General features: G+C 41.1%; 1 protein-coding gene across 5 annotated transcripts; it reads left to right on the top strand.

The window, feature by feature from the left end:
• The first annotated feature begins 1,410 nt into the window (after positions 1 to 1,410).
• SMAD2 (SMAD family member 2) lies at positions 1,411 to 52,374 on the top strand. Of its 5 annotated transcripts, XM_030512201.1 has the most exons (13): positions 1,428 to 1,629; positions 2,109 to 2,165; positions 3,308 to 3,393; positions 11,263 to 11,548; positions 36,607 to 36,696; positions 37,841 to 38,034; positions 38,544 to 38,678; positions 41,836 to 41,910; positions 43,179 to 43,232; positions 44,349 to 44,561; positions 46,655 to 46,792; positions 46,947 to 47,091; positions 50,144 to 52,374. In XM_030512201.1, the coding sequence occupies exons 4-13, from the start codon at positions 11,313 to 11,315 to the stop codon at positions 50,265 to 50,267; spliced, it is 1,404 nt and encodes a 467-aa protein (XP_030368061.1). In that variant the 5' UTR covers positions 1,428 to 1,629; positions 2,109 to 2,165; positions 3,308 to 3,393; positions 11,263 to 11,312; the 3' UTR covers positions 50,268 to 52,374. The 5 variants fall into 5 exon arrangements, with proteins under 5 accessions (XP_030368060.1, XP_030368064.1, XP_030368061.1 ...); XM_030512203.1 differs by lacking the exon at positions 3,308 to 3,393; XM_030512199.1 differs by having other exon boundaries at positions 2,109 to 3,393.
• Positions 52,375 to 60,948: the final 8,574 nt, after the last annotated feature.

The following is a 60,948-nucleotide window of genomic DNA, read 5'->3' as shown; positions in this document are numbered from 1 at the left end:
CGATGGTAATCTGTTAGCAGCTCCACATTGTCTGCAGCAGCTATCTTTAGAACGATAGAATCACAAAATAGTTTGGGTTGGAAGAGACCTTAAAGCTTATCCAGTCCTAACCCCCTGCTGCGGGCAGGGACACCTCAGACTAGACTGTGTCTCCCAAGACCCATTCAAACTGGCCTTGAAAACTGCCATTTGCATTCGAGCAAAATCTCCTCCATTTTACTTTTATATTTATTTTATGACCAATTTGAAACTCAAACTGATGGATCTGGGGGGGGAAAAATACAATTAAAATTTGGAATAAGCTGCATGTGTGCTTCAAGCTGTGAAAATCCAAGCATACACGAAGCAAGAGGGAGACTTACATGAGTTGACATCTATCATTCTGTCAGAAGGGATAGATGACGGGAGAGGTGCCTCAGCTGGCCCCTGAGAGCACCAAACCTGCTGAGATGGGACACGTGCCCAAGACACTGAATCACAACACCTACATAGAATCATCGAATAGTTAAGGTTGGAAAGGACCTTAAGATCATCCAGTTCCAACCCAGTGCACAAAGTGTTTCAGGCTGCAAGAGGAGCACAGCTGTGAAAGCAAGTTCTTGTGTTGTGAGGTGGAACCTTAGAGGTTTAGATGAGCTCTTGGGCAGTTGTTCTTCCCTGTGAGGGTGCTGAGGCGCTGGCACAGGGTGCCCAGAGAAGCTGTGGCTGCCCCATCCCTGGCAGTGTTCAAGGCCAGGTTGGACACAGGGGCTTGGAGCAACCTGCTCTAGTGGAAGGTTGGAACTGGATGAGCTTTAAGGTTCCTTCAACCCAAACCGGCCTGGGGTGGTTGCGAGGAGATGAAGCCTCGGTCAGTTTAAATCCATTATGGGACGAGATGAGGGAAGCAAGGTAGGGTGGTGAATGGGTCCATGCCACCCTCCCCGTGTCTGAGGGAACAGATTTTGCCCTCCCCTGTGCAAGGTGCATTTAAACTTCGATGTAATTACGGCTTTACTGGCTGCCCGAGGGCGGGGGGGGGCACAATTCCCGATGGGATAGAGCGCACTACTTTTTCTCAGCTCCCACCCGCGCCCTATCGCGGCAGGTTACGAGACGCATTTCAGGTGGGCACGATATCCCTCCGCCAGCGCGGCTGCGCGCCTGCGGGTCACCCAAACCTCCGCTCCGCCGCTCCTCTCGCGGTCAACCGCCCCTGGCGGGCGCTTGGGGCGAGGAGTGATAGCGAGCTCAGCCAATCAGCTCCGCCGCCCCGCCCCCGGTGCGCGGGGCACGCAAGCCCCACCTCCCCGGCTCCATCTCCCTCCGCCCCTCAGCGGGCATTCGATTGGCTCCGCGTGCCAGGCCTCGGAGCCCTCTGGCCAATCGCAGCCCGCCGTTCTTAAGGGACGGGCGGAGGAACCAGTGCCCGCCCAGCGCCGGGGCGGGGCGCCGTGCGAGGTAAAGGGAAGCGGTGAGGCGGCGAGCAGGGCAGTCGGCGCCGAGGCACCGAGCGGACGCAAACTTCCCCGAGCAAGAGGTCGGTGCCCGGGGTCTTCGGCAGCCCGACCCGACCTCGCCGCGGGACGGGGAGAGCCGGTCGGCCGCGGCTCGGGAAGCGGGGTCCACGCCGGCTGCCTGCGGATTTGGGTGAGAGCCGGGCCGGGCCTGGTGGCGGCGGGGGCCGGGGGCGCTTCTCCACGCCCTCCTCCCCCTTTGTTGTGGTGGGACGCGGCGGGAGGACGCGGAGGGCCCCGGCGGTGGCGGGACGGGGCTGGGGGAGCTGCCGGTGCCGCGGGGGGCTGCTCGCTGGGGGTATGTGAGGGGGAGCGGGGCGCGGGGGTCGCTGTCACCGCAGCACCGTCCGCACGCCGGGGTGTCCCCCCCGGTGAGGGGTGGGAAGGGCCGGTCTGAGCCCCTTTTGCTGTGTGTGTGTATGGGGGGCGAGGGGAAGGGGGGATATCGGTCAAAGCTGTGCTTCTCCTCCCTCTCTGTCCAGTGTTTTTTCTCTTGCAGAGATTAGGTGTGCAGCACTCCGCGCCGGGGTGGTGGAGACAGTTAAGAGCAAGTTGCAGAGAACTGTTTAGGCTCCGCTTCAGCCAATGCCCTTTTGTCTGTTCCCTTCGTAGGTCCAGAGCCACGGATGTGAAATACACGCTGCCTACACGAGACGTGTACACGAGCGAGTTAAGATTAGTGGTTTTCTTCATGGTGCTAGTTTTAATGCTGTAGCTATCTGTGTGTTGCGAGATGTAAACAAATGTCGTCTGTTGAGAGCTTCGTCTAGCTAGATAAGCGCACGGGAGAAGCTGTGTGTGACAAATGCAAGTAGTTGGGGGTACTGCAGAGTTGTAGAGTTCCTATGTGTAATTTTCTTGTGGGGAGTGGAGGGGAAGAGAAAAAGCATGACTTTATCTCTTAGTCTTCACTCTGGGGAAGTAAAAGAAGGGGGGAAAAAAAACCCCAACAAGTGGGTGAGTGAACAGCCAGTGTGATAGTCTTGGAGAGCTGTTAATTGAACAGCTGGGATTCAGACTGCAGCCTAGTCTCATGCTTTGGTTGTCTGCCACAGTTTTTGACCAAACAGCCCCCGAATTCCAACACACGTGTGCCGTAGTCTTTACAAACACATAGCAGTAAGAAAAAGTGAATTTACCAAAGGAGTATTGCTGAAAATGCTGTTGGTAAATGCTGCAACCTGTGAATGTTGTGTGCAAAGCTCATGTTATCACAGTTATAAAAGAGCCAGATTCCATCTGTAGCAAGGAGTTTGTAATGACAGCTTATTAGGAGACTGCACATAACAGCAGGTTTGTCTGTTCTCAAGTGTTCCTCTCTTAGCCTGGAGAACTGTACTTTCAAGACTGATTCATGACATTATTTCTGTGGGGGTTGGACTCTGTAGTGAGAGACTGATCAGTCTTTGCTCTGTTCTTCAGGCTGAAAAAAAAAGGCTTTTCGCCTCTTGTTAAGGCAAAAAGCTTCTTTGAGCAGAACAGGGTTGCTGTTTAGACTTTTGCACTGTTGGAGCAGGTTATTTGGGTGCTGTTCTAAGGTGTAGCTTTAAAACGTTAACATTTACAATCTCTAGTGAATTAGAGGGGAATGAGAATGTAGGTAAAGAGGAGGTTTTTGAAGTCCCTTCCCCCGTTTGCTTAGCACTATGATGATGAAAGATAACATTAGTTACAAATGCCTTCAGAAAGAGGAAGGGGAGGATCTCTTTTAAGGTGGTTTAAACTTATCTCAAAGCTGAGTCTAAGTGCATATTTAACAGTATATTGGGATGTTTAACAGAGTAACCTGCTAGTTTGTTGTTATTCTGCAGTTGTGTGGGTCAGACTCGGACTACACTGGCATTCACCAAAAAGAACAAGTGTTTGAAGATCCAGTTTTCTTTCTGGAAGAAGCTGGGTGTGAGTAATAAAATCTTGAAGAATTTGTCAACTTCCCTGGGGTTCTGTTTGATGATAAAAAGAACAACACAAATGGAAAAAAATGACGTTAAAATTTATCTTGTAACTGATCTCCTCTTCGACCTAGAGGCTAGATTCACAAACAAAATCAAATAGGCTGCAATTACTCAGTAAATCTCCAAACGAAAGGCCCTCCTGGGTCCTCCTCCATCTTCCTGTTCCACTTGATCTTTCAGAAGTGTTGAGCACCAGTTGATATAATTGAGTTTATTGGAGCTCAGCAAAATCTCTGCTACTAAAAGCAACTTTAAAAAACGAAACTTGTTTCCATCTCTCTAATCCCTTTCCCACAAAAGCACTGGGAGAACAGGCTTTGTAGTAGGTTCTGGATAACAATGAATCTGAGCTCTGTTTGAGACTGAAGAGAATTCCTAAGTTTTGTTTATATAAAGAATAGTATGCATAGTTTTAATTATTATAAAAAGTATTCTAGAGTTTCCAAATGTACTCAGCACTGCCTTAATGATTGTGCACGTAAATGCCCTGTAATTGAAAGCATCCATTTATGGGCCTGACTTGCTAAGTGAGCTGTAAATTCCGCTTTTCAGATTGGATTTAATGACTTTTATCATAAAGCCATAAACTGGTTGTGAACTGTGCTGAGAGGCAAACAATACCTAAGCTTACTTTGCCAAAATATTTGTAATTGTTGATTTGTTAAACTGAATTGCTGCAGGTCATGCGATGGGATTAGTTTTTTGTAATAGAATAGTACAGGCAGCCCTGTGTTCAATACTCTCTGGGCTAGAAGAAATTGGCTACTGCAGAAAACCTTCCTAAAATGTTGCTCTCTGCTCCCAGCGGAGAATCTGTATTACAAACACTAAGGCTTCATTCCAGATGACATTTTATGATGATTGTGTGTGTTTGACAGCCATAGTGTGAAGTAAGGCCAAGAGGAGACTATGAGAGAGCAGTTCCTGGGTCTCCTGTCAGTTTAGTCTGGGGCTCAAGCTAGATTTAACTACACTGGAGATATAGAGCTTAATCTAAGACACTCTTTGCTGCAGAGAGAACTCTTCCATACCAAGGGCCTGGGGGGCTGGCCTCTTGAGGAACATTTAGGTTAGGCCTATCTTGAAAGTGAATTTGCATTAACTAATTGTTAAATGCAATTGTTTTTGGTTTAGTGGACAAGCTGCTAAACTATGCAGATCAGAACTAGGTACCTGATAATCAGTTCTGTGACTATTCCTGTCAAATTTAGCCCAGGAGTATTTATTTTCTAAGATAATGAAACTGATACTTGCCTGTTAGACATGGAAAATTTTAGTCAAAGCAAAGGAGGTGAGAAGGGCTTAAACTGCTGTGGTTTGGAGCGCTTATTCTATGCTTTTGTAAGTCGAAAAAGGCCTTTCAGTTGTAAGGATCAATGCTGCAAATTTGTTCATGATACTAAGTGGAAGAAGCCTGCTGCTTTGCAGAGGCAGGTGGATTGGCAGACTGCAGTTGTGGCTATTTTCCTCTTTTGCAGTTCTAGAAAAGCAGCTAAAATAATCCTATTAGTAGCTTAATCAAAGGTCAGAAAAATGGACATTTATTCTTTCTCTTCCGTTGCATGCAATCTTAGTATACCATGAATGTGTTACATAGAGTATGCTAATTTTCTAATAGCAATACAGCTACTCATTATGTTTGTCTCTAATTTGTAGTAATTGGAGAAACCCCCAGCTTCTGAAGCTTTCATAACCTTATAATCCTTCTTATTTTAGTTCTGTGTAAGAGAAATCAGTTTTCTCGTTTGATTCGTAGTCAAACTTCATGAAGTGAGCAAGAGCAAAAAAAAGTCTACTTTCAAAGTGGGTAATTCTGTTTTCAGCAAGCTGTATAAAGATGGTACAGTTATGCAGAGTTTGAAAATGCATGGCAATACTCAAGTGTAATAAAAATTAATGTGTACGTTGGGTCCCTGTATAGGCATGTTTCAAATTCTTATTCTGAAGCTGTCCCAGAGGAGGAATTTTCTTTGCTCTTGTTCCCCCAGATCACAAGCAGCCTGCCTTGAACTTCATTGGCTGGTGTCAAAGCTGAATCAGGACCTTGGTGTCATATCTTGGAGCTTTGGCCTGTGAGCTGGCCAGATGGAGCCCCTTGGGAGGGAGCTCTTCAGAGCCTCTCCCCACTACTGGCCTAATTGGCTAAAAAGCTGAACTGAGGTGGATCTGAGGGCATTGCTCAGTAGGGCAGGATCCCCCTTCCCCCAGCTCTACACCGCACCTTCCCCAGACAAAAAACCTAACACCCCAAAACCACTAAGGGAATACCTAAAGCTGACCTACCCTGACCTGCATTTGAGGGGAGAAAGATGGACACCATCTCACTATCTCATGGTGGTGGTCTTCAGAAAAGTCTATGTGGCAGTAGGTTTGAGCTTCTGCAGTGTGGCAGAATCACGTGTCTCTAAGATGCATTTGTAGGGAAAGAGCGAGCTAGCCCTTCTGGAATCTCAAAAGGCAGTTTTTGGAGCGGTTGTGGGCACAGTAGAAGTGAAATGTCTTCTCTTGTCTGTTTCACCAAATGCTTTAGAGGATATTCTGCCTGAAAGGGGAAAGACTGGCTAAATGCAGTATGAAATACTTGTTTTATGGTTTCTCTAAGTATTAATGATTTTGGCTTTATATAGGAGACGTGCAGTACTGCGCAAGCTATGCCTTTTAAAACTTCAAATCTCACTACTGTCTAGCCTAATGTAAGGTCTTCTAAAATAATTCATTTATTATGCTGCCTTAAATAGACTAGGCTTCAATTAATGTTACCTTATTGTGAAGCCAATAATGTCACAGGAGTGCATGTGAAAGGAATGGGTGGATATTCCCCCATCTTCTAAAAGATCTTGAAACATTGTGCACTTGGTGAAATTGATAAAGAATCTTGTCAGAATCCCAGGATTAATGAAAAAAACATTGCCTTAAAAAAAAAAAAAATCGTGAAAATGGAACTAAAATAGGGAGGAAATGAGCTCGTAGACTCTCTCAAATACCACAAATTATTTTCCTCGATCTTCTTTCCTCAGAAGCTTAACTTCTGTCCTCTTTATTCCAGAAGAGCTCTCGCAAATCAAATTCCTCTAAGCCAGAATACTTCTAGTAAAACCAGGAGAGATCAGATTTCTTTATTTCAAGTTTAAGATGAATAGTCAGACTGATATGAAATATGCTGCATAAGGCTTTAGAATAAATTAGCCAGAAATCACTTCATATTTTTGGTAGCACCCGTGTGTTTATAGTATGTTCCAGACACTTGGGAAAGGAAAACTTCCCTTGAAGGTTTTACTGTGCTAGCATGCTGCCCTTAAGGTTTTCTTCATCTTTTGTGCTTAGTTATTGCTGGGATCATGGGCTTAATATTTAATACTTGTTCCAGAGAACCAGAGTAGAATGGAATAATAGCAGACATGACTCAAACTGTGACTTTAGAAGTTGCCAACTATGACAGTGTTTGACCAACTATAGAAACATGTGTGCATCAGGAAGCAGAGAGATACTACAGGGGCAGAGATGAAGCAAATACCACCAAAGTTAGGCAATTTGTAAATCTTCCAGTATTAATCTGTTGGGAGTAACAACACGTGCTCCCTGTGTTCCAGCTATTGAAAGAAGCACTCATACCTTTCCGAGTAGCAGAGTGAGTTCTCCTTGAGCATTCAGAGCTGCAATTTTAAGGCATAATCCAGAGAATGTAGAAAGGGATAAAAAATAGTGGAAGTTTTCTGCTATGTATTGCACTGCTGCCTTGATACTAATAGTTCAACTATAGTTGAGCTCAGGAGGGGGGGTCTTAAAAATTTCCCTGCAATTACTCAGAGTCCCAGTGTGTTGGTGTGTTATAGTGGAAATTGGGATTTGCTGGTCAAAAATGAGCTGCAACAGTGACTCCTAAACCCACTAGTGTAAAACATGGTATCTGAGTCTGTCTAGGTGGATACAGTCAGGATCCAATGCAGACGTAGGGCTCCTCATTTTTATTGGAGCTCCTGCCAGATGTTCAGACATGTGGTGTCTGCCTTCTATCTCCAAATACCTCATGAGGTGTAGAGTTCTGTCTTTATTTTAATTACAATGTTGAGAATGTTAGGGTAATATGACCAAAAAGCTAAATGGAAAGATAACTGTAGGCTGATAGAGTTTTCCTGTGGTCTTTAGATCAGTCCTTACGCAATATCTTAGAGTACTTGTAATTTAATTGAAGTAGTAGAGCTTTCAGGCTTGGCATCTGCCCAGAAGAGCTTCGCAAACTGTATGAGCTGTGTTCAGATACTACTTTGTGACAAAAGGCTGATAGCCCTCTGTTTGAGGGAGAGACATGATTCAAATGTACAGAATCATGAAGCTTGCAGACAAGATGAATACAAACAGTTCTTCAGCAAAGCTTGCAGTGGAAGAACAAGAGGCACTTTCTGAAACTAGGAAGAGAATAAATTAAAATAGCTAAAAGTACTTCTTTACAACAGTGGGCAGTTAAATTGTGGTGCTGTCTGCCACAAGAGGTTGTGGAGGCAGGTTCAGAAAGTGTTTAGATGAATTTGTGGACAACAGGTCCATAAATGGCTGCTGAAGGGAATAGGGAGGAATGTGGCCTTTAGTTTCATGCCGTAACAGTTCAAGATGCTGAATAATTATGGGGAGAATGGGCCACATAAATCAGCCAAGTTTGTGATGTCCTTGAGTAGCGTGTCCTTTTGCCACCTAAGGAGATGGAGCACCAGGCTATGTGCAACACTCTTCTGACCTAGCAGGGTATTTCAAGGCTTTTTCCATGCGTAATTTGCATGTATTCAAATTGCTCATAATTCAACCTAACCATGCCTTGCTCTTTGCAGATGCCTCCTCTAGGCTTGGAGCAGAGTGCTGTTTCTCCATAAATCAAGCTGGCTGAAATATTCTCCTAGGAGTACTCACCACAATTGGCTGAAGTATTAAGCTGAATGAATTCCTGTCCTACTTGTGTCACAATCTCTCTGCTCATTCTTTAAAAGATAGAGGGCCAGTACTGAAATAACTTGGTGAAATTCTTGTTGATACTTCTGGCAAACCCCTGATGTGGCAAAACAATAGCTAGAAGGAAGAGGGTAGCCTCCCAGACTTTTAATCTGCAGGTGTGGCGTGTGTAGTGTTTTTCCTTTAAATAGCTGCTAAACTGTAACAATCATTGTCATAAAGGGCTCCTTAAATGTGTCCCTTTATGTTTTGGTTTTGTGTTTTAGAGAAAACTAATCTTCACAAGGATAAGGGGTCAACCTGTGATTTGACAGGTACAGAAGCTGGATGAGCACACATCTGTAAAGGAACTGGTCAAAACTAAGTATAATACCTGGAAATTTCTGATTAGTTAGGTCTGAGCTTACAATGTATTGGAAACGGGAAAAGAGGTTTTTTTGTTTGGATTTTTTTGCCTCTGTCAAAATAGTATGAGAGTTCAAATGTAAAGAAAACTGAAATGTGTGGGGTTTCTTTCCTGCTGCCAGACTTAAATCACTCAACGTGCATGTGAAACAGAAAGGCAAATCAAAGTTAAAAATAAGGAAAAAAGCACTGGAGTACAGAAAATTATATATAAATCACTTACGTCTGAAGGGAGAGAATACTGCAAAACTGGACACCTCATCAGAAGGAGTATTGTAAAGCTGAAGAATTAGATAAAAGCATTGAGGGCCTGCAAGAATAAGCAATTTACCTTGGTGGTAAATGAGACCCTGCAGAAGTGTGTGTTTTATAAGGCCGACAATCAAAGGAGAATTCGGGGGCATTGAAAGATATGAAATTTGAAGCTGAAGAACAGGAAATAGGTATATTATGTGTTGGTGAGCTCCATAAATGGGAGAAGAATTGGTGTGGCTAAGCAATGATGGTGGTACTTGGTTGCCTACATCTGTTAGCATTGAATTTAATGTTTAGATATTACATCATCAACCGCTAGCATTTAAAACATGATCTTTGAATCAAAAGAGGCTGTCCTTTTTGGTTTGGTCTTTTTTAATTTCTTGTGTATGCCTCTGAAGCGTCTAATGTCCTTGCTCAAAAGCTGAAGTCTTTCTTTTTTGAAGCTCAGAGCGACTGTTGCTGTTCCTCATCTCGAACACCTTAAAACAGTAGAGGCAGTGCAAGTCTTCTGTTTTATCCCTTGAGCTACTCAGTGTGTTGTAGTGAGGGTCTAATGTGTTTCACTCCCAGGCCTGCACAGTTCAGAACATGTTCAGAACAGTTCAGTCCCTGTTTATTGGAACCTCTGTCTCCTTGACCTCCAAAACCTACCATTCTTGCTTCAGCCCTGTTTTTAGGTGCTTTCAGAAGCTGGTTTATGGAGGTATAATTTAGTTGAAACTGAAATGTCATTCCTACTGAATATTCTGTTTTGTGGAAGTTGAAAATTTATGATTTAAAGTTACCTGTAGAATATAATCTAGTGTTTGTTGACTTCTTGGACCTCTCTGAGACTTCAGAGACATGACAAGGCATAAATTAGCCATGATTACTGTAGCCTGAAGTATCCCAAATCAACCATGCTGTTTTGCAGATGGGAAATTTCAGTAAGATGAAGTTGGTATATTTTGGGTAGAAGCAAGGGATGTGCCTCTACAGCGTGGAGAGGCAGGCAGGCTGCCTTGAAAGCTAAACTGGAGTAGCCTCAAGGTAGTCTTAGCTAAACAAGGTATTTTCAGCTGACTGAACTAACTTAAGCAGCTTGGAAATAAGGTAACTTCCTGCAGTTCAAATACCCATTTGCTGCCTGGAAATATGGTGCTGAAGTGGGGGGGGAAAAAAAACAACCCAAAGACAACCCACAACCATATTTCTATCCATAGGAGTATTATGTTGTCAAGCTATTTTTAACAGCTGTCTACCTGAAATGATACGGTTGATTTGGGGCTTATGTTCTAATACCTAAAACTAGCCTAATAGAAGCTGCAAAACCAAAACATTTTTTTTCTAAATAGCTATCACTTCTCTTTAAACTGATTTGAAGTGCAAATTGAAGTGAATGCTAAACATAGCCCAAATTTCAGCATCCCTTCTAATCTTTCATTTTGTATAAACATCCTCATCAGGTAATTGATACTGAATGAAAGGCTATTAAAATTGAAAACAGACAGTTCTACTACTTAGGTAATGGCAAACTAAGGTTTTAAATATCCTTTAATGAATTTTGAAAGACTTAATGATTTTAAGTACTGCGAGTTGACAAGATTCATTATGTGTAGGCCGTTGAACTCGAGATTGAAAGTTGGGAATAAGCATATTACCAGACCTTAGTGAATTTCAAATCACTATCCCCTGTGGAACAAAACTTGGTAGTTATTGAAAACATGACAAACAAAATGAGAAAAGGCTTGTGGAATGGCTGGCTGCTGGAAGACTTCTGTCAAACTGTAATGACATTCGAAACACAATTTTGCCTGCTAAATTAATTTGGAGATGGGCAGAATATGCATATATATGTGTATGCGACTTGTCAGTCACTTGTGGAAAATTTTAGTGATTAAAACCAGCCAGCCCAGGTGCAAAGCTAGACTCTAGTTAACTTCTGTATTTTCCGGAGTTTACTTTAGCCGGGGAAGTCTTGAGGAGAAATTCAGCGTTTAATCCAACAGTAACCTTAGCCTGTCCTAACTGTTGAAGAGTCTGCAGCAAAGTTGTTTGAACTTTCTTGATGAAGTACCTAACCATGATTCAGACTACTTCTGAACTGTTATCTGGCTTGTGCTCTAGGGTGCAGTGTCCTATGGCATTTGGTAATTAAAGGTCCAAAGAAAGGTATTTATTTCTTATGAAACCTCAGTGCTAATGTCTGTTTTGGTTTATGTTTTTAGGGATCAGACGGGAATCTCTTGCTCGCTGAGTGTCCTGTCTGGTGGAAGCCATGTCATCCATATTGCCATTCACTCCACCAGTTGTGAAGAGACTTCTGGGATGGAAAAAATCTGCTGGTAGCTCTGGAGGGGCTGGTGGTGGTGAGCAGAATGGTCAGGAGGAAAAGTGGTGTGAAAAAGCAGTGAAAAGCTTGGTCAAGAAGCTCAAGAAAACAGGACAGCTAGATGAGCTGGAGAAGGCCATTACCACCCAGAATTGCAATACAAAATGTGTGACAATACCAAGGTAAGTGCTGTTGTGTTTGAAATTGTTGCAACCACTTCAGAGATGATTAAATGGATGTTTAGGCTTTCCTGTGAACAAATGGCTAAAAAAATCAATTCCATGCTTTTGATTCTTTAAGAATTCTTTAAAACCTGTTTTGGTTTTATATAGTGCTTGCTTACAACTGAATTGGTGCTTTGTGAAGTCACAATTTCTAATAATGTCTTTATATTTCAATTTTCATTACTAAGTAGATTCCAATTTGTACGTGCTCTGGTGGTGCCTAGCACAGCTCTGTTTGTAGCACTGCCTTATGCTTTTATTTAAAAACCCTGTCTATAATCGAAGGGGCATACTGGAACCTACACTTCCACTTAAAACAAACAAACAAACTTGTTTTTCCTTGGTCAACACTTCAGTAATCTCATTATTTTCAGTTTTATCTGGTAGTTTCATTTAAATTGTACAAGCTGCATCCATTCTCCCTTTTGAAGGGGAATTTTATCTTTAGAGGCAGGTTGTCTGAAGACCAGTTTATTTACTGTAATATGTTATTGGTTAATGAAAGTGCTTTTTATTTAATAACTTGGAATATTTCTAGAACTGCTCTTCTACTCCTGATACATATATACATATAGGTGAATGACTTGCATTCTACCCCTTTGACTTTCTCAACTTAATTCATAGCAACTGCTGTGCGAGAGGCAAGGGTTACGTTTGTAAGTATAATGGAGTCTGCTCTCAATTCATATACAGAAATCCCACAAAGGTGCCTGTATAAGCTCATTACATGACACACAAGTATCAAATCACTTCACAGGTGTGCTTTTCTTTGCAAAAGTAGAAGATCTGGTGGCACAGGAGTATTCTGGGCATTTTGCCCCTGGACACTTAATCCCTAGGGGAGTGAACCTGCATCTGGTTTATGACCTTAATTTCTGTATTAGCACATTGATCCAGCTACTTCTAGACTTTGTATTAATCATAGCGTAAGCTAGATTGGACTGGTGTGGGTAATGATTTCCATGTATTAAATGTGTTATGGCTGTTATCTGATAATGGTTTTAGCATTCTCTTTTAGATTTGACACTGCTTTCTGGGAAAATCATGAGTATGCTGTGGATGAATGACTACCTTAATTCTGTTCTTTCTCTTTTCTGTTCACCTTTTGTTTCTAATGCTGCCCTCTGCTTGTATTTTCTTCCCCAATTTTTCAGTCCCCAAATTCTGAGTTTTCTTTCTGCTTTCTTCCTTTGCCAGCTGGAAAACAACCAGAAATAAAACATTAGAGCATTTTTGTCTTAGTGTGTATCAGTAGGCTGAAGATTGAAACCTGTAGGGATAATATTTGACTTAATATGAGATGACTCTATGTATTTAGAAAGGCTTTACCATGACAAAGACCAAATGCTTAACTGGAAGGTACTTCATATAGCAGAAGCTGAATATGCCATATAGAGATTCACTTTGTGTGTCTAGCTTTTAGAGCTCAAACTCTTAAAAGAATTCCAAGAGCTCTCTTTCAGGGCTGCTGGGGCAGTAAATACTGCTAGTTCAGAAAAAATAGTTGTCTAAATTTAATTTTGAAGATTATGTTAGAAGATACAAACAGTATTCTAATATATCCTTGTTTCCCTGGTCTATTTCGTCCTCCTGCTTGCATGACCTAGTGTCAAAGTAGAAAATGTAAATAATTCTTTAAAATAGAATACAAAGTTAAATATACAAATACTTTGTTACGCTCTTTGTAGCCTTTGTTACACTCTGTGTAGAACTGTTCTGACCAGCAGTTCTTGATGTACTGTTCTCATCTGTTTGTGTTCAGTTCTTGGCTTGTCATTACAGGAGAGGTATTTTCTTACTGGAGGGTTCCAGAAAAGGGCAGCGGAGCTGATGCAGGGCCTGGAGCACAAGTGTGATGAGGAACGGCTGAGGGACCTGGGGGGTTTAGTCTGGAGAAGAGAAGGCTCAGGGGGGACCTTATCGCTCTCTACAACTGCCTGACAGGAGGATGGAGCCAGGAGGGGGCTGGTCTCTGCTCCCAAGAAACAAGGGCTGGGACAAGAGGAAACGGCCTCAAGCTGCACCAGGGGAGGTTTAGGTGGAGCTGAGGAACAATTCCTTCCCCAAAGGGTGCTCAGGCATTGGAACAGGCTGCCCAGGGCGGTGCTGGAGTCATTGTCCCTGCAAGTGTTCACAAACCTGTAGATGAGGCCCTCAGTGCCATGGGCTGGTGGTGGCCTTGGCAGTGGTGGGGAACAGTTGGACTTGGTGATGTTCAGGGGTTTTGCCAACCGAGTTGATTCTATGATTCTATCCTCCTGTCAGCTATAAAAAGGACTGGACCTTGGTTTTACATTTCTTGACTACCTTAGGAGTAAGGGGGTAGCTCTTTGAGTAATGTTGGCTATTATACAAGGTTTAATTTTAAAAAAAGAAATGGCTTGGGTATTAAGGGATGAGATGATATCAGGGTTGCCAGCAGCACTATACAAAATTCTTGAGTTTCATAGTTGGCTCTTGGACTGTTGATATTATTTCACTTTGACAGCAGTAGTCTGAGTTCCCAAGAAAGAACAAATGTCAGCTTAGTACTGTAATGACTTCTGGAGATTCTTGTTCTTGGATTTAGTAAGTTAATGAAACTGCTGCTTGAGACCCACTTGAATGAATGTCTTCAAGATCTGCAGATCAGCAGGGATAAATAATAAAATGCTGAATTTGAAACTCCTAGTCAGCAGGAAGTTTGAGGTGCTAAGCTGCCGACCGAAATGCTGTTCTGATGTGACAGCTGGGCTTTTTGTTTAGTTTTGTGTTTCCTTTTTTTCAAACTAGTGTTAGATTTACTTACTAATACTGTTTATCTCGGTGTAGATACTGACAAGTGTTGTTGGATGCTTCTGTTTGCCACTGTTGCCTCAACAGAAGTTTCAGTTGTGGTTTCACAAGTTTCTAGTCCCCTTGGAGATTTCCAGAGCGCGCGATAAAGTACTTAGCTCTAATGTACTCTTTCATCATTGAACTACAAAGCAGCTAAATACCTACAAGCTTTTCTCAAAACTGAGAGCAGCTTGGACAAAAGTTACAGTGCCCCTTCAGAAATCTACATATACTTACTGTATGTCCTTGATAATCCTGCTGAGATTAGCGTTGTATTGTTTCTGTGCTGTTTGTCAAGGTGACTACATATGAAGTGAGGCTCATGCTCTGTGTACCATGCAAAAGCTGCTCATGTGGTAATTAACACAACTTCTTACACAGACTAATAGAGGTTCTGAGAAAGCAGAAGCAAACAGATGGAGTGGGTGTTGGCATTGCACAGCAGGGGTGCTTAGCTCTTCATAAGTGGGTCAGTAATCTAGAGCAGGGGCTAAGTAACTACAGAGGTCCTTTTGACACTAGCCCTCTGAGTAATTTGTAGTTATCTTGCTGAATCCTCCCAGCCAGCCAGTAGGATTCTAATCACATAATCCCTGTGTATTCTGAAATGAAAATGTTGGCTTGTGAGTTAACTTTTCTAAAATACATAATGAACTCGGAGTTTAAGATCCTGTCTTTATGCGCTCCCTTGCAGTTTTGACACAAAAAGGGGGCAAGAAGTACTCAGCAAAGAAAGAAAGCCTGAGCATCCATTTATACAAGTTGTCTTCCAGTGGCGCAGTTTCTTCCTTATGAGTATGGATTGCTCTTTTGAAACAAATACTTTACAACTAGTGATAGCTAAAATCCAAGCCTTTAACAAATCAAATCATGCCACATAGCGAGTAGTCAAATGGCAGGTTCACAGTCTTTGTCATTTAAAAAGTCATTTCAGTGGTGGCAGTGCAGTGTTGGAATCTGAAGCAGGGAGACACAAATCACTAGTTTCAGTGTCCCATTTTTGGTGTGATCAGCTGGGTGTTGTTTCTGTCTTAAAAAGAGTATAGGTATACTGTGTGCTTTCTTCATGCTTCTTAAGTAAGACTTAGCAAAATGAAGTTGCTTTTATAGAATGCCTGATAATGTACAACTGATAACAGAGTTAAGTTAAGCTTGGGATAATTCTGACCTGGGTTGTTGTAGCTCCTTTTTTTTTTTTTTAAATTTTTAGAAAGCTGGGGAAGGGAAGCATTGAGTTTATACTCTTTTGTGATGCCTTGTGTTCTACATACACATGCTCTGAGGGCTGGAGCACATCTCCTGTGAAGACAGGCTGGGAAAGTTTGGGTTCTTCAGGCTGGAAGAAAGGCTCCAGGGAGACCTTAGAGCAGCTCCAGTGCCTAAAGGGGCTACAAGAAACCTGGAGAGGAGCTTTGGACAAGGGCCTGTAGGGACAGGACAAGGGGAATGGCTTTAACCTGCCAGAGGGGAGACTGAGATGAGCTCTGAGGCAGAAGCTCTTCCCTGTGAGGGTGCTGAGGCGCTGGCACAGACTTTTCCCAGAGAAGCTGTGGCTGCCCCATCCCTGGCAGTGTTCAAGGCCAGGTTGGACACAGGGGCTTGGAGCAACCTGCTCTAGTGGAAGGTGTCCCTGCCCATGGCAGGGGGTTGGAACTGGATGAGCTTTAAGGTCCTTTCCAACACAAACCAGTCTGGGACTCTGTGATAGCTGAAAGCTAATGCAGAACTGTTCTTCCTAAGCCGTAACTGGGTGCATCCATTTCTCATGCTGAATTTGGCTTCCATGCTGACATTTGGGTACTGTGTCAACTGTATTAGGGCTTTATCTTATACACAGGATGAGTAGTAATAGGTATAATCTGCCTATATGGGAGTAATCCCCAGGTACAGCTGTAGTCCTCATTTGTTGCATGTTGTAACCCCTGCACTCTTCCCCAAAAGATTCCATCTTGCACTGTGCTTTCACTCCACTGTTGCTGAAGCCACAGAGCACTGCTGTACCTCATCTCCTTGTTGGCAGTTTCCCTGTTCTGTTACTGACACTTTCTGCATGATGCAGGGCTGAGCTGAGGCATATGAGACCACTGTTTTTTTCCCTTCCAGTATGTGCAGGAGGATTAAGGAGATACAGGTGCCTTCCATCAGTCTCAGCCTCTCTAGCTTTTGTTCATTTTAGCTTTACATAGTGAATATAGCTTTATGCATGCCCTGACAAAGGCTATTTGTGGTTGTATATAACAGTATATCTCTCTTTTCACTTTCAAGATGTTCATGTGCTCATCTCAATGTTGTAGAAGGGTTTAATGCAACATCAAATAACTTCCTGATTATACCTAGGAAACTTCCTTCTTGAGCAAATGATTTTTTTTTTCATTGGTGTTAATAGTAATATTACAGTTATTATGTAAACTTGCGTTTGGTACCGTATGTGGAACTGTACTAAACCCTTGAATCTTAGCTTTAATGGGAAGTTCCGAGTTTCTGCAGAGGAGTTTAATTTTATCACTGCTCGATGTTAGAGGAAACAAGAGCGCAAAAGCAAAGCGATGTTGAATGCTGATGAAGGGTGATCTGGAAGATTACTGGCTGGAGCAAGGTTTTAATACCAACTTCCTTAAATCCCAGTTCAGAGATGCTTTGCTGTGGTGCTAGTACCATGCAGGTGCTTTAGAGTCTTAGGCAAAGTGTAGCATCTGCTTCCAGCACAGAGAGAAGGCTAATACTCCTGTCAAACCCTTGCTTCCCAGCCTGCTGTGCCACTGGAGTTTTAGAAGGTATTATCTGAAAAAGGTTTTTCCTTGCTTAACAGCTCAGCATGTACGTAGAAAATGTGCCCTCTGTCCTTCTTGCTTAACATGAGTATAACATCCCTGTGCTACATCCCCTGGTTTTCAGAAGCTTATTTTTGCTTTGTTTTCTGCGGCCTCCCAGTTCTGGCTCAAGTGAGAGAGGGAATAGTTTTTTTTGCAGAACGTAGCTGATTTGTGGAATTTGCAGACAGCAATTAGGCTGCTGAAGCACCTTGTTTCTCCTTCAAATATGGGGTTCATTCTGAATTTCTGTACCATCCAGACGCAAAGGAGAAACCCTGCAATAGGTGCTGTGGAATATGGGAATATGTGAATAGGAATATGGAAGACTCTGACTTTTGAGCTTAAAAGGCTTCTCTGGGTGCTGAAGTGACTAATGATATCGACACTTTTCTTACACTTGCTTACAGTGTCCAGGAAATCCAGTACACCTAATTTTGTTTTATTTCTGATGTATTCTACAAGGATTCAGATACTTAAAACTGCAGAATCTGGTGAAAGTTCATCAAGCATGTGAAGGGTTAGGGTTATTTGACATGATCAGAATTCTCTAAAGTCAGCAGTGAGTTAGCACTATGGATAAGATGAGTAGCCTAGCTTACAGCAGATGTTGAGGTGGTTTTCTGAGGGCTGAAATTTGTTTTCTTAAGCTTGGCTCTCTTTCAAGGCTGCATAGAGACCTCATAGCAGCCTTCTAGTATCTGAAGGGGACCTAAAAAGATGCTGGAGAGTGACTCTTAGGTGTAAAGGACACAGCTTTTCTTGAGTATCACCTGTGCTATCAGTTAGCTTGCTTGTTTGTTTGTTTTTAATTCCTTGGGAATATTTGTCAGGAAAGGGATCACATAGCTGTATGCAGTAACCTAGTTTTAAGGATGCTTTTGATCACCAGTAGAGTAAAGATGTCAAGCTAATGTGGCTTCTAGAATAGATTGTTTTCAAGCTTTAAGATCTTTCCCCAAAATAGGTATTTTCAGAGGATAGCAGTACAGAAATTCCTTTGTTCCTTCTCAGGTTCAAGCTGTAGGAGATGGGTGATTTCAACAATTAGACTGTGGGCAGGGAGGTTCCTCTGGGGACTGTTGTAGGAGAGTTCACAACATCTGCTGCTAAGCTATGAGTGGGTTAGCAAAGAGGACAGTGCAGGCAGTTGGGTTGGCACAGTAGATCCTAAAATAACATTGCAATCCAGACAGAGGTGAAGTCTGTTTTCCCAGAAGCAGGACTTGGCATTGTTAGTTTGTACCATAGCTGTGGTAATTCACTATTCAAGTTGGGGATGGACATTGATTCTTAATCATAGCTCACAAGTTGAGAACTGTTATGTACAAAGAACGTCCTCAAACCATACACTGTATTTCAGTTTGATGCATTCATTTAGATCTAAATTGGTTCTATAAACATTTGAAGACGATAGTGGAACACTGTAAGCTTTCTAAAATAAGTATAGATATTTAAGACAGTACATCCGAATACACTAAAGCACCATTTTTATTGCTGAGATTACAAGAAGAGTGTGCTTGTAAATTGTTTGTTGATAAGATGACTCCTTTTTCTCAATATAGGATTACTGAGGATAAAGCAGAGCCCCCCCTGCTTCCCTCTTGGTGGAATTTCAATAAAAATACTGCTTTAGAAAAAATCCAAAGAGTTTTTTTCCTGAAAGTATGGCAAGAGATGGCCGAGATTTCAAAGAGTGTTGGCCAAGGTTAGCTTTGAAATCCCCTGATGCTCCTTATGATAGCTGGTGCTGTAAAGGCTTTGGATGTGTTAACTGGAGAGGTGTAGTAGGATGTTCAAATTGCCCTTGCTCTTCTCAGTCCCCTAACTGTGGTGGGACTGGAATGTTGTCTCTACATTCTGTCAAAGACTAGAGGAAGTTCTTTGTGCTTTCTACGTGTGTCAGGCCAGGCTCCATACAGCAGGATGGTATGGTCAGAGCAATGGTGTGCTTTGCAGTGGCTTCCTGTTGTGTATGACATCTCTTTACTTCAGAGTTGGCCCTGTGTGACATACTCCTCTGGCAGCTTGCATTGTAGCTTCCTTTCAGTAAATGGTGTTTTACAGCCTGAATAGTAACAGCCAAGCAGCTGCTTGCCAGGTGAATAGAGTCCACCTGCATTACCTGAACAGCAACAGCCAAGCAGCTGCTTGCTAGGTGAATAGAGTCTACCTGCATTGCCTGAATATCAGCAGCCAAGCAGCTGCTTGTTAGATGAATAGAGTCCACCTGCATTGCCTGAACATAAAATGTGAAAAGATCCTGCAAGAGAAACTGTTGTTGCTGAAAGTGGCGAGTGCAAAACAGTTGACTTTAGGAGTGTTTTTCTGACCTTTTGCAGTGTTTTTAACCTGTATTCAGAGTTACTCAACTGTTACAATGACAGCTTTCACCTGGTATGTGTTCTGTAGTGCTGTATTGTGCAATCAGAATTAGTGAGTGCAGAGAGAACAAGAGAGCTCTGAGATTGCACGGATTTCATTGGAGCCTTTCTCAGAGCTGGTGTGGCAGAAGCTGGCACCTGGTTTTCCAAGACCATCTCCTGCCAGAAGATAAATGGGTTCAGCTCTTCTTTGTTTCTGAAAGTTCAGGATAATGTGGTTATAGACAAAAGGATACTGGCCCTAATTCCGTGTGTGTAAAGTGCAGTGTTCAAACTCTAGGTTGCAGAGTTTGATGCTGTTCAGGCATATGCAGCCTTTAGGTGCTGCATGGACATATAATGGGAGGTAAAAATTCATGCCAAACTTGACTTCAGGTCCTTCTGAAACTTAAATTTCTAAACTTGAGGTGTGCAATCAATAAGACAGTGCTAGTGACGTCATCTGCTGCATCTCTTTGAAAACTGCTGTTAGTTAGGCATTTCCTTTAACTACAAAGCTATCTTAAAAATAGTTCTAACTGGTGTTTTATCACAAAACTAAATGTAATGGTGAGGTAACTGGTGGTCTCCCACAACCTTCTCAATTTCTTTTAAGCTGGTGGAAGAAGAATAAGTCTGTTTAGGCAAACTAACCATGTGGAAATACCAGCTTGTCTGGTGTTAATATTACTGAATTATATATAGGGAAGGAGCTGAACAACTGTACAGCTTCTGTTGTGCTTGTCTTCAGAAACTGACTTTAAACAAATGCCATTCGACTTTTGGTTGTGAAAACAGTGTTTGGAGCATTTCTTACTAAAGTTTTGTGAACTGGTCAATGCTCTCATGAGGTCCTGTTCACTGGGATGAGCTGTTGTGTGGGGGTGTGACAGAAGACAATGAATGGTCAAAGCAGAGTAAGCCAAGAAGTTAAATGCTGTCATTCCCTCTTTCCTTAACCCTTTCTACGTAATTTCCACACTAAAGCCTAAGGTTACATATTTTATTTTGCTTTCTCCTATTTGATTCATAGCATCAGTGTATATGGTAGGTAAAGCAGGTAAGATAATTCTTTTTTTTCCGCTAATAGTATTTTTCTTCTACCAATGCTTCCTACTTGAATGACCACTTAGCAGCAAGACCTTATTCCTGATATGTGCTTACAGAACAATACATGCACATCAATGAGGAGGCATTGCCCAGATGCTGCATATAACAGCAGCTGAGGCCTTTCTTTAGTGTGGCTTTAAAAATTAATTTGAAGACTAGCCTCCTAATGCAGAGTTGATTGAAATTAAGAGTAGTGATTGTGTTCCAGTGTAATTGAGTGAGGTTTTATTAAAAGTACTAAACCGTAACTGCTAGCTGGGCTCGTTGCATAGCTGTGGCTGATGTGGAGGGCTGAATTGCTGTTACTAAGGTTAAGCTTTAGTATAGGCATAGTTCAGGTTATAGCATCTTACAATATTGATGTCATCCTGAAAAAGGAAGTCTTAGAGTATTAAACAAAGATACTTAGTGCTGCCAGATTTAAGCTCGTGCAATTCAGGAAGCCATGTGACTTACCCACATAATTTATTACAGAGATGGTATGCCAAGCAGAGAGTATTGGCATGTCATTTGGGGCAGGTCAGCATGCGAAAAGATAGATTGAGCAAGATACTTAGCCAGTAGCAAAATGCTGCATAGTTCAAAGGAATTTGGCTCTCGAGTCACGAGGAAAAACTGTTGAATTCTGGGGACTGTGTTGTGTACTGACTGGAGCACTGGGTAAAGGCTCAGGGGATGTGGATTCTGGCTTTGGCTTGGCTGCTTTCTCCCAGGTAACCTTACAAGTTTCCGATTTGCTGTCATTTTGCAGTCTATAAACTGAGATTAATTTTTGTAAGGTGTGTATAATGCTGCTCCTTCACCTCACTGGTATAAGCTGTATTATTTGGTTAGGGAATGTAAGTTTAAGGCATTGTTCCCATTGGAGTATCAGTGATGTGGAAAGCAAATCTAGGGGTGATGAGTTGTTGGAATTTGTGGAAGTTCTTTACCTTCAAGTTACTGTTAGTCCTCATTAGGATTGCCTTAGGTAAGAAGCAGGAAGAGTCAGAAGAAGAAGTGTTAAAGCTTGCTTCTTACATGCCATTAGTTGTTTGTCAGGTTATGACTGATGCTGGGGCTGCTGAATTTTAAGCAAATTAAAAAACAGCTACTTGTGATTACTTTAGTGACTTAACCTGCTTGGTGGATCCTGGTAAAAAGCTATAACGAACAAGAAGGATACCTGTATCTGGCACATTAAGAAGACATGTTGGTCACTCAAGAAAAATGTTGACTGTGCTTTATTGTTAATATTGAGCCCCAAATTATCTGATAAGTAGTACCTATTTTTCTTCCAATAAAGGAATCAGAGCTTTAGTCAGCCCAAGTCAAGGCTAAACTGTTCCCTGTCTTACTGTGGTAATTAGCATATTTATATCAGGCCAGCTATTCAGTGTAATGAAGATTTCTCTCCTTATTATATTCTTTTTGTAGAAGTCAGCCAATTTAGTTTTCTTGGTTCTATAACAAAACACCTGAGAGTTGTTTTTACTAGTGTGAATGTTTTATGACAACCAGAGCGATTTTATAGAAGAAACTTCCCAATTGTGTAGCTCAGGCTGTTAGTCTAGGAAGAATTTATAGGATAAACAACACACTGCAGTTCTTTTACAGCTGCAGCTTTGAACACAAATAGCTAGTTAATGGGCTCCCTACTGATTTAATCCTGCTTGTAATCTACACCTGCTAATTTAATAAAAGCAATTTCCTGTGTCTTGTTTACTACTTGTTTCTGTTCATTTACTCTGACTTGGTTGCAGTGCTGATTGGTGGAAAACTTCTAAAATTTACAGTATACAATGCCGAGTCTCATCATGAACAGCTTTCGTTGGCTTCTGTCATGCTGCATTGTTTGAAACAGACCGGCAGGATACAAGAGAACAATCAGGAGCTGGAGTGAGTTCACATCTCACTGCATATGCTTCAAAATTGGCAAAAGAACAATGAGATTGGGAAAATCCCCTTGAACAAGTGCTGCACAGTGATCTGACTTCAGCGTTTGTTCAGAAAAGATTCCCCAAATTGTGGCTTTTGATTCTGAAATGTATAAGCAGGTTTCAGTAGGTCAAGAATTAGAAGTTTACTTTCAGAGTTTCTGGCTGAAATTGTAGGTAAACTGGCTGTTTCTTTGAGTGCTTGAGTTACCTTTTCTTGGGTACTGGATAGAGAAAAGCCTGGTGCAAAATCAGCATGCAGAATTTTAAAGTTGCTGTTAGATGAATTGATGAATTAAATTCTAGAACTGGTCTTCACTTCCTCTTAGTTTTGTGGGAGGCTTCAAGTCAAGTTCCTCTGATATTTAAAATTAACTTGTGCTGTAGCTTTGATATTTTGAACATGAATAAAGGCTGATATCGACTGATGTGGAATGTTGCAGCTTTGTGGCACGGAAAGTCGTGTTTGAAATGGTGTTTGAGGCTTGGGTGTTTGGCTGAAAAAGTCTTTTCTCTTTAACAGGCAACTCAAATGTTAATTTCATGGGCTCCAACTACATGTTCCAAGAGTGCCTTATGAACCTTGCTGTGTTTGTGTAAGCCTACAGAAGCACAGCCTCCTGTCACTGAAGCTTATTGATAGTTCTTTACTGTCTTTTTGTAATAAATCTCTCCTTCTTTATAGTGGGGGGAACTTCATGTAAACTTAACAGCCATATCAGGGAAAGAATTCAAGCATGTCCATTCTGGTAAATTCCACAGAACTGCTTTTTAGTTCCTTTGTGTTTGAGTGTCTAATATTTTGCTTGCGTCCTGTGCACCTGTCTTGCAGACTGATGCCTTGTCTAAGCACAGTTAGTAACCAAAAAAATCAATGTTTTGCTGTCCCCTATATGTCTCAATTAGATGAATACAGTAGGAGGACAAAAGGCCCACTTAAGTGATTGTGCCTGTTGCAAGCTGCATTGGTGGTAGCCATTTTACTTTTTCATTTTATTTTATTTTAATTTAAAATGGCTGTAGTAGTCTGTTCCATGATGGGAAGATGTTTTTACAAGAACACGCTGTCAGTGTGTTTTCTCATTATGTGGAAGCCCTTCAACGTTTTGGCCAATAACCACAGGCATTCCAAGAAGCATTTAAGCAGCTCTCTTTGTAGCAAGAAGCCACATAACTCTTTACTTGAATGATAACGTTCCTCAAGCCTTTGAAACTCTTCTTTTTGGCCACAATAGAATCCCAGACTGGTTTGTGTTGGAAGGGACCTTAAAAGTTCATCCAGTCCCAACCCCCTGCCATGGGCAGGGACACCTTCCCCTAGAGCAGGTTGCTCCAAGCCCTGTCCAATCTGGCCTTGACAAAGGATAAAGGACGTCCATGGATAGGACAGAGAAGAGAGCAGGGCAACTGCCACCTTAGCAGAGGGCGGATGGTAGTACATCAGGGTTGACTGCTGTTAGGTGGAGTGAGGAAAAGAAACTATTGGATGTCCTGGGAAAGTGCTTTAACTGTTCAGCAATTGCATGTGAGGCAAGAGCGCTTGTGGGCATTGTCTTCAGATGCGTGTTCTGGGTGTGGATCATGAGCAAGATGCTGAGGACTTCAGGACTTGTCCGTGATCTTAACACATCCTTCCAGTCTTGCTCTAGGCAGCAAAGCTCAAGGAATAGATTTTGATTCTTGTTCAGAAGTTGTCTCCTGCATACACATTTTCTGTCAACAGTGTCTAATATGGGATCCTGTATTTTGTTCTGGGCCTGAGAAGAGCAGAGGCACACAAGGACACACCTTGGCTATTAAGTTGGTTTCTTGATTTTTGCCTTTGCGAAGCACATAAAGCAATGTAATCTCAGCAAACCCAATAAGTTAATTCTAAAAATAAAATACTGTGGTTTTGTATGTGAACAATGAAACTGTTCATGCCTCTTTATGGCTTACTTTCTAGTTGTAAACTTGCTTTCATAGTTCTCATAAAATATGGACGTTGCTGTGAATGATGATAATATCATTGTCTGATTTAATTTTTGTCTTTGAAAGCTGGAGAGGGAGTCTTCATCAGGGAACGTAGCGATAAGACAGGAGGTTTAAACTGAAACAGGGGAAGTTCAGGTTGGATATAAGGAAGAAGTTCTTTACTGTGAGTTTGGTGGGGCACTGGAATGGGTTGCCCAAAGAAGTGGTAAATGCTCCATCCCTGGCAGTGTTCAGGGCCACGTTGGACAGAGCCTTGGGTGACATAGTCTAGTGTGAGGTGTCTCTGCCCATGATCTTAAGGTCCTTTCCAACCCAAACCATTCTATGATTCTATTATTTAGAAAAACAATACAACAGTCATGGCACAAAGTACCATCCAGTTCTCTTCCCCAGTATACTGTTTGGGGAAGCTTCCTCTATGACTCAACTGTTCACTTCATTTGAAATACCTTACAGGAAACACTGCACACCTTTGTAGTGTGATACCTGCTGTTTCTTTGAATTTTTGTATCTCTCCTCTTTAGATATAGTCTCTCTTTTTTGGGCCACGGATCAAATTTAATGTGTTCTGCTTCACCAGTTTTCTGCTGGGTATGGCTGCCACAGGGGTCATTCTGGATGTAGAGGGTTGAGTACTTTATATATCCTATGTTCATTTGTCTTCCTGAGATTCTTGAGATGGGTGTATAGGGGAAGCTGTGCAGAGGCAGCTTCAGTTTGAAATCAGGTGTTAAAATATCCTGTAACTGTTGTTCTTTTGCCATGTCAGCATATTTTTAAAGGAACGTGGACAAGATGAATGTCTTGCAGAGCTAATCCTTCCCCCTCACTACACCGAATACCCAGTAGCTTGAGAAGGTTAATCAAAAAAATCACATGTTTTCTCAGCTGTCCATCAGTTGCAAAACAGCCCACTCATGCGGTAGCATCAGCCGCTCACCCACTTGGAGGATGACGGACTGCTTAAGGCAAATTATTTGACTTAGCTCTTGGTAGCTGTACTTGTGAGCTTGTGGGAAGAGCTGTCACCGCACCTACTATGACTAATAGTGGTTAGAGAACTTGAGGTAAAGGTCATTTTTATTTTTTTTTTTTTTTTCTTAATGTCTGTCTGGTGCTTGTCCTGAAATGTGTGTGCTGAGCTCTGTTTATGTCTTTTTGAAAGTATGATCTTCTGTGAGATTGCTATCTCCTCTTAACAGACCAATTTGTAGTGGATAGATCAGTCAGTACTGTGATGGGTATGCCTTCCTATAAAAATACTTTGTCCTTTGATACTTCTGATTCTGTCGAGGTCTGTTAAGGATGATACAGAGCGTTAATCTGTGAAATTGCATTGGGTGTCATCTGAACCCACCACATGGTATTGCTTACTAATACAAAACAGAAAAAAGGAAAAGTAACCACATGTGGTGTGAAATGAAATTGAGATGAATCTGTTGGGTTCTTCATTTCTTATGTAACTTGTAAGTAAAAGAAAGGTATTTAACAGCTTGACATTGCTCCCAGTCTGAAAGACCGTGCTAGTCATCTGTCTCTTTAGTGGGAGCATTTCAGTGGTAATTTAAGCATTAGAAAGGAATTGCTTGATCAACTGTTTTCATAGGCATGGTATAATGAGAGCAGAGGACAGATGGCGATTTCTCAGCTAGAGTGAGTTGCTGAACATAGTTGCTTCATAGCTGCCTTCTGCCTGATGTGGTGCAACATCTCACTAGCTACATGGAGCTCTGATTATTTTTCTACATGGATGTTTTTGGAGCGTGTGTTGTGATTATGCTTCCTTTACTCTGACAATATAGTTTTGATCCTTTATTTCCAACAGGAGGTATTGGTCTTGTGTTCTCTGGAAAGTCCAAAGACATTTTCCAGTGTGGTGTTCTCAGATGAAATACAGATAACATGTCTGAGTTAACTGATGTTGAAGATGGGTAATGAACATGGTACTTCCAGCTATGAGAGTTTCAAACTTGCAAACTTGAATCCCATTTGAAGTGTTTACATTTCTAAAGGTACTATGAGAAACTAAAATAATACAGCAATCAGACAACCTTTATTGGATATAATAGCATAACCAGTGAAAGCAGTGTAAGGATTCCAAGTTATTTCAAGAGTGTCATCTTAAATACAACCATCCACATGCTCAGAGCTGGTGGGTCCACATGACAGTATTTTTTTTCCCCTGTTCTTTTGTTTGGTTGGGGTTTCCCTCACCGCCACCTGGTTTGTCTCTGGGGAGCTGCCATTGTGAATGCTACTGTGCACTTGTCATCCTCACTAGACGCAGGGCATCTAGAAGTCACTGGTTTTGATGGCTTTGTTTTTGAACATGCGATCAGGGGGAGTAAATCTGTGTTGTGGTTCATCTTGTCCCCATTAGGACTGCTTCAGAGTTTAAGATACACAAATTGTGGCTGGTGAAAGCTGTGGTGTTACGTTGAGAGTGGGGAATTGTAGGGCATGTTTCCCAGCGAAGCTGTTGGCTGATCATTTCCATAGGCTGTTTTTGCATGCTCCCTGCCTTCTGTCTCTGAACATGAGACTTGTGGCCAGCTCCCTGCCGGCTCTTGAGTGAGGCTGAGGTGTACTGCATGCCTCAGTCACCATCTCTGTGTTGCTTGACCTTGCCATTTAGAAACCTACAAGTTTGCAGGCTGCTCTCCACCTGACTTTGAACAGGGAGTAAAAGCTCTTTGATAGGATCTGCATCTGAACAGACCATATGGACAACAAGAAAAGAAATAAATATTTTACTTCTGCTTGGTTTCCATGGCATCCTGGAAGAATTGCTCTTGAGCTTTGAAGTGCTATCCTTCCAGCATCTCCTAGCATCAAGAGAAGAATAAAGGTAACACTGATTGTTGTTGGCTGCTTTGTTTTGTCTGACAGCATGGGACTAACACGTCAGGATATATGGGAGAAGAGAGGAGGATGAAGTGCTTTGAAGAAGCCTGCCTTGTATCTGTATTTCTGCTTTTGTAGGCAGTTTGTTGCACATGTGACCAGGAAGAAGTGTGCCTTTAGAAAGGGCAACAGAAGCTTATAATGTTCATCAAGATGACTTGTTGGCCTGGCACTCTGCAAAACTGGAAGAAACTAGCTACTGTCCCTGAAATGAGCTATGGGCGGCTCAGATGTTAGGCTGTGACAGAGTGGTTTTTGTACCTCAGGTTCCACTTTTGCATCCCCTGTGGACATTCTTAAAGTTTAAGCTGAAGTAAATGGGAGTTCTTCAATGACTTTTTTTCTTTCCCACAGTGTTAGAGAGGTTAATTGTATCCTGTGCCTCCTGCTTTTCTGGCTATTCTGATGTGTTAATTTTTTAGCATACATCCATTTATAAAGAAGGTTACTTAAGTCGTTTTCCTCAGTTCAGATGCTGTATTTTGTGTTTGATGTAATGATATTGAATATACTGTGTAAAATTCTATGTAAACTTTATTCCTGAAAGGGTTCTGATGATGAAAAGTTGTATAATGGCTCCTGGTTTATATTCCACTAAATATGCACATACATAAACATTTATTTCTTGGATGTAGCATGTCCTGAATGTCTGTGTGGGGAGGAGGCAGGGAGAGAAGGTACGGTTACTGTTTTCAGCAGTAATCTTTGTATTGCATATGCTCAAAGAAGAAAAGGTCTGCTTGTTGGATTTGAGGAGAGAGGGAAAATGAAGCTTTTTCGCTTAAATCTAAAGCCTAAATCTAGGGTTGGAGGCACTTGGGGGAGCACTCATAATTGTGGGAGGCAAATGCCCCAGCTGCCAGTTTTACTACTGTTGAGCTTGTTCAGAAAGAGAAACCTGTGCTTTCAGTTCTGTAAGATTCCTGGAGTTCAGGGCTCTTTTAGATGTTATTTAATACAATTTTCCTAGACTTAACAGGATCTGTTTCTTCTTTGAAGAAAGAAAGAATCTGTTAACAAACTAACTGCCCACCTGTACTTACAACATGTCTAAATACCTATTTACTCTGGCTGCTAATACTGCCTTTTAACAGAACTTTTCCAGGGAGGAATCTTGTCCAGCTGCTCTTAAGGATGACTGACACTGTGGATCTGTGTAAATCATTCTTAAGAAGAATCCACACTTGTGCTTTTATATTTGGCATTGGGTAAGATATTAGCTTATCCCTCTAGCAGGTACTTGGGGGGGAAAAAGAATAATTATTTCTTACTGAATTACAGAATCTTTACATTTTCTACTGCAAGGAAATGACATCAGGACCTTCGTGTTACTTCACATCATTCACAAGCAGGGATGAACTGCTGTAGCTTTGAGTCACGCCATTTGATAAATGTGAATGTCTGGTTATGTATATAAGTGAGTAGACAACATTTTGCCACTGTAATATGGAATGATGGAGGTGCAAGTAAAGAAGTTGGTCAATTCTGCAGGGATGCAAAGTGATGTAAGGTTCAAAAAGTAGTATGGTAGATATGAAAGTAACTTAACATTTGCATTGTTACTGCAGATCTCTTTAATGTTTTCTAAGTAAGCTCAGTGCAAATAACCTTTTCCCTGCCACCCCCAGCACAGGCAAAAGAAACCACAAGCAACATACATTTCAGTAACTGAGACACTTGAGCCAGCCAAACTACATTTTACAGTAAGATTTTGTTCAGACAACTGGCTATACGGCTAGATGAGGTACTGTTCGCAAAGGCAGGTAATATAATTAGCATTGCTACTGGCTGGAACATAAACATTTTAGGCTGTATTAGGGAGAAATGTTAACTGCCAGTATATAGAAAAAACTGTCAAGTCAGAATAGAAAGGCAGCTAACATGTTTTCATTTGAAACCCAGACTTAAGGAAACCATGATCAGGCAGATTAGCTAGGAACTATTGTCTGTGCTGAATACAATACTGTATGTAAAAAAAGTTAGCATGCAAGGTTCAGATCTTCAACCTGTAGATTTTAACCTGTTTTCTCAGGCAAATTTTGCAGAAGCAGCTGTGAGCAATGTTAAAGCAACGGCATTTGCCTATTCATTATGAGAAAATGGGATTGCAGAAATCTAGTGGCCATTTCTTACTACTCTAGCTGCATTTTGGATAGTTTGGTGTGGCTCTTGAAGCAAATTCTGCACCTCTTTTCTGCCCTCTTCACAAAATATCAGTCAAGGTATTAAGTCCTGTAAATGTTAGGCTGTTATAAAGGTGTTTGTGTGCATGTGCTAAATAATTTCTCTAGTTCAAGTGAAAACCCAATAATTTCTTGTGTTGTGGTTGGTTTTTTTCTTGTTTAATCTTTTGAGTGAAATGTAAGTGAAAGCAAATGTCAGGCTCACATCTGTAGGGAAGACTGCGTGAGAGTTCTAGAATTTGAAAACTAACTTTGATTCTCATCTCTCACTTTAAAACAGATAAATGGGGTACTATCAGTTTACTGAAATTACTTTTCAGTCCCAGCTCCAGCACTGCAAATGCCTCAGAAAATATCGGGGCAGACAAATTAGATTCAGTGGATGAAAGGCTCATGATTATACAATGCAGGAGAAAGACAAATGGAGAAGATTGCCTTGAACATGGACTTGCAAACGTGTTAGTGGCTGTAGATTCTGAAAGTTATGAAAGATTCAGGAAAGATGTTAGGGGTTCAGTGTAATGCTTCACAAATAAGCAAGTTAAATGTCCAGGACCATTCCATCATTATTCCTGTATAATAGAGGCTTTGAATAGCATGATGCTATTGCATTTCAAGTTTTATTTGTCATCTTTCTAGTGCTACCACTTCAGGTGAAGAGGAGGCTGTCAACTGAACTCTGTGCCTTTTAGCTCCTTTAAGAGCTGTTCCACTTTGCAAGACTTTGAAGAAGAAAGTGGAATTGCAGATATGTATGAATTGTGACAATATTTAACACCTTCTGGATAGAGTTTCTGGTATTTCATATGTAAATATCTTTGAAGTGGTTCTGCCTACTTTCATCTGATGTTGTACTTGTTGCAAGCACTTCATTTAGTACAAAAAGTACCTACAGCAATGAGCACTGCCAATACTGTAAATAGCGTTAGTAGTAGGATAGTTGCTTTGTTCATTCTGTGTCTCAGTAAAAACTGGTAGTATATTACTAGTAACAAACAGTTATATTACAGTTACTAGTAATATATTACTAGTAACAACTAGTAACCAGCCAACAGATACAAGCCTAAGCCTGTGTGTGACAGTTCTAGTGCACATAGGGTACTGTTTTAAACTCTTCTGGCTTGAGGTTCTTTCAACTATAGTCCCAAATAAAACAGCATCTCTATAAAACTGAGTATTATTGGTGAGACCTACCACCTTTATCCCTGGTTTTATCTTCTATTTTGCAAATGCACTTGGAGAAAGTACAGGGATATCTTGGTTGTCTTGGAGTATGTGTAAGTAGGCACTGTCTTGTTTGATGCTATGGTCGTGACTGTTTGGACAGTACTTGCACATGCTTGCTTGGATCTGCAAATCCTACATTCAGCTTTGAACCATGCTGAGAAACTGAACCTGATTAAGCACCCTAGGTTGAGTATCAACCTGAGGTGGCTTTAGTAGTCGGCATCTGGACATCAGTGAGGGGACTGTGGGTTGTTCTGTGTAGCTGCATCTCCAACTACTGAAGTTTCTAATTCAGAAATGCTACCCCACTGCGAGCCAGGATGGAAGTGGCTTTCTATATTCAGTAAGATGAGGTCATGTTGTCACAGACTAACATTAATTAATATGCTGGTTGGCAATGGTCATCTTATCCTGTTCAACCATATCCTGTTCCTTTTTTCACCTACATGGTCAGTGTCCTTTACCACCTAATCATATTGCAAATACAGGAATCTATTTTTGGGCAGCGTGTTCCAGTTGAGATGATGTCCATCTGTATTTTTTGACTCTTGAACGTGACTATAGCATGTTACTGTAGACTGTTTCATCCCATGTAGTTTATATTTGGCTATTACAGATTTTGATAAGGACTTTGATTCCTCCAAGAGGAATATAATACACTAAAGCAAGCAAATCAAATTGTTCACTTAGGAGTGTGGCACAAACCATGTTTGTCCATGTTTATTCTTCATGTGCAAATCAAGAATTCATCCTGTATTTGAACAGGGACTTGGTAGTCCAGTTTTATCATAGAATGGTTTGGGCTGGAATGGACTTTAAGATCATGTAGTTCCAACCCCCCTGCCATGGGCAGGGACACCTCATACTAGACCCTGTTGCCCAAGGCTCTGTCCAGCCTGGCCTTGAACACTGCCAGAGATGGAGCATTTATCACTTCCAGATACTGTTATTCCACTAAGATAGTTTGCATTGTTGATGCTGTTTGGGAACATCATGTGTGATATGTAGACTAGGCACTACAAGTACTTTTTGGTTATCTTTGATATTTAGGTTTTTTTCCTGTGTCCACATTTTTTGTGTGTGTGTCAGTATTTTCTGCCTTACTGAAGAAAGGCAGTTTTTGGCACTTTGTCTCAAAACTGTGAAGCATTGCTACAGCTCTTTGCTGTGTAGGTAATTTCTTGCCCAGAGTAGGGGTTTTTTTGGAACTCAGATTTTCCTGTTAAAGGAAATGATGAAATGGAAGAACTGAAGGCATACTGTGTGCTGCTGCATGCTGATAGCCACATTAAAGATTCTTCTTGCCAGAATTGTACAGTATCATCTGAGATGCTGCTCCTTAAAAGAAGATGAAAAGTCATGTTGATAGGCCAGCTCTTGCAACCCTTTCCACTTAGGGAAGGGCTCCAGCAGAAGCATCTTCAGTTCCACACTGTAATAACTTGTATGACCCTTCCTAGGAGATTCTGAAATAGGAATAGCAGGACTGAGTTGTCCCAGGTTTAGTGTGTAGCAGGTTAACCAGATATTCACTAGACTTTGACTTCTCCCTGGGCCTCAAAGGGCGGTTGTTATTCCTTGCAAGTATCCTTTGAGCATCTCTCTTCAGGAAATAGTTTTCTCTTGTTAGAACTTCAAAACACCTGGGAAACTGAGCCAGTGTGATGCTTTGTATCCCTGAAGTCCCTGATAATAAACTCACTAATTTTGTGGGATCTGCAAAAGCAGCGATCTAATATTCAAGCAAGCTTGCTCTGGGACTGCTAGAGGCCACAGAACATGGTAATTTGCTAATCTGAGCTAGTGTTGAAAAGATAAAAATATTAGCTTTTGTATAGTTTACCTTGTTTCTGTCAACAGACAAATTGTTTTGAGTACAGCAGTGATAATGCTCTTTGGAATGAAAGTGTCTGCTCTGGTGAGAGGAAGTGTATTAGCTTTAAGCTTGTATTTTTGAAGTACATTTAAGTGCTGTCTACACAGGAAAGATTTAAGTACAGCTTGGATGCAGGAGCCAGATTATATTTTGGAAACAATGGTGGCTTACCAGTGCTGCGGTATACAGCGAGTTCAAAACCAAACACCCTTGTTTGGTAAAATATGAAGCCTGAAGGGTGCTTCTAGACTTCAGTTTGAGGGCAATCTGCTTACTAAAGGTGAAATAGCGATACGTCTTGGCTGCCTCCCTCCTAATAAATTAAATGTGCCTGGAAATGTTCCCAGACACTGTGGCCAACTGGCTTAAGACTGCCTTGTCCATATCCTTAAACTCTTAGGTGCCAGGGCAGGGTGGCTGCATCTGAACTGCCCTGTGTGAATCCCGATGGTGTGCGACTCACAAACCTGGGAATTGTGTGGGAGAACAGGACTTGGCACAGCCCAATGTTGGGGAATGTCCTAACTGCTTTCTAGCATACATGATCATGTTCCCAGGGCCTGGGAATGTTTCCAGACAAGACTTAACTTATGAGTGCAGATGTTAGTCCTTGAATCTTCTGAATTCTTTATGGACTAAGGCGTAGAAGGACCCTTCATATCACAGGGGGTTTAGTATGCTTCAGAAAGGGAGGTTTAGGAGAGAATGCCTCCTAGTTATTTTGGGGCAGTAATTCCGTACTACTGAAAAGTCTGTGCCTCCCTTTTAGATGGTTTGAACATCGTTCAGAATGCAGTCACCTTTCTAGCTGCCAGGGATGAGTACGCGAGTCTGCCCTCTATCAGGCTATTGCTTGCGTATGAATGAGCATACTGTGGCCTTTCATGGGAGTGCTGTGTATGAAATACGCTTTTCACAGTTGTGAGGCATTTCATTTCGATTTGGTGTGCGTGTGAATATTCAGAGCTCTACTTTACAGTCTGGGTGACGTGAGGGGGATGGTCTTGCGTCTTTTAGGCAGTGAATCTTTTATGTGAGCAGGGAAGCGGGGAGACCACTGCATTTCCTCCAATGTTTTTCCCAGTGAACAGTAAAAGCTGTGTTCAGCTGACTTTATTGATCATGTTGGATGATTTCCTGCATGCTTTTCAGTATTTGATTGCAGATTACTGGAGATTTGAGTATAGGACTAGAGTAGATGAGCCAGTAAAACACTGATATTAATCCGAGCTCTAAGCAGACAGGCATCCTGGAAGACATCATATCATATAAGCTGCTGATTATCAGAGCAGTTTTGCTCTAACTGATCACTTTTTCTGTACCACCTGGCCTACCCTCCCTCCATGGTGTCCTAGTTTCATTGCAAGCTGCAGCTCCATCACACAGCCACTTCAGCATATTGGGTTTTCTTTCCATAGGTTGTAGAATCTGCTGTCAGCTTGGATAGTTTGAATATTTATAGAGAGAAGAGGCTAGCAATATAAAATACTGTTCCTGTTCATTATGCTTTGTCAGGGGCTGTGAAATTTTACTTTTGCATGTGCTGTCTTAAAAGTCTTGTGAAGCAAATGCGTGGCATGTCATGCTTGCACCAGTGATGCACCCCACAATTTGGGGAATGTGTAATGTGAGTGACAGCATCAGCTTTGGAGTGCTGCTTTGTATAAAGGATCTGTTGCTCAAAGGTAGTACGCTGTCAGAGCTGACTGTATCAATTAATATGCAGCAGGCTTTGTGTCTGCTGATTGTTCTTATTTAATGTGCACGATGATCTGTCTTACCAGCAGTAGTGGTGCATATATACGGACACAATGCAGCGCAGGGATGCTCCCTGGTGTCCCACAGGCTGCCTGCGTGTCTTCAGGGCAACTATTTCAATCCTTACACAGCTTCTGGCAACCCACTGTCCTGGAGGAATTTTGGGAATATGAAAAAGAGGTTACAGGCTCCGCTGATGCAGCGATGGTCAGTATCCCTCTTCATCCCACTCTTTCTGGAGAGCTGTGATGGTGCCTGTGTCTGAGATAGATGTAGCTTGTTCAGGAGAGTTGGCTTTTTGAAGAGCTGAGTGTATGTCAGAAAATGGGCCTGCTTGTGGCACTCTGCTGCTCTCTAGGCAAAAAGCCATCTAGTATGAGATTTTACTTGTGTCCATAATCAATAAAATGTCAAAGGCCATATTATATATAATAATTTTACTTGTGATAAATGCAAGCTGCTGCCCAAAATTACACTCTCACTCCGCCTTTGTAGTGCTTGTGTAGCTCCATGGTGAACAGAAGAACTGATGTGGCTGAAAAGTAGCTCTCAAAACATAAATTTTCATTAGGTATGTTCTGTGGTCAGATAGCCAGTTTACTGATTTGGGTTGCTGCTCAATTGTATGGACACTTCAGCCTCCCTGGGATGGCATTAGAAATGAGGCCTCTCATGGACAGGCAAAAAGGGAACAAGAACCATTGATTCTCTTCATCAATAGCCCACACTTCTGTTTTATTAAAGTCACTGTGGAATTGAGGTGGGTGCCAGCCCTGAATGTCGTTTTAAGTACAGTGCTGTGCTCTCTGGTCTTTTCTTTCATAACACTAACAAATCCTCCCTGTGTAGGGAGGAGAAATAAAAAGACCTACCTCACCCTTCTTCTCTTAAGGACTCCATCCAAACTTGTAAGTGTATCAGCTAAGCTTAGTAGTTTGAATTTAAATCACAACGTCTATATTTAAAACTAGGACTTTGGTGAACTTGAAGTCTTTTCTTTCTGTTGCCTCTTTACAGAGGTTATTTATTTTAAAAGCAGTGTAGCAGCCAGTCAAACTTCAGGCTTTGTAATAACAAAGTGGAGATGGAAATTGCTTGTGAACCAGCTTCTCTTTAAGGTGCAAAGTCTAGTTGTGTATTACTTATATAAAAAAAACTGTCAATTTTCAGTGGTCGCAGAGCAAGTATATGGTAGAGCTGAGCTTGATTTATGCTTCTGAAAGTCTGCTGCCCGTTTATAAGCCCATGCTGTTTTCTTACTTTGCTTAAATCTGCTGCTGCTTTTATTTTGTGCCTGTGACTGAAGGCTCCTTTTTCTTTCCTGTTGTGATCTTGTAATTGAATCAGTTTGGGAAAGAATTAGTTTTTTCTCCTTTCCTCCTGTTTGATTTAGCAATTAAAGTTTTATTATTCTACAGTTGAGCCTTAAGATACTATGCTGTAAACCTGTGTTGAATATGGTGTTTTGTATACTGTGGAAAAGAATATCTAGTTCTTCAGTTATGGAGAGTACAGAAAATGGTGAGAAGTATCAGCTGTAACGTGCTTTTCTTCGGAGTCCGAATTTGCCTGTTTTGGGAAAAGCAGCAAATGAGTATGTGCATGGAGAAGGAGAGTAATGCTTAAGTTGGTGGTACCTGAGGGTTAGATTGTGATACTCTGTTTTGGATGGCCTTTGTTTGAAGTCTTAGGGAAGCTTTATGTTTAAAACCAAACAAAAACAAAAAAAAAGCCCAGAAACTACCCTTTAAAATTGAATTTTGTTAAGACCTAGGCTGAGGAAGTTTTGCCTGTTTTAAGGAACATTACAACTGTATTGACTACTTAAAAACAGAGAACTTGTTCACCTTTTAAAAACATTATCATTTACCTTGAATCACGTGTTCCATTTTGATAGCCTCCTTCATATAGAAAATATAGCATGAGATGTCAGTTTAAATGAAAGCCTAACAATGCTCTATCTTCTATGTGAAAGGAAGTGTTCTGTACATTTTTCCATGTTTGACATCATGGTGTTTTGAATAACCATGTTCCATATTCATATCAATTTTTTGTTTTTGTTTTCAATTTATGCACAGCACTTGCTCTGAAATTTGGGGACTGAGTACACCAAACACGATAGATCAGTGGGATACAGCAGGCCTTTACAGCTTCTGTGAACAAACCAGGTGAATATTCTGCCCTCTCTCGCATCATAGAAATCTTGTGGGAGGGATTGGCTTTGGAGGGTCTGTAATGGGATGATTTAGTTGTAAAATAAGACAAAAATGCTTCCTAGGGCCTCTCATGGTACAGCATTTTAAAATACTTGCTTGCCAGTACAGAAATCCAAGTGTTCTCAGCTGATGTTTTGACCAATGAAACTCTAATTCTGCAATGTTCCTGTTTCACACCAGTGCTATTGAAAGAATGGGAAGACTTGTTAAATGCAAGCTCTAATGTGATCTGGTATTTATATTAACAAAGTTGGGAAACTTAGTTCTTTAGACCTAATCTTACAAAGTGTTTAAACTGCTTTGTATGCCACAAGCTTTCGGTTAAATCTTGCTAATTGGCTCAGATACAAGCTACTAAAGAATTGTTTGTAAATTCTTCAGTAGTTAATGGTGGGCAAATTCTAAACAGGGTCTTTATTTTTTCATGTCACATTACTTGATTTGTGTATTGAGGTTTGTCTCCCATCCCATAACAATCATAAACATCTGCATTTGTGTAAGCATATGCAGTCTGTCTTAAAACTAGCAAAACATTTTCAGCTGGTAGCAAGGCAGATGAAGTCAAGAAGATAAACTGTACAGCCCTTACAAGATGTGCATTCATGCTTTTCGTGTTATAGTGTCATGTGGATCACTTGGGCAGCTGACTGCTTATAGGCTTATTTGCAGTCCAGTGGGAATTCTTATGCTTAAAGCCATAAAACATCCATGCCACAGCAAAGCCTTGAGGTTTAGCAGTGGAAGGGACTGTTAAAGTGTGTGGTTATTTATTTTTTTAACAACTGTCTTCTGAATTAAAAAAAGTATATGAAGCAATCATCCTAAATACTTGGTTGGAGGTAAAGTGGCTTTTAATGAAGTCTGAATTCACTGGCAGTAATTTGAGCAGCTCAAAAATAAGTTAAGACTCTGCTTGATGCCATCATTTCTATCCCATTTGAAGCCTTTTAACAAGAGTATAAATGTCGCTAGCAGTGTCAACCCACTGAATTCTCAGAATAACTAAACTACCCATGCCGTGTGTGTACGCTGTTGCTTAAGCGATTAAGAGACAGCATGCAGTCTGTAAATACTTCTCAACATCTTTGCCCTATAGATCCCTCGATGGCCGTCTGCAGGTATCTCATCGTAAAGGATTACCGCATGTTATTTACTGTCGCTTGTGGCGCTGGCCAGATCTTCACAGCCACCATGAACTTAAAGCAATTGAAAACTGTGAATATGCTTTTAATCTTAAAAAGGATGAAGTATGTGTAAACCCTTATCACTACCAGAGAGTGGAGACACCAGGTAGGAAGACTGCTTCTGACTTTCTATAGCAGCACCTGTACAAACTTGTTCAGCATAATGTTTTAAATGAAAAAAAGAGGAAGATGATGCTTTCTCTTGCCAAAAGTACAAGATTCTTAAAGATACAGCTTTTGAGAATACTATCCCCTGAAAGCTTGTAATAGCAAAGTTACTGAAAAATCTTTGCAAATATGTTGAATACTCCCAATAAACACTTCCAGTACTGCTAGCAGTTTTCAGCTGGTTAAGTATGATCCAGACTGAAAAGGAGAAAAGAGGCAACTTACTTTGTGGAATAGTCTTGCTCAAGATGCACCTCAGAAACTTGTTTCTTCCAGTAACTAGCAGTACAATTATAGTAATAGCAGAACTGAGATTTAGAAAATCTAAAAATATCTGAAGAAATTTTTAGAGGTTTTAGTTGGTTTATGGTTCCCCCCCCCACCTTTTAGCTCACAGAAGTGTGTATTTTGAGGGTCTCAGTAATGCTTTGAAATTTGCTTTTCCAGTTTTGCCTCCCGTGCTAGTGCCGCGGCACACTGAGATTTTGACGGAGCTTCCGCCTCTTGACGACTATACCCATTCCATTCCTGAAAACACTAACTTTCCAGCTGGAATTGAGCCACAGACCAGTTACATACCAGGTATGTTTTTTACCTCCCACTCTACACAGTATGTTTAACATTGTGTCACTAGTACCAAGATAACTTCATCCTCCTAAGTGATCAAATTACTTGAAAGATGCACGAGTAAATTAAATCTAGTTGATTTTGTGTATTAATTCCAATGGAAATACCTGAACAGAGTGTTGCTTGCAGAACACAATCCTGTGTGAAACCATATTGCTGTGGTTTCACAATAGCTTAATTGGTTTCAATAGCTTAATTAAGATTCAGAATTCTAATGAGTGCAAAGTAGACCTTCACATTATGCTTTAAGCCTGTTTTACAACCATATAGGGGTTGCCAAATGCTGTGTATTGGAGATTGAGTAGTAAAGTGCTGCTCAATCTTGTCACATGTCGTATGTGGAGGAGACTTTACGTTGCAAAGCAGTGACTTAAAAGTGTTTTTATCTGTAGTTCACAATCGATCACCGTCTGCTTTGTGTATTTGTTTCTATTGTGTGCAGTCTTGTCCTTTCAGTATGAAAGGACAACCTAACAATATTGAACTCCTAAAAAATTCCCTGTTCCCCACCACAAAACAAATAGCAAGACTAATCTGCTACAGTGCACCCGAAAGTCTGTACCCTTATTGAAACATAAAATCAGTGACCTTTGTTTCCTGCCCAGCTTCCTGTTTCCTGTCTCTTCAGGAAGTTGCCTGGAGTGTAAAACCAAGCAAACCTGAAGTTTACTCATAAATGTTTATTGCTGCTATGTTATGAACAAGCTGAAAATTCAGATCTGGACTTTCTAAGAATAAGATGGCTCCCTTGAGATGCAAATACGTGCAATGTACAAGTTTGAGATGTATCCAAACATCTTGGGATATTGCTTGTGTTTTCTTTAAATATATCCAAGAATTGAAATGGCACCAAAAAAAAAAAAAATCAGTTAATTTGATCTTATGTTTAGTTTGTGCCACTTTGTTGTCACCTGGGGACAATAAATCTTTAAAGAGCAATTTACGGTGCTAGAAGCTGGTGTTGCTTTCTTATGTATACTTTTTTGACTCAGTGTGAGGGCTTTTGCTTGCAAAACAACTTGCTGGAAAGCCACCATTTGAAAATCCATTGCAGTAGAAATAAGCTAAAGCAACTAGGTAGTTATTTGCAGGAAGTCTGCTCAAGATGATTGCAGGTGTTCATGCGATCTTCCAATGTTCATGCAGCTGACTATACCTTGCCTCCTTCTATTTGTCACTGACACCCTCCTGCTGTATTCATACCATGGCATCTTACTTTATTTGACCTCCCTAACTTAATCTTGAATAGTTGGGTTCTGGTAAGTCTGGTGTTTCTTGACAGCCTGCTTCAGAGGACCGTTTTCATTAGCAGTAGGCTGCCACAACTATGGTAGTTTCTCATCACAGCACTTTCTCAGAACTTGGTCTACAGCGAGGTTGATTTTACCTACAGCTGGGAAGATGGTGGTCAGGAAGATGCGGGATGGCCTTTGGGGCTGTACATTCCCTTTCAGGTTATGGATGTGCTGAGCTGCAATGCCCAGACTCCTGGCAGCATTCAAGCTGTGCTAAAAGTTCCTAATGCTGCACTTGAGCATTTATTTCCAGCTGTGGTGGTGCTCAACCCCTGACACTAAAACAACGTTAATAATACTAGGTGGAGGAAATCTTCTCTGTTCAGACAGAGACTACATGTGGAAAATAATCTGTGCCAGAGAGCCTAGATTAGCAACTGGAAACAGGAGGCGTGGGTTGGATTGGAAATGGTTATTAGCCTTTTACCATGGCTGTGAGCTTAACTATAACGAATGATTTGGAGATGGGTGGAGTCCACTTTATCACAGTGAATTCTATAAAAATATTCAAAACAAGTATGATTTTTGTCATCAGACCTTTTCCTAGCAAAGATTCCCCTTAATTGTCCTTTTAAATTCTCACTTGAATTTTGTCACATCTATATTTAGCACACTAGTTTTACAGAATGAACCGAAGATATTGTTCTTCTGGTTCATTTTTATTTAACTGACTTAATGTAGCTTCCTCTTGCTGACTTCTGTCTGATCTTATTATATTGCTGTAAATCTCAGACATGATATTTGATATAATTTGACTTTAATTCTTAAGCAAAAGGCTTTATCTTTAAATTTCTGCTGTTTGGTAATAATGTAATTAAATGTGTCTAATCCCTCAGATGTCTCTGAGACAATTTTGAGGTGATTGTAGAGATAGTTAGCTTCAAACGCTTTCGCTAAAGAAATCCAGGTTTTGCCTTTAATATATAGGAAAAGACATTTGCCCAGTTCAAAGAAAATTATTTCCTGAAAGGCAGTTGGTTAACTCATTATCTGGATTACAAAGTACATTTTGAATAGAGAAGAGGAACATCCATTCTCTCCTGGGTTTTGAAGGTATTTCTGTGGAATTAGACAGAGTTGCTGGTATCAGAATGCTTCAGACTTGTTACTGAGCTTACTTTGGTCTGTGAAACTCCATCTTAAAGAAAGCTAGTTAGGAGAATAGACTGTAGTTTTCATAGACCTTGGAGATAGTAATAATAATAATGATGATAAAGCCTGTGTAGTGTAACCAGTTAGATAATATAGTTGTTATTAATCAGTGGAATTGACTGTTCTGTAGTGAGGAAAAATGGATTGGGAACTGAACTGAAAAATAGCACTTAAGTCTAGAATCTTATATAAGGTGTGGGAGGGCATCTGATCTGATGGTTATACTACATAAAGACAGCTCAGGTGGTTGTTTGGTTTTTTTTGTGGAAGTCACCAGATGGGTGTTTATTTCATTTGTAATTCTACTAAATGTGAAATCTGATGATTACAATTGCAAAATTGTTACTCGCTGTAGTGAAAGTAATGGAACAAACAAGGATTATCTGCTAATTATATAACATGTTCGAGCAGTTGGCTGGCCATACAAAAGATGGTACGTTTTACATAGGCAAGTAATACGTTTGACCCACTGGAAGAGAGACAGCAAAATGAATTTCTAGTTCAGTATTCAGGTATGATATGGAGCTCATGAAGACTTGAGGACAAGAACGCTGAATTCTACATCCTGCAGATTTCCTCAGTCATTGACTGAATAGGTGGATTTTTGTTTGTTTTTTTTCTTTGGTGTTTTTTTTGTTTGGTTTTTTTTTTTTTTTTTTTAACAGAAACACCACCTCCAGGATATATTAGTGAAGATGGAGAAACAAGTGACCAGCAGTTGAACCAAAGCATGGATACAGGTAACATTTAATTTTTGTTACTTTCAGGGCTTAGTATTACCAGTTGTGAACCCTATGTGCAGCAGCCTGAATTCAGCCTGAATGCTGATGGCAATAACCCTCTGTATAACCTGGTGTTTTCTATTTAAAATACCACTTCCAATCTCTTGTGAACAAAGTAATTTTTTGCTAAGGGAATGCTTTTAAAATATTCTGTGCCGTATTAAGTGCATTTCATTTGTTTCATAACAAAAGCATACAGGTTTAATTAGGTCTTCATTGGAAAGGCTTAAAATGGATTTTAATAGCTGACTGGTTTCAACCTACCCCTAACTTTACTGTCCGGACAGAGGCTCGTTGAAGCAAAAGGTCTGCTGGCCTAAACAAGTTACAGAAATGTTGCATTTTGGAAACCTGTCTCCTAACTCTGACAACCTTACCACTTCTGCCATGTTTTAAGTAAGTTCTTGTATGGAAGGCTCCATCGGAAGAGTAGTAGAAACGTTAAGTGCCTGTGCCTTTGTATGGAAGGATTTCTACGTAATTTGGTTGGCCTTAGACTTAGACAAAACACAGTTAATGTGCTGGGTAAGAATGTCCTGCTAATGTTATCAACCTTTTTCAGTTAATTGGAATCAACTAGTTTCTGTAAGAGCTATGGTATTTTCTCATAATGTGACAGTAGGTACCTTAGTTAAAAAAGCCTTACATCAGCAGTTTTTGTAGGTATGTTTCTGTGCAAAGCTTCTCTTTATTTTATCTACTAGTGTGGAAATTGTGCTTGAGAGTACATGGTTTTCTGATTATTTTTTTTTTTTCATTCCTCCTCCCAAAAAAGAGTAATTTCCTGAAAAGAGAAAATCCAGCTTGTTTTTCTGTAGAGATAAACCCTCTCCTTTGAGAACAGAGAGGCAGTACCCTGCATGCTTTACCCACTTTATCTTTTTTTTTTTTCATTGAATTTTGGAAGAAATCACTACATTCTCACTGGAGAAGTGCATAAATAAAGTCATGGTCACAGAGTGCGCATGAAGTGAGACCTCTGCCAAATACAACAAATACTAAGATGTTAATTGAATCTTTATGAGGAGGGGTAGGTTCCCAGCAGTCTGGAAAATTAAATGTAATCTTAGTTCAGACATGCTAGAAAATTGGTTGTAGGATTTCTGAGGCTTCTTATTCCGAAGAATTTTAGTATAAAACTGTATCTAGATAATGGTTATACCTACCTATCTGAAATAACAAGAATCATTTGCACTGAAATCATGTGCTCTGTATTGCTTCAACAGGATCTCCAGCAGAGCTGTCTCCTAGTACTCTTTCTCCAGTTAATCATAGCCTGGGTAAGCTGGAAATACATCTAATTGTTTCTCTGTGTGTGGTAACTCTTCTTTAAAAATATATATATGTAATTACATTAAAAATGAGAACGTACTTTAAAAAAAGAGCTGTATTGTGAGGAGACTGGGTTGGCTTCCTGATGATAAACATAATAGGGCTGGGTTAACAACTTGTTAACAAATACTCTATTTCTGTAACTGTTGAGATTCTAACAAAGAGAATAATATAGTTGTGTGTGGAATAGCATTTATAAAAGAAATAGTTTAAAGGACGTTAGCCTAGCCATAGTGCTGCCCAGACTTGCTGTCTCCCTTGTATGTGTGTTCTGCTCCTTTTATGTACTGTTTCACCTGTTTACCACAACACAGTTGTTGCTTCCACATTGGTTGCCCACCTGCTTTGATCAGGTGCCATTGCTGTGTGTATAAGTGCATCAGGAAGATCAGATTCCCTCGAATTTGTTTGAGGAATAGTGATGGGATATGATAGGAAAATGCTGTTTGGAGTGTTGAGTATGTAATCAGGGTTGGTGAAAAGAAGCAGCACAGGAAAAGCTGAAGATGCCCAGGGAAGGTACTGAGCTCTGGAAGGGGAGAGTAAATGGAGATTAGAACTGCCTTTAGATAAAGAGGCAGTGTAAGATCTAGTGTAGTACAAGGGAGCATCATTTTCATATTAATATTTTTTCTCCTTTGTGTGGTTCAGTGTCTGATAGTGTAATCTTTTAGCATTACCAAAATGTTTGTAAGTTGTAGAAAGGCAACAGAAATGTCTCAACGTCTGGCACTCGCAGCAACATTAGCTTAATCATTTTGCCAAGCAAGATGCAAGTACTAAACTAAATGAGCTGTGGTCAGATTAGATCACCCGTTCTTCCTCCTCCTTTCCTTTGTGGAATATTGAATTTCATTCTGTTTACTGGGGTAGGTGAAAATGACAGCAAGCAGAACATAATATGAGTAGTTTGAGGAGACTACCGCTGTCATTTCTAGAAGAGATAAACAGCAGGGTGGATAAACTTCTTTTCAGCCTCAAAGTCTGTATTAAGCTTGTCTCTTAATTTTTTATGCTTTTGGTTTTTTGGTGGTTTTTTTTTTTTTTTTTTTTTTTTTTTTTAGACTTGCAGCCAGTTACTTACTCGGAGCCTGCGTTTTGGTGTTCAATAGCATATTATGAATTGAATCAAAGAGTGGGAGAAACCTTCCATGCATCACAGCCTTCCCTGACCGTAGATGGCTTTACAGATCCATCAAATTCAGAGCGATTTTGTCTAGGTCTGCTTTCCAATGTGAACCGAAATGCTACAGTGGAAATGACAAGGCGTCATATAGGTAAAATGTCTGATCTCTGAACTGTTTAATTTCATTTTAGTGTTAAATTATCTGGGATGATCCAGGTAGGATGGGCAGACCTGTGTGGTGGGATCCTTTCACCCTTGTGCAGCCAGCCATTGAACTTCTCTCTCAAGGCTTGCCAAGGAGAAGTTGGTCTCTCTTGCTAAGGACAGTAGTGGAAAGACACAGAGGTCACAGTTTCTGAAGTCAGGGGGAAATGTAGCATCTTCTGCTACCGTAGCCAGTTACAAATGGGAAGAGTTATAGCGGTGGCTGGAGCTGAAAGGAGCTGCCTTTCCTCAGTCAGTAGCCACTTAAGGCAGCACCAGTCACACAGCCCTTAGGCTGAGAGCAGCACCGGAGGAAGCCACTCAGCTCTGTGGGATTTCTGTTGCTCACGTTGCTGTTCTGGAAAAAGAAAGTGCACCAAAGCATCCTGTGGGGTAGGTTTTTCGCTTTCAGGCTCCTCGTTGGACCATTCTGCCCTAGGTAGCATTTGTATTTAGAGTGGTTTATAATTGAAATATAAGCTGTAATTACAAAATATTAACATATTGGTTAGTTTATTCTAATTTATGAAATGTAGAATGGACATTCTACTCCTTGAATTCTTTTCTGAAACGGGAAAAGCTTCCATAGAGATGATGTGCTGTTTTGACATCATAAAGATTTTCTTTGTAATAGTTAGTAAAGAATATTGTTTTCCACAATGCAGCAATTTAGCTTTAAGCTCTTCAATGAACTACTTTATTTTTTTCATGGATTCTTTTATTTAGCATCAGTCATGATCTTTTTTGATTTTACTTTTAGTAAAAAAGTTTAACCTCTTAGGTAGAACCACAGAATATTTTGGGTTGGAAGGGAGCTTAAAGCTCATCCAGTCCCAACCCCTGCCACAGGCAGGGACACCTTCCACTAGAGCAGGTTGCTCCAAGCCCCTGTGTCCAACCTGGCCTTGAACACTGCCAGGGATGGGGCAGCCACAGCTTCTCTGGGAAAAGTCTGTGCCAGCGCCTCAGCACCCTCACAGGGAAGAGCTTCTGCCTGAGATCTAACCTAAATCTACCATCTTTCAGCTTAAAGCCAGCAACATTCACAAGACTCTTCTTTTTGTTTTTATTTTCACCAAAAAAAAAAAAGTTCAATCTCTTTAGTAGAACCTTCTGACTCCCTCTATACCAAATCTAAAAGCTTGTCTAGTAAAATCTTAGATGTGCAGAAGTCCAGGCTATGACTGTGCTGATTGATCAAAGTAATCAATGATGAGGAAAAGGAAAAATGGAAGGGGAGCTCTCACTTGCTTTATGGAGCAGCTCATATTTTGTTTTAAAGATAGTTTTAAAGAAAAAGGGGAAGAGAAACTATGGCCTTTAAAAGACCTGATAATTATGAACAGTTTTCTTTATCAAGAGATAAGTTGTGTATTACTTATTTATGCTGGAAATGAACCATACAAATTTTTTTCCACTTGGAGAGAGAGAACAAGATCACAATTTAAAAGTGAACAATAGGATTTCTTAAGGATATATTTTTGTAATAGGGTTAAATAAAGTCATGTTTTTGTCAAAGTAAAGTAGTACAGAGCAGGGGTATGCAGTGGGTTGTGAAATAGTGTGGGCGCATGTAAGCGGAGAGTGTTGAAGTGGTATACTTGTTTTCCTTTTTTTGCCATAGTGGCCTGTGCCACTTCACATGCAACACTTCTTAATATTAACACGGTTTTAATTCTGTTGAGTCTAACCTGTTAACTTCAATTCTGGTATTTCTTCAAATGAAAAGATTGTTGGAAAAAATGCTTCCTGACTTGGGTTTGGTTACAGGCCATTATGTGGCTAGAAAACTCTGTCTCACTCTTGACCAAAAATCATTCTGCTTCTCCTTCAAACTTTGTGTATTTGTGGGAGGAAAATGCCAGTTAACTGTGTTTTGGTCCTGCTACAGCTGTCAGCCCTCAGTGTGGTCCTGTAGATAACACATTTCTGTTTCTGCTGTAAAGAAAAATCTTGGCCTTCTCTGAAAGAAAACACTCCCTTGTTTGTTAGTCTGCTTGGGTCAAATCATAACTAGAGTTCCTTTGAATTCTTCTCCAGGCCGGGGAGTGCGTCTCTATTACATTGGTGGAGAAGTTTTTGCGGAGTGCCTAAGCGATAGCGCGATTTTCGTTCAGAGCCCCAACTGTAATCAAAGATATGGCTGGCATCCTGCAACTGTGTGCAAAATTCCTCCAGGTTAGTAGCCTACCAAAGCTCTCGTGTAAAAGTATCTAGTGAATACATTCACTGGATGGCATTTGATTTCCTGTTGATAGCTTTTTCACAGTTTTGGGCTTCTCTGTAGCAAACACAATATTCATTGATTGTACTCTGACTTTTTCGTTTATAGGATGCAATCTGAAGATCTTCAATAACCAAGAATTTGCTGCTCTTCTGGCTCAATCTGTGAATCAGGGTTTTGAAGCAGTTTACCAGCTTACTAGAATGTGTACCATTAGAATGAGTTTTGTTAAAGGATGGGGAGCCGAATACCGGTAAGAGGAAAAAAAAAAAAACCCAACACAAAAATCTTTGCTTTTAGAGTTGTTTCTTTCAGTAATACACTATTTCTGTCTGGCTTGAAGCCTGTATGTACAGGCTTCTCACTGCTATTGTAGATATGCTTACTGCAAGTTGAACCTGTGTTTTCCTTTTCTTCCCCTCAGTTTTGGAGCTCCTAAATCATAAAGAGTGGTAAACTGATTTTAGTATTGCATCAAAATGGGCTGTTGATCAAGGAATGTTGTCAAAGTTCTGCTTCCTTGCTTGGTCCTGCGTGCTTGCTTATTGTGCGGAAATCACTGACAACATCTGGAAGTTTCACAGTTTGTGCTATGAGATTATTTGCTGTTTGTTGGATGTACAGTCATTTTGGCCTCTGTCCTGTTCTATATATATATGGACTATAAAACAAGTTCATTAGGTTGTGGTGTGGGATGTAGTTGATAGTACCCAATAGAAAGAAATGGAGTCACTTGGAGTGCATTCTGCAGAATAAAACAGCTGGAGAACACACATTTAAGAGATGGCAAATATTTTGGGACTTGTAGTGGAAAAAAACTTTGCAGGAGTAAGATGACTGTGTTTATGCAATAAAACTGCTAAAAACAGTTTTTTGAGTGGAAAAAATAAGTGTTTTATCTGCTTTGGAATAGATTCAAATTGTATTCTCTATTAGCACAAACTAAGAGCTATGGTTGAGGACAGTGCCTGTTTTTAATCTAGTTTGGGAATTTGGGAAGAAAAGGAACTGACTTCTAACTGAGCAGTATTAAAGATTTCTTTATTTTGGAGAGCTGGAGATGTGGTTTTAAGCAGATCCCTTAAACCTCAGTAGAAAGAATGAAGTCTGATATATCAATACCCTATTGCAATAGGTAATTTTTTTTAATCTGTATCATTTCTGAAGTTGAATAATGGCATGTAGGCTCCATTGTGAATCCTGGGGGTTTGATTCTTTTATCTGCTCTTGAAATAAAACATGTAAATAGCAGCGTCAGTACATGGGGGAGGCTTCTTGGCTACATGAAGCCAATTTTGTAAAAGCCTAATTAGATGGAATCAGAAATTTGAGTAATGGAATAAATTGGTACCTCTTTGTTAGCAAGAGGTACACAAGAAAGAATCTGGCTCAAGTTTAAAGAACTGTTGGATTTGGCTTAAAAGAATATGTATACACTTACGCATAATTAAATACAACATTCAAATCAGAACAGAAGAAAGGCTTAATCAGTCAGATTATGTGGAGACAACTTGAAGTGAATGGAGTGTAAGTGCTGGGTTAAAACAGTGAGGAGGCTTTTGGTAGAGTTATTTTTAAGGAGAGAGAATGGTGGTTCTTAGTAGTCTATAAACCATTCAGAGATCATAGGGTTGGCAAAGCTGCAGTGGAAACACTGCTGGAACAGAACAGAAACTGATTACTGACATAATGCTGAACTAGTTTCTTTGCATCTCTGTTTAAGATGATGCTAATAAATTATTGATGCAGTAAACTTGTAAGTTATGCTGCAGTTGGATTAAAACAAGAAGAGGTTGCTCCTGCAAACACAACCTTGAATTTTAATGAATGTAGTCTGAATTGTCAAAATGCACCAGGAAGCACTGTAATAATCTGTCATTCTTGTTAAAGCTTCCATGCCTCATGTCAAAAATGCTGCTTATAGAGCAGCCCTTCGCAAAGTCAAAGCATTACTGACACTTTAGGCATATGGTGTATGTGCATAAACGTGCAGGTATGGCAAGATGGTACGTCATATAAGCTTGGTGGTAGAAATTCAGATTTACTGCCAGGTGTTCACATTGGCACAGGAACTATCCAGGTCTAGGATCATCTTCTGAAGAAAGTTAGGTAGAGGTGATTACAGCAAAGACACTTAGTGGTGTGTGAACTGGAAATCCATGGGTAGAAGGGGCTGAGTTTTACCTTTTGAGTTGGCTGCTAAGTGACTGTCACTGTCTTATCAACTTTTGCCAGCGTAGTTCAAAGCCAGGGTTGTTGAGCAGAACCAGTTATAAAATTTGGAGGAAGTGTGTTGTGGAACACATTGTATAGAGGAGTTGACAGCGGTGGAATAATGAACTTCCTTCTTTGGGAGAGGATTCGAGACTAAATGGAGTTCTATTTCCTGTGGTTTAGATTGTTCTTCTATTGGATCACTTTCTTTTTTTTTTTTTCTTCTTTTTTGGCATAGGCATTTGGGGCTGAGATAACAATGTTTTTTGGAGTGCTGAGAGTACAGACCCCAGCTCTTCTCCTAAAAAATGTGAAACCACAACTTTCGAAACCCATCCTCTTGCTGCCTTAATCTTTCTGCTTTTTCAGTTTCTCTGTTTATACAAACAGATTTCCTTAAAGCAAAGGGTTGCAGTGCCAACAGTAAAAATGTAGGGGCTGGGTTTGTGTCTGACTAATCTGCTGCCTTTGAATCTTAATGCTTCCTTGCTTTGACTTTGGGATGGCTAGAATTACTAGGAAAAACTGGCCTAGCAACAGCAGTCTTGCCAGTCTAGTTTGGGAAAACTCCCATGCCTAGAGTGGCTACAGTGAAATAACAGGATTTTTCGACAGAGTATGTCCAATACTGATTTCTTTTCTTTGGAGATGAGAAGGAAGATTTTCGAATAACAGGTCTCTGAAAAGTTTATATGGCAGAGTGAATGAAGCTTTTATGGTTGTCAGCTCTTCAGCTTTACTAAGGCTTGCTATATGGTGTTTAATTAAGGGAAAATTATGGATAAGTTGATATAGAAGATGAGGGAAATGGTTTTTACTGAAATTGTTGATGATGAATTGTGTGATGATGTTGCACAAAACACATGTAGAAGTGTGAGATCACAGGAAATCAGAGGTGAAGTTTGATGTTCCTTTGAGATAGCATCAGCTAGCCCAGTATAACCACAGAGTCTGTTTTGACAGAGGGTTTCTGACAACATCTAGCACTTACACATATGTGTTGTTGATTGCTCCAAAAAGCCAGTCCTTTATGATCAGCATGGAGTTGTGGCAGCCAACACTTCCTGACTTCCCTATTCTTTATTTTGTAGGCGGCAGACAGTAACAAGCACTCCTTGCTGGATTGAGCTTCACCTGAATGGACCTCTACAATGGTTGGACAAAGTGTTGACTCAGATGGGCTCCCCTTCAGTACGCTGCTCCAGCATGTCATAAAACTCCTTCCTCCTTTATCAGTGGGCTAAATACTGAGTCCAATCAACAGACTTAATATAACTGCTCTTCTGTCGTAGTAGTTGTGTGTGGTCCTCATGAACTCTTTACTATCCATAAAAGAAGGTTTCTAAAAAAAAGAAAAAAACCCCAAAAAAACCCCAAAACCAAACAAAAAACCCACAAAAAAAAAAAAAAAAAAAATAAAAAAAGCCAAAAAAACCCGAAAAACACAAAAAACCACACAAAAAAAAAAAACAACAAAAACAGCACTTGAGGTCTCATCAGTTAAAGCACCTTGTTGATTCTGTTTCCTATACTCTGATACTAGATGAGAATTTAGTGTATAGAAATGCCTTCAGAAAGAAGGGGCAGTTCTAAAGACTCTTAATGGTGTTTTTATTGGGTATATAATTGAGTGTCCTAATGGTTTATCAATAACATGAATAGCTAAGTATATGTACATGATCTCAAATATCACACTATTGTGCTGTTCTACATTTTAGTTCTCATAAATAGTAGTTTGGATTTTTTGTCTGGGGGGCAAATCTCTCATGAAATTCCAAGACTCTACTCCTTTCTTCTTTTATATTTTTTATATAAGCAGGTTTTCAAGTTGTCCTAAACATTAAAAAAACAGACTTTCCTTGTAGAAAAGCTTAACTTTTTTGCTGCCTTCTTAAAGAAAATCCCTCCATTGGAAGGGAAAGAAATGTCTTGAGATTCATCTGCAAAATCTTAAGGCACTTTATATACTTAATGGGGCCTAAAATGAATTCATATTATAAATTCTGACTGTCCATCTCACTAGGAGTCTACTTCTCTCTACTCATCTGCGTTGATGCATCTATTGCCAACAGTATTGCTGTACTGATGTAATTTGGAACTTTTTTTTCTACCTTGAATCATAGAATCATAGAGTCATAGAATCATAGAATGGTTAGGGTTGGAAAGGACCTTACGATCATGTTGTTCAGATCCCCTGCCATAGGCAGGAACGCCTCACACTAAGCCATGTCACTCAAGGCCCATGTCATCCAGCCTGGCCTTGAACACTGCCAGGGGTGGAGCATTTACCACTTCTTTGGGCAAACTGTGCCAATGCCTCACCACCCTCACAGTAAAGATTCATTAAAATCAGTGTGTGTTTTCCTCATAGAATAAGATTTTTACTGTAGCATTGGACACTGGATTAAGTACACAAGGTGGTTGGCTCACTCCTTACATGTATATTTTTTTCATTAAACATTTTTAGTTTTTGAAGCCAAATACCTTGAAAAAATCCTTTCCCAGGGTAAGCTAAACTCTTTCGTATAAGTTTTAAATAGATGCAGCTTCTTAACATATTTCAGTAACAGAATTTAAATTTTTGATCCGTGTGGCTTTGTTTAGCTTACTTACATACCTGAACATACGCATTCATTAAGTCATAATGGGCCTTGTTATTAAAAGTAGTTGCTTCTGCAAAACCTCTAGGATAGTGGTTGCTGAGGTATGAGCAGCGAAGGAGGACTTCCAGGTTCCTCATGACAGTGCATGTTATTGTCAACCCTTGGACACTACAGCTGCACCATACTAAAAATATTCTGAAATATATTCTACAAATAAGTCTTTTGGGGAAGGGTTGGGAAACTGTATAGAAGGGTTATTCTGACTTGAAAAATATACATCTTACTAACAATCTTGTGATCTAGCTGTCTGTCATTCTTTTGTTATTGTGGCAGTAGCGGGATTGCCTTTGTCTGTTTTTCCCATTGTTTCATCCATTGCACTAGCACTGTACTCTGCAAGTACAGCTAGTCATAACTTCAGCTTTGAGAACAAAAATGTGGCCAGTGTTACAGCTTTTAATCAGTTGACTGAATTGATGATAGTGATGGATATTTTTATGCCATAAAGACGAGGACATCGAAGCAATACCAAAAATCAAGCCTTGAAAAAGTGGGCCAGACACCTTTAAAAAAAATAATGGCAAAGCAGTTACCAGTTTGTGCTAGTTTTACCAGTAGACTAATGTATTGGTAGAACTTGTGAACCTAAGAAATAAGCTTCATGCGTGTTGCGTTTGCCTAATATGTGAACACACTAATAAAAGTTTTAATTCTCACAATGATGGTTGTGGGTTTTCATTAGTATTTAATATTATTGCTGTATATGTTTTCTAGTGAAGGATAGGAATCAGTCTAACCCACCTAAATAAATGGCTCGAGTGTCCTGCATGTTGTGGCTGGAAAAGTAGAGTTTAGATGTTAAAAACACTTCTTACACAGCTATAGTGGAGGTTCTGGATCTGTGTGTGTTTCGTGATACAGACTTCTACTCTAGGTTATAGAATTATAGAATGGTTTGGGTTGGAAGGGACCTTAAGATCACCCAATTCCAACCCTGTGCCACGGGCAGGGACACCTTCCACTAGAGCAGGTTGCTCCAAGCTCCTGTGTCCAACCTGGCCTTGAACACTGCCAGGGATGGGGCAGCCACAGCTTCTCTGGGCACCCTGTGTCAGCGCCTCAGCACCCTCACAGGGAAGAAATTCTTCCTTATACCTAACCTGAACTTCCTGTTTCAGTGTGAACCCATCACCCCTTGCCCTCTCACTACAGTCCCTGATGAAGAGTCCCTCTCTAGCATTCTTGTGGCCCCCTTCAGACACTGGAAGGCTGCTCTGAGGTCTCCACGCAGCTTCTCTTCTCCAGGCTGAACAGCCCCAGCTTTCTCAGCCTGTCTCCATACAGGAGGTGCTCCAGCCCCTGATCATCCTTGTGGCCTCCTCTGGACTTGCTCCAACAGCTCCATGTCCTTCTTACGTTGATGCCACCACAACTGTACACAGTGGCTCAAGTGCGTTCCTCCCAGAGCGCAGCAGAGGGGGAGAATCCCTTCCCTTGACCTGCTGCTCTTGCTCTGGGGATACAGCCCTGCACACACTGAAGCCAGGTCACAGGGAGCTACTTACCCGACACCCCCAAGTCCTTCTCCGCAGGGCTGCTGTGAATCTCTTCTCCGCCCAACCTTTAGCAGTGCCTGGAGTTGCCCCCACCCAGGTGTAGGAGCTTGCACTTGGCTTGGTTGAACTTCATGAGGTTGGCACTGGCCACCTCTCAAGTGTGTCCAGGTCCTTCTGGATCCCATCCCTTCCTCCCAGTGTATCGATTGAAACCATGCAGCTTGGTGTCATTGGCAAACTTGCTGAGGTCAAGTTTGTTAAAGCAGTTACTTCTTTCTACCACAATCAAATTACATCCTACTAGCTTGGGTGTTTACTTTCACCTGTGAAACATATTAAGAGCCACTTATCTCTTAGGAGCCATGGTGAAAGACACCGTTGCATTCCTTATACATTTATGCATTATCCTTTACTTGAATTAGTTGGGTGACCCAATTCTGTAGCTTCCTCATTGTGGATTTCTGTGTGGGTTCTTTCAGTTATGGCAATATTACTTGCTTTGCCTTGAACATGGTAATAACCTTGGCTGTACCCCTTTTTTTGGTCCATGCTTTCAAATAGCATACAAGGATGCTGCAGACATTATCTGCGGCCTTGTGGTGCTTCCTGCCTGCAAGGCCATCTCAGTCTGTGAAAGTCACCTTGGTTTGGCTCCTGTTAGAACCACTGAATTATTCTCTCCTGTCGTTGCAGTTTCGGTCACAGCTTAGTGGAACAAGGGAACTTATCTGCATTCAAAATGTTTGCTTGGCTGTATTTCATTTAGATGCCTTTTGGCAGTTCTTGAGTAACTTTAACCTACTCCTCTTTCTTCATCCAGTGCCTTTCTGACTTACTCCACGGCTGTTCTGCTCTTCCTCAAAATCTGACCCCTGCCTCCTCAAGCATCTTAATGCAGAATGCCTCTGGTACATAAGGGGTGTGACTTCATCCCTCTTCTCTGCCCGTCAAAGTACTGATGTCTGAAGTACAAATGAAAAGTGCATTATTTTGGAGGGTTTGTGAGGTGTTTTTGTTAAATACCAAGCAGAGAGTGCTCAACTGGAAATATGTTAAGTATGGGTAGCCAGTTGCTTACCTGTATTGTGAAGCTGGAAGAACTCTGTAAGTAACTATTGCCTTGAGTTTGGCCTGAGATTCCATGCACTTGGGTTCTCATCTCTCTCTTGTCACCAGCCCTGTCTGAGCTTGATTTTCCTAGTCAAGTAGTCAAACTCAGGTAGTCAATGTAAACACCTGAGCCCAAAAATTATTTTTGAGTTGCCTTTTGGCAGCTTGGGTAGTCTGAGCTGACATTTCGGAATCCTTTCCCCTCTAAAGAAAAAGTCAATTTAATGTAGAAGTTGTTTTAGGGCTGAGGCTTTGAGAACAGCATCAAGTCCCTGGACTTTTGCACCTTTACTGTGAGAGCTGATAGTAAAGCATCATCTCTGTGTATTTCCTCCTTCCTTTTGTGCGTGTTTCCTACCTGGGTGGTAAGCTCTCTGCAACGAGAATTCTCTGCTGTTGTTTGAGTGTGTTGCACAAGTGCTGTGTGTTGCATAAGGGCTTCCAGGTGCTGTTATACAAACCTAGAACATGGTGAGAGCTGTGGTGTTTTCTGGTTCTTACTAAGGACACTGTGCTTCATCAGAACTTAGCCACCTTGAGACTCATTGCAGGCAAGCAGTGTTAGCTAGCTTCACTTCAGACTCCCTGTAGAATCAGCATGGAGAGGTAAAGTCTGAATATGGAGCTCTGCATTGCTCCCTGGTAGAAAGGTTGTTGTCTTAAACTGGTTTATACCGTAAAAACCAGAAATCACAACTACCATACTTCACGAAGCTTTTTATTTTCATCTGTCCAACTTGACTTTTCCTGTTGAAGTGAGAGAGTGTGAAGTTTTGGGGGTTTGATAATCATCTGCAGCTCTAAATTGTTGGCACAGCGAACTGTGTTTTGTTTTAACCTTCAAACTTGTCGTACTGCGTTGTGGTTACGGCTTTTTTTAGCATTGCAAACTGAAATTTTACTGCAGCTGGGTTTTGAGTTTAAATATTGTGAAATACAGGCTTTCACTATACTCCACCCACACAGTGTTTTACTTGAGTACTCCTCTTACCAAAACAAGTTTGACTATAACATAATTTTGGGGACACCGAAGCGTCAATACTAGCTCTGAAGAGTCAGTGGGGTGCTGTCTTCATTAGAAGAATAGCACATATAGCAAGTAACGTGACAGCTGTGTTAGAAAGTGCTTCTAGAAGGGTCTGCTAACGGAATTAAATTGCAACTGGTATGAAAGTTGATTACTGTTACAAAGCTATTAATGAAATGTGTGTTTTCCCAACCACTTAAGCTTGGCTAGTAAATGACCATAATAAATTATATTAAAAATGGCAATTTAAAAATAACCTTCAGTCATCTTGGCCCCTGTTCCATCCTCTCCTGGGTATAAATTTCTCTGAGGTTGTTGCTCCTTCTCTTGGGAAAGCACAGTTTGTGGAGTAAGTTCCTAGTACTAGATTGTCACAGCTACGAATACGGGAATCGAGGCTTCAAAGCTGAGAGCAGTCTTTGATGTTACATTAGCTGTTGTTTCATTAACTGTAATCAGGATTAAATCTAGTTAGTTGGCAAAAGAAAAATGAATGACAAGTAGTGGATATGTAAAGATGTCAGACCTCGACGCTCTTGATCCTTTTCCCCCATGTAGAAGATCTAGTTGGGATGGATTCAGTGAAGCCAAGTTGCTTGTCCTGTTCCTTTTGGAGTAAGATCCAAAGTGGCAATGGACATAGGTGCTCCAGCTCTGCTGTTGTTCTATTAATTTGTAACAGGTAAGGCTGAAGCAAAGCTGCTTTCACTCTTGATTTTTCTGTTAACAGCGTCTAGCTATTTCTTCATATAAAGCTGTAGTAAGGTATTGTAGAAAATTTACATATGCCTCATGAATTAATTGAGCTTATGAGCAATGTGCACCTGAGGCTGCAAATTCCATTCGATTTTTAAAATGTACCTTTACTTTAAAGTCTGGCCTACATGACTTTTCATTTTGAAGTAAGATTCCAAGAACAGTTGTTGTGGCAGCAAATGTAGAAGATAATTAAACTTGGGTTATCAGCAGTTGGAGTTTATCTTTGGGTAAAGAAGTGGGTAAAGAGCCATCCCTCAGCTCTTAATCTTTGAGAGGGGATGTCTAGGCAATTGGTCACCTTTGATCAAGAAGTAGCTACTGAGGGAGGCTGAAACCTCAAGTGTGCAGCCAACCCCCTGCCATGGGCAGGGACAACTCACACTAGACCATGTCACCCAAGGATCTGTCTAACCTGGCCTTGAACACTGCCAGGAGTGGAGCATTTACCACCTCTTTGGGCAAACTGTGCCAGTGCCTTGCCTCAGGCATCAGGAAAAGGCTTCTCAGGAGAGGAGCCAGATTTGATCCTACAGAAGCTCCGAGAAGAGCTGAATTTATCTTGCCACAAAACAGCAGCAGGCAGTGCTGGGATTTGTGAGCTGGGGGAAACCTGAGTGGCACCACGCAGAGAAGGAGTGCGCACTGTCAGAGGGGATGTTAGCTCAGGTATAGATCCTACTGAAAAGTCTTACGGACCCAAGCCAAGGTGTGTACAGGTGGAAGTGCTGTGCATCTGTGCTGTGCTTCCTCACGTGATTGCTTCCAAAGCTTGGGCTTGTGTCTACTCCAAGTGTAGATGGGTTAAATCTCAACAAGGTCCACTTGAGGGTGGGATGAATGCTTACTACCCAGACTGCTGTCCAATAGGGGAGAAAGGACTTCAGAATGAGTTGCTACGTGTTTTTGTAAGTGCTGAATAGCAAACAGCATTGGCTTTGGTAGAGCAGGATCTGGAACAAACTAGATTTGTAGCGGGGAGCAAATGAAATCCTCTTTTGGGCGAAGAACTGTCAAGCATCTGAGGAGCAAAGCTGTGTCGGAAGTATGGGAGGTCTATTGAACACTGAGGAATGTGGTGGGGTGGGAAGGAGTGTGGTTGCTCTGGAGAGCATCTGCCTCCAGACCAGACATACCAACAGGATCCTGCTTTGCAGAAGACACACACAGACAGCACTGTGGTGTGCATTCATATACTGACATGAACCACTCCTTTTTCTGTAGTTAAGCCTTGGAAATGATAACATGAATTTAGGAACAATAATCCCCTTTAGACAAGTACACTATCTTTTCTTTTACATCTTCAGAAGTCTGAGTCCAATGTGAGGAAAAACCACAGCTATTAGCAACACTGATGTTAGTACTGATGTGAGGGAAAATGTCTTCATAATGTACTCAGTCTTTGATGCTTACGCAGCATATGAAATTAAAATGGGCAAAGAGTCAGGACTGAGAAATATTGAGGTTTAATAGAACAGGAAAAGTGGTGGAGCTGAAAAAGAATGAAAGAGTGGATGATACTTGGCTTCAGCAGTGATATACATTCACAAGAGCAACTTTACCAGTTATCTGAATGCTCTTGATTTGTATCTGCTATTTGAAGATCGTCAGGCTTAGTTTTCCTTTGTTACAGCACCAAAAGAGCTGTTGGAGCACAGGAGTGTTAATGAAAATAGGGTTGAGGGGAGCACGAATCTGGTTTTGCATCTCTTGTTGTCAAAGCTAAGGCTCAACCTAGTCCCTTTAGAAGCAACTTGAGTTCAAGACTGAAGAACTAATGCAACTTGTCCTGCAGCCTGGCACTGGATGGAAACCTGGCTATGAGAAGAAGCACTCTTACAAGTAAATAGTCATGAAACCCCCAAAACCTCTGTGGGAAGAGGTTTGCAGTAACATCTCCATTAATTTTGATTTTGAAGAAGGCAATTTTGCTTTTTCTTTAGTCAGAATGCTCAAACAATCCTTGGAGTGTTCAAGTGCTGCTCAGCACATGTACCGTACATCTCATCCTGTGGAGTGAAGGTGTTCTGTTGTGGGTTTTGGTTCTGTTTTTCTTTTCCCCAAAGAGAAGGCTCCTTAAGGGGAGACCTTAGAGCAGCTCCAGTGCCTAAAGGGGCTACAGGAAATCTGGAGAGGGGCTTTGGACAAGGGCCTGTAGGGACAGGACAAGGGGAATGGCTTTAACCTGCCAGAGGGGAGATTGAGATGAGATCTTAGGCAGAAGTTCTTCCCTGGAAGGGTGCTGAAGCGCTGGCACAGACTTTTCCCAGAGAAGCTGTGGCTGCCCCATCCCTGGCAGTGTTCAAGGCCAGGTTGGACACAGGGGCTTGGAGCAACCTGCTCTAGTGGAAGGTGTCCCTGCCCGTGGCAGGGGGTTGGAGCTGGAGAAGCTTTAAGGTCCCTTCCAACCCAAACCAGTCTGGGATTCTGTGATTTTAGGGGGAGGAAGGTTTACTTTTTTTTAGGGACTCAGCAAAGTCTGATTTACTGAAACTCTTCAAGACTTCTTTGTCTCCTGATTGCATTCTAAAAACGCCTAAATTCAAAGTTAGTTGAGTTTTGCACCACAGCCAGCAGCTCTGCTTGTCAAACATGGAGAAAACACTATGCTCTTCTGAGGCCTGGAGGAAGAATATGAAAGAGGATTTTTTTCCAAAATGCTCATTTGCCAATAGCAGGAAGTCATATTAGAAAAGGGGAGGAAAAAACAGTGTCTAAGTTACCCACTGAAAATAAGGGGGGGTGGTAAGAAATTAATTAGCATGCAGGTAACAGTCTACTTTAGTTGTGTTTGGATTGAGAGCACTGGGTTGAAACTTGCCCGGCTGATGGACCAAAACCTAGTAGAAGTCAAGCTCAAAGCGGCTTAATTTCAAGTGTAAGACACTTGATCACAAATGTCTACTGTATTTTTAGTTTGCTGTGTCAGCAGACACCATTGTTGTGTGTAGTTTCACTCAGCTGACAAACAGTATGGCAAAGTTATCCTGTCTCAGTGAAGACACTGGGGAACAAGTCAGCTGTCAGTTGAATTGATTTTGTGTGGTGTAAGACATGAACTTGGTGCATCTGAGAAGGCAGTTCTGATCTTGGTACCATACCAAGAGCACAAGGTACAGTTCAGGAGACCCATTTCTCATGTGTGTGTGTGCTCAAACATACCCTCTTTGACCTTATTTCTGATCATCGAGTTAAAATCAAAGGGGACTGAGAGGCTTCGCTGCAGCTGTAGTAATACCATAATTACATAGTAATGACCATAATTTGTGTGTTCTCCCTGAGCTCTACTTGCTGTCAGTAGAGCTGTGGCCAGTTCATACATGAGTGGACACTATTTGCGGTCAAACCTCTTAAACATCATCATTGTTAGGGAACCAAAAGGTGCCTGTAAAGTTGTGGGATCTGTTTGTAGCCAGGTATGCTCTGAGAGCTGAGAGGCTTAAGTGAGCAGAAAGAATCATAGAACCACAGACTGGTTTGGGTTGGAAGGGACCTTAAAGCTCATCCAGTTCCAACCCCCTGCCATGGGCAGGGACGCCTTCCACTAGAGCAGGTTGCTCAAATGAATGATTTTTCATGACATTGGAAGGGTGAGCATAATTTTGGGAAGCAAAAGATGCTTCTCCTCCTGCCTTCAACCAATCCCCTGTGTCTGGTGCTGTCAAAAGACCTGGGTATGTTTAGAAGAACTAATGTACTGTTAATTAGTGTTGCAGCAGGTAGCACTGGCCACACTAATTGCTAACAATGGGACTGTTACATCCAACTGGGTGGCTAACAAAATAAAGACAGATGGCAACGGATTAACTGACTTTTTTTTGACTGTGGTTCAGATGCTGGCTTGAGGAGATCCAGTCTGCTTGCAAAGGCTGCTGGTAGGCTAAATTTGCTAGGACCCTGCCAAAACCCATCTTAATGACTTAGCCAAGTATTGAAATACATATGTATTCCTAAACATTAGGCCAAATAATTGAAAGACGTCCAGTTAAGAAAACATGTCAGTGGATTAGAACAACAGAGGAGCAATGAGGAATTCATAGAACCACAGAATGGTTTGGGTTGGAAGGGACCTTAAAGCTCATCCAGTTCCAGCCCCCTGCCACGGGCAGGGACACCTTCCACTAGAGCAGGTTGCTCCAAGCCCCTGTGTCCAGCCTGGCCTTCAACACTGCCAGGGATGGGGCAGCCACAGCTTCTCTGGGCACCCTGTGCCAGGACCCCAGTATCCTCACAGGGAAGAACTTCTGCCTGAGATCTAACTAAACTGATGAACTTCTTCCCATGGCGTGGGATGTTTAAGTGGTTCCAGCTCAACCCCAAATGCACATATCGGATGCTAATACTCATGTGTCTGCAGCCACGGAGCTCTGGCTGTGAGACTTTTCCCCAGCCGTGATTGAACTAATTCCAAAACTAGTGATTTCTAAGATGTGCCTTTTGAGGTGTACAGGAGCTATTCCTCCTCTTTTGATATTCTTAAATGACCTGTGCTCTAGCTAGCATTGATGAAACCTGGCCTTTCATTGAGCAGTGTGGGATTGTACTTTGTGTTCTTGTTATCCATGTGGTCAAGGCAATGCCAACTCTTTCACAAACGAAGTCCCTTAGAGTCTCTTTCCCACAGAAAAGAACTAATTGTGAGGATTAGAAAGGGATGAAAAGCAGATATTGAATGTGATGGAGGTAACATGATCATAATTTGAGAAGTTAAAATAAAATTGCTTTTCTCGTCCTCGCTCCCTTAAAAGGTTCTTGCACGGGTTGTTTTATTCAGCGGAGGCATCAGATTCTCTCATTGCGGGCGTCAAACCTCCACAGCTGTGGAGGAGTAGAGGGAAAATGAT

Source organism: Strigops habroptila, chromosome Z, assembly GCF_004027225.2.
Source record: "Strigops habroptila isolate Jane chromosome Z, bStrHab1.2.pri, whole genome shotgun sequence".
Taxonomy (NCBI): domain Eukaryota; kingdom Metazoa; phylum Chordata; class Aves; order Psittaciformes; family Psittacidae; genus Strigops; species Strigops habroptila.
Note: the sequence above shows the minus strand (reverse complement) of the source record. Positions and strands in the feature narration are given on the sequence as shown.

Excerpts from the sequence above, each read along its gene's own strand:
- SMAD2 (XM_030512200.1), top strand. The coding sequence starts at position 11,313 with ATGTCATCCATATTGCCATTCACTCCACCAGTTGTGAAGAGACTTCTG. Across the intron at positions 38,035-38,543 it reads CCAGAGAGTGGAGACACCAG|TTTTGCCTCCCGTGCTAGTG; the intron begins GTAGGAAGACTG and ends TTGCTTTTCCAG. Across the intron at positions 43,233-44,348 it reads TCCAGTTAATCATAGCCTGG|ACTTGCAGCCAGTTACTTAC; the intron begins GTAAGCTGGAAA and ends TTTTTTTTTTAG.